Below are 69,358 nucleotides of genomic sequence, written 5' to 3'. Positions count from 1 at the left end.
TAAAAGTAAAGCATAAAAATAAGAAAGGATCAGGCATCCGGCTGGCTCAGTCGGGGGAGCATCTGACTTTGATCTCAGCATCTAGAGTTCGTGTCCCACATTGGTTGTAGAAATTACTAAAAAGATAATAAACTTAATAAAAATAGGAAAGGTTAAAAGAAGTACCATACAATACTAGCCAAGAGAAAGCTATAAATACAACTACATTGATATCAGACAAGTAGATTTTTTTAAAGATTTTATTTATTTATCGGAGAGAGAGAGTGCAAGCAGAGGGAGCAGCAGACAGAGAGAGAAGACTCCCCGCTGAGGAGGGATCCCAGGACCCTGAGATCATGACCACAGCCGAAGGCAGACGCTTCACTGACTGAGCCACCCGGGTATCCCCTAGACAAGTCGATTTTAAGGCAAGCACACCTCCACGTCGCACAATCCAGGGGTGTCAGCTGCACAGACCATGATACAAACTCCCTGCAGTGGTGTGATTCGCAGAACTGGCAAAATGCATCATTAGTGACAAAGACAGTCGTTTCATCATGATGAAAGGGTTAACACACTGAGAAGGAAAAACAGTCCGAAGGTGGCTCTGGCCTCACACACAGGAGATGGCACTCTATGAGCTGGGCAGTGCACGACCTGCATAGCCATATTCGGTGCCTGTGCCTAAAATGAAAGACAAAACTATAACTCTTCCAGAAAAATAAAATCTAAGAGAAGGATATAGAAGGATGTCTTAAACGAGACACAAAGCCTTAGCTGTAAACTACAGTAAAGTCATTAAAATGAAGACTTTCTTTTCACCAAAAGATACCTTAGAGAGAATCCAACCCAGAGTGGTATTGGATATTTTTCAATACATATCAGTCACAAAGAACTAGAATCACTATTTTTTTAATCCCTAAAATGTAAAAACCTTCTACAAATTAATAAGAAAAAGACAAACACTGCAATAGAAAAATTGTTTTACATAAAGGAAAATCCAAATGCTGTTAACTTCACTGGTCATCAGGGGGAGAAAAATTAAAAGTATAGTTAGATAGTTTTATACACCACCTCAAATGGCTAAAATTAAAACCTGGCAATGTCAAGTTTTGGCGAGGATGTGGAACAGTTAGAATTCTCTTACACTGCTGGTGGGAGTGAACTTGTCCAACCGTTGTGGAGCTCATTTTGGCAAAATGAGCTACTAAAGCTGGACATTCTGTATCCCGTGAGCCAGAAATTGTACTCCAAGTTATAAACCCACTACAAATTCCTGGACATGTGCACTAAGAGATACGTACAAGGATGTTTGGAGTAGAATGACTTATAATAGCCCAAGACATAAATAGCCTGGGGTGAACACATCCTTCAGTGATCCTCAGGAGTCATGCCCTGCTTAATCCCCCGCTGAGGGCAGCAGAACCTGTGATTTGCTTCTGACCAAGAGAACATGGCAAAGGTCATGGGATGTCACTCTTGTGATTATGTTATATTGTGTAAGACTCCATACTAGCAGACTAGAGCAAGAGATTTTCCTGCTGGCCTTGAAGAAGGAAACAGCTGGGTATGAAATATGAATGGAGGGCACCTGGGTGGCTCAGTCACTTAAGCGTCTGTCTTTGGCTCAGGTCATGATCCCAGCATTGTGGGATCGAGCCCCACATTGGGCTCCGTGCTCAGCAGGGAGCCTACTTCTCCCTCTCCCTCTGCCTGCCTTCCTGTCTGCCTACTTGTGATCTCTCTCTCTCTCTCTCTGTCAAATAAATAAATAAAATCTTTAAAAAAATAAAATAAAATAAAAAAAGAAATATGAATGGAGTAGGCCACCTGGCAGGGAAGTGCACTCAGCTTCTGGGACCTGTCCAGTCAACAGCTACTAAAGAGTCAGGGGTCACCTGGGCGGCTCAGTCAGTTAAACCTCTGCCTTCAGCTCAGGTCATGGTCCCAGGAGCCTGGGATGGAGCCCCATGTCAGGCTCCTTGCTTAGCAGAGTCGGCCTCTCCCTCTGCCATTCTCTGGCTCCCTCTACCGCTCTGTCAAATAAATAAATTAAATTAAATATTTTTTTAAAATAAATAAAATAAAGAGCCAGGGGGCCCAGGCCGACAGCCAGAAGGGAATGAATTCTGCCAACAATCTTCACAGCCTTGGAAGCAGATTCTTCCCATCGAGCCTCCAGATGAGAATGCAGCTCGACCAATACTTTGCAGGTGTGTGAAACCTGGAGCAGGAGACCCAGTCACGCCGTGACCCATGGAAATTGTGACATAATAAGTGTGCATTGTTTACTGTGCTAGATTTCTAGTAATTTGCTCTGTAGCAATAGAAAACTAACACATAAGTATTCATTAACTGTAGAATGGATGAATAAAATTCGGTTTATTCATAAACAGAATACAACCCAGCAATAACATAAAAACCTGCAGTTGTATTCGTTACCTATGCCCTTTACCAAAAAAAGAAAACATGAAATAATATATACATTCCATTTTTACAAAGTTAAAGCTCTATATTTTAGAAATTCACACCTGGATAGTAAAATAATAGAGCGAAGCAAGCCTGTGGTTATATTAGTTTTCTAGAGCTGCCATTAAAAAATGCCATAGACTGGGGGATGCAAACAGCAGAAACGTATTTTCTTACAGTTCTGGGGGCCAGAAGTCCAAGATCAAGTTGTTGTCAGCATTGGCTTCTGGTGAGACTAGTCTCCTCAGCCTGCAGACCTTCTCACTTTGTCGCCACGTGGCCTCCCTTCTGTGTACATGCAGAGAGCATGGTCTGGTGGCTATGGGATTAGGACCTGGCCCTATGACTTTATTTAACCTTTACTGCCTACCTAAAGGCCCTGTCTCCAAATACGGTCACACAGCCAGATTGGGGCTTCCACATATGGACGGGGCGAGGGGTGGACACAGGTCAGTCCCACCACGTGGTCTTTCACAGAAGTCGGTGTGGTGGCGGAAGCAGATGCTGTTGGTGCCCTGACGGTGTGATTTCAGCGGTCACTGACTCCCAGCAGGCCAGCCTGAGGTTCCCAGGCTCCAGCTCCTGGGGCTCTGGGAGCTTTCTGGTCCAGTGCAGCGCCAAGAGTCCCCCAGGGGGGTGCACTTCGGTCACTCCCCACCCCGTGGGGCTTCCCGGGGTCACGCCCATATAAGCTACTTGCACCTTGTCTGCTTCTGGGGGAGCCCACCCCCAAGGCAGTGGTTGTGGCCACATAGTAGGGAGGGTGTTGCATTGGGGAGGCACGTGGGAGGTTTCTGGCACACTGGACATGTTGTATTTCTTGACCTAAGGGGTGATTTATAACCTGAGTGTTCACTTTAGGGTTATTGATTAAATGGTACATGTCTGTGTGTTTTCATGCACTTTTGCTTGTTTATGTTGCATTTCCCAATTGTAAAAAGCAAAAATAAGCACATGAAAACCTACAAATGGTAGTAAGTGAATTAATTAATACTTCAGGGGACAGTGAGGCAAATTTAAAATATTCTGAAGGCCAGTGGGCATGTGAATCACGACATCTGTCATTGTCCTGGACAAGCTGGTGACAGCCTGTCTCTGAGGTCCCTGCACTTTCTCCCTGTGCTAGGAACACGCCTTTCCATCAGAACTATGTCACCACTAACTAAGGTGTGCTGGAGTGGATTTTACCACGTCGATTTAATTCCTGACCTCATTGAGACGGTTTGTAGATTGCTTTCCAGTTTTCATTCGAATGAAATTCTTTCTGTCATACCAGCGTCACTATTCCGCCCATGTTTCGTCCACACAAGATTTTTATAGACTCTGCACCTGCCGTTACAAATGCTTTCTTGAGATCAGGATTTCTGTCAAGTCTAATTTTCCTGGGGGCGCCTGGGTGGCTCAGTCGTTAAGCGTCTGCCTTCGGCTCAGGTCTAATTTTCCTGAACCAAATATAAAGATCTAAATTTCTTTTTTTTTTTTTTAAGATTTTATTTATTTGACAGAGAGAGAGACAGCGAGAGAGGGAACACAAGCAGGGGGAGCGGGAGAGGGAGAAGCAGGCTTCCCGCTGAGCAGGGAGCCCGATGCGGGGCTCGATCCCGGGACCCTGGGATCATGGCCTGAGCCGAAGGCAGGCGCCCAACGACTGAGCCACCCAGGCGCCCAAATCTTTATTTTTTTAAAGATTTTATTTATTTGAGAGACAGAATGAGCAAGTGAAAGAGAGAGAGAGCACAAGCAGGGGGAGCGGGAGAGGGAGAAGCAGGCTTCCCGCCCAGCAGGGAGCCCGATGCAGGGCTCGATCCCAGGACCCCGGGATCATGACCTGAGCCGAAGGCAGACGCTTAACGACTGAGCCACCCAGGTGCCCCTAAAGATCTAAATTTCATCATGTGTGGTTTTAGCTAATCTTTAAAGATCTGTGTTATTTGAAACAAGAATATTAATTATGTATTAGATAAAAGACCAATCATTTGTGTTTATTCATCCATGAGAAAATGCTCCATGTTGGTTCTGTATTGGAAGATGGGCTTTGTGAACCCGACACTTCCCTTATCTTCCTAGATGCTCTGTGGTCTTTGGGTCGAACTCCTGCTTTTCAGCAGTCTCTGCCTTCTGTCTGGCCTCTTCCTCCTCTGGGGGGCTCCTTCCCCTGTGTCCTGAGGCCATCCTCCTGAGGACAGCACCCACCTCCTTGTCTGGGACCCTGTCTGATCCTCTGCCCACGGTCTGCCTTGTGTTTGCATACGTGTGCACACACAGCAGCACCTCAACCCAGTGGTCCCCACCTCGGGGGCAAGCCCCAGGCCCACTCCGATCGCGTTTGTGCCTCCCCTCTCCCTGCGGCAGCCCGTGATGCACTGATGACGCTGAACGAGGGGACAAACCCCCGTTGGACCACAGTGTGTGTGGAAGGGTGAAGGGTGCCCAGTAGAGGCTCCCTAGGTGCTCCACAGGGACATCAGCACATGGCGTAACTGAGCACTTCCCCAAACCCTAGTGATGTGTGCTGCTCCTGCACTCCTCACAAGGAACCCTTCTCGCTTAAGAAACGGGGACACTGAGGCCCAGGGACGGTGGTTGCTTGCCCAAGGCCATCCAGGCGGGAAACAGTGGCGTCAGGATCCCATCTCCGGCAGACCTCTGACTCCCTCTGACCTCAAAGCGCAAACCAAGCTCACAACACTCCCCAGGGGGGTCTACGGAGGCGCGCGCCACTCTGACGGACACACAAAGGAGCATTCCCAAGAGCGGGGTCGGTTCTCAGGGGCCCCTCAAGGTCGCGCCCGTCCTGTGGGGTCCCGCCGCCCACCTCCCGGCTTCCCCGCCGTCCTGACGGAGCGTTCGCTGGGTCCCAAAGAGCAGGGGGCGGGGGCGGGGGCGGGGGCGGGGGCGGGGGCGGCCCCCATTCCCGGGGACCCCACCACGCAGCCCCTGGACCCTCCCGCCCGGTCGGGCCGGGGTCGTGCCCGGCCGGGGGCAGCGCGTGGCGGGACTCGCGCCGCCTGTCGGTGCGGCCCGGAATGGCGGCTCACGGGGCTCCTGCCTCCGGTCCCTAGCGCTTCCGCCTGGCCCCCTAGCTTCCCACCCCAATCCCTCCCCGACAGCAAGGGGCGGCGGAGCGGGCCTGGGGAGGAGGGCGGAGGGGACGCGGAAGAACCCCTCCCATCTGCTCCCCGGTGGGCTGCTGTGAACCGTCCCGAGCAGGACCACCACTGGCCAGCGTCGGGAAACGGAGGCGCAGAAGCGCGAGCCTGGGCCAGGGGTGGAAGGTGGCGTGCGAAGGACCTGGCCTTCTGGGCGGGACAGGGGCGAGGGGCGAGGGGTGAGGGGCGGGGCAGCGGGCGGGGTCCGGGCGGAGCTGTGGGTGGGCGGGCTGGATGGAGCGGGCGGGGCAACGGGCGGGGCCGCGGGCGGGGCGGGGCAGTGGCTAGGGCGGATCTGGGCGGAGCCGTGGATGGGCGGGGGTCCGGGCGGGGCAGCGGGTGGGGTCTAGGCGGAGCCGTGGGTGGGCGGGATCCGGACAGAGCAGTGGATGGGCGGGGTCTGAGGGGGCTGCTGGTAGGCGGGGCATGGGCGGGGCATGGGCGGTTGGAGCGGTGGGTGGGCGGGGTCTGGGCGGGGCAAATCTCTGATAGGAAACCTACATTAAATTGATTCTGTCTAGAGACTCTTACTTTCTGGAGCATTCATGAGGTTACAGTTTTGCCTAAAATAGGTTTTCTTTCTATGGCGGAAGAACAACTGGCACCTTGGCTGTGAATTCTTGGTGAGTCATCAGCAACCATGCACTCAGTGTGAAACTGTGCTCAGCTGTTAGTTGCTATTTACTTGTCAGCAGGGGAGAGAAATAAGATGAGTTAATTGGTGTGTGCAAGTGCCTGGCTTTGGAGAAAATATGGTCAGTCCCTTTTTAGTTCCTCGGTCTATTTTTTTTTTAAGCATCAGAGAAAGAAACTTAAGAAATGCTTTTCCATAGTCAAATGGGATAAAAATTTCACATTATGTAAAGAGACTCTGCGTATCATCCACAGATGGCAGATATTCCTTCTTTCCTCCACCTTTCACAGTAAAGGACCCCTGGATGGTGCTCTAGACCACAGTCCACTGCACAATGTCACACAGAAACCAACTGTGTGGAATGAGCTCTGTGTTTCAGAAACAAGACAGGTGACGGGCAGTTCCATGATTAAACATAGTTACTACAGGACCCAGACATTCCATGCTGACATAAGGGACATAAAAGCATACGTCCACACAGAAACTTGTACACAAATGTTCAAAGCAACTCTATTCTCAGAGCCAAAGGGTGGAAACAACCCAAATGTCCACCCACAGATTAATAGATAAGCAAAATGTGGTCCATCCACACTAGGGAATATTATTCAGGTTTAAAAAAGGAAGAAAATTGTGACACTTGCCACAACATCATGAACAGTGAAGACACGCTAAGTGAAACAACCCAGTCACAAAAGGATGAATATTCTATGAGTCTATTTATACAAGGTTCCTAGAGCCGTCAAATTCATAGACAAGGTAGAATGGTGGTTTCCAGGGGCTGGAGAGGTAGATGGGAAGTTAGTGTTTAATGGGGACAGAGTTTCAGCTTGAGAAAGATGAAAACACTCTGCAGATGGTTGGTGGTGATGGTTGCACAGTGTGAATGTGCTTCATGCCACTGAGCTGTACACCTGAATTGTATGTTATATATATTTTACCACAATTTAAAAATAAAAACAAAACAAAACTGGAGCTGTGTTGCTGTACCAACCAGCTCTGACATTGGAAGCTATGGTCAGGGCCTCCGGTCCTCCCAGTTGTTCTGAGCCCTCCTTTCCTCACTATGGCAGTAATGACAAGCTCCACCTCTCAGGATTGCCATGAGGTCAAAGTGGGCAACCACAGATGTCCCGGGGCTCTCACCATAGGCCTGGACCACTCTATACCCTTGCCCCTGGCCCCAGGGACAGTGTGGGAAGATTCTCCTCCCCTCTTCCCTGGAGTCACACATGACCTGCACTTACCACTTAATGTCACAGTGGGAGGAAACTGAAATCAGTCACAATCCGCCAAGAGGTGTTCATGGGAGCTGCCAGGGGTGGGGGGGCGGGACCTACCTGTTTTCATTTCAAGGTGAGGGTTGCCATGTGCAATTCTGGAGACATTTTTAGTGGTTACAACTGGGAGAGGAGTGCACTGGCTTCTAACGGATAGGGGTCAGGGACACTGCTCAGCATCCAGTAATGCACAGGACAATCCACCACAAAGAATAATCCTGGAGCTGGTTCAGACACCTTGCTTTAGACCCCGAGACCATCCAAGGGCACCGGGAAAAGCTAGCTGAGGAATTGGTGGGCAGCCCCGGCTCTCAGTGGGCAGAACTCCACACTCCAGAACTCATTCTTGCTCTGGGTAGGCCCAGGGGCCCTCCCCACCATGGGCCCTGTTGTGGACTGAATATGCCCCCTGAATCCATATATTGAAGCCCTAAATCCCAGTATGGTAATACCTGGAGATGTAGCCTTTGGAAGGTAATTAGAGCCAGATAATATCATCAGAGTGGGGCCCTTCTGATGGGATTAGTGTCCTTAGAACTCCCTGCCATGTGAGGACATAGGAAGAAGGCAGCCATCTGCAAGCCAGGAAGAGAGTCTCACCAGGAACCAAAATAGCCAGCACCTTGGTCATGGACTTCTAATCTACAGAACAATGAGAAGTAAATATCTGCGGTTTAAGCCCCCAGCCTGGGGTATTTTGCCATAGCAGCCCAAGCTGATGAAGACAGGCCCCTTCTGTTTGTGAAATCTGCACCTGCTGCTTGTGGCAAGGGAGCACATTTTCCAATCGCTGTGCCTTTCCCAGAGCTGCAGATAGCCCAGAATGTGGAGACGGTAGGTGTGCAAGTGGGTCACTTGAATTAGATGGGATGCACAAGAGTGCACCCAGATCCCATTCTGCCCAGCATTGAGTGCACCGCCAGGCTCACCCACATCTCAAGGGTGGAGCCCCGGGGGTCGTCCGGTGGGGACCTTGATTACGCATACTCAGAGGATATTCTAAGACGAACGATACAAGGTTGCCAAGCATGAAGAGATCTTCCCTGTGGGTTGCTGCCAGAGCTTCCTACTACAGTTGATTGGTCCAGAGGTGGGCATGGATTCCCATCAGGGCCGATACTTACATGGGAATTTTGGTATTGGATCTGAGAGCCAATCAGGCCAATCTCCCTCCACCGCCCATTACCCCCTAGATGGGGAGAGAAGTCTGGGGACTGGAGGGTCCCCACTTTGTCCTCTCCCCCAGCTCCCGCACACACACACATTCACACAAGCGGAGGCCCATAGATGCACACGAACAAGCACGTAGGTACACACACGAACACGTGCACACGTACACAGGCGCACGCGCACACACATGCACGCGCACCACGCGCTCTGGGACAAAGACGAGGTTCTGGAGGAACCGTGGGGGACACCGCGAGCCCAGGCTCACCGGTACAGGGACGCTTGACGCCAGGCGACCTGGCCCTGGCCTCCCGGCTGCTTGTCCGCGAACGGAACCCGCCCTTGCGGCTCCCCCACCCGGCCCAGCGACGTCTCCAGGTGGCAGGACGTGGAGGAAGCGGCATCCGGGTAGCCATCCCTGCAGCCGGGCCCACGCCCCGGCCGGGCATCGCCCTCGCCGCTCCACAGCAGCGCGAGACCCAGCCCAGCCCCTCACTCCCCGCCCCTGGCTCCGCCCCACCCCGCCTCCGGACCTCATTGGCTGTGGCTGTAACAACGTCGCCTTTGGTCCCCGCCCTCCGCTCCGCCCCTGCCCCGCCCCCAGTCCAGCAACAGCGGCGACTAACAGATCCTCCTGGGAGGGGCGGGTGGACTATGGCCTGGAGGCGGAGACGAAAGAGAGATGGACGGGCAGCCCAGTCAATGAGCGCGCGCAGCCGCCCTAGCAACTGCGGCTCGCCAATGGCGGGGCGGGGCGGGCGTGGTGGGGCGGGGCTACGCGCTGTCAGCTGCGGGGGCCGCCGGCCCGCTGCGATCTGCGGACGGCGGGGCCCGCTCGGCACCTCGGTGCCCGTCAGCCGCCTCTGAGCCGTCCCGCGGGCCGGGCATGGGCGCAGGCGTCGGCGGCGGCACGATGAGCACCCTGGGCAGCCCTGTCCGCGCTTACGACTTCCTGCTCAAGTTCTTGCTGGTGGGCGACAGCGACGTGGGCAAAGGCGAGATCCTGGCGAGCCTGCAGGATGGCGCGGCCGAGTCCCCGTACGGCCACCCGGCGGGTGAGCGCGGGGCTAGGACGGGGGAACAGAGCCCAGGGAGCGCGCGGTGGGCCGGGGGAGCGCAAGGGGGCCCGGGGAGCGCGCGGCTAGCCGGCGGTGGGGTGGGGGCGGGGCCTGGGGAGCGCGCGGCGGGCCCGGGAGCGCACGGGAAACCAGGGGAACGCGCAGCGGGCCGGGGATCTGACTGGGGGCCGGGGGGAGCGCGCGGCGGGCCAGGGAGCGCTCGGGAGAGCGCGCGGCGGCCTGGGAGGAGAGGGGCAGAGGGAGCGCCTTGGGCCCGGGGAACGCGCAGCGGGCCAGGGAGTGCAGGGTTGGGGGGACCAAGGGAACGCGCAGAGGGCCAGGGAGCGCTCCGGCGACCCGGGGAGGGCGCGGCGGGCCGGAGTGGAGCCGAACCCAGGCACCAGAGTAGTGCGCCGAGGAGCTGGAGGTGCGGGGACTGGGAGCGGGGCCGAGGGGGCGCAGAGAGGAGCGGGGGTGGAATGCGCGAAGGGACGCGGATCCAGGAGCGCGGGGCTCACCGCCCGCCTTTCTGCCTGAGTCGGGCGCGCGCTTCGAGGGAATCCCCCGCTGCACCCTCAGTTCCCACGTGGGGAATACAGCGCGTCCTCCGTAGTCTCACCAAGGTCCGCTTCCCCGCGGGAACTAGCGGCTGGGCAGGGTGCTGGGGTACTTCTGACCCGGGATGACGGCGAGGCGGAGGGGAGCGGACGGACCACACAGGTGGGGTTTGGGGAGTGGGTAGCCGGGCTGCTGTAAGTGGGCCCAGCCGGGAGGCGACAAGCGCGTGCAACGCGTTTGGAAAGGATGCGTGGGGGTTAAGGAGCGGCCGGGAGGGAATGGGGCGTGGGATCCGAGCGCAGCGGGCGGAGGCTCCCAGGTGGAGATGGAAGCGGAGGGAGAGAGGAAGCAAGAGAACTAGTCTGGACGCTTCTCCAAGGTTCCTGGCGTGTCCGAGGGGCTCCTCGCCCTGGCGAACAGGCCCGGGAGAGCAAGAAACCCAGATGACCCTCGAGAATGCGGCCTGAGGGCGAGGAAGGGAAGCACCATAGAAAGTGAAGGAGTGTGGGTTCCAGGTGGGGAAGCCAGAGGACTCAGAGCTTGAGGACAGTGGGCAGAGGGTCCCCAAAGTTTGAGGTTTGAGGGCCGCAGGCCCCAAGACGGGGTGGACATTAGGAGGGAAAGAAGGGCAGGGGAGAGGAGAGGAAAGTGAGGTGGGCAGAAAGCTGGGCCAGCAGGCAGGAGAGTCAGGGTCTTCACCCAGGTCGGCTGCCCCGACGGTGCAGGTCTGCAGGTCGGGTGGCTGTGAAGGGCACCTGCCTGCGATCACCTTTTCACTGTCATGTCAGGGGCTCAAGGAGCACTTCCAACACAAACCTGGCTGCTCAGGGTCTTGCCCCTCTCTGTCTCCTGGGCTTGCAGTCGGGTTCTCCAGAAGCAGAAGAGGGCAGCCCGGGAAGTGGAGTCTTGATGTTCAAGCCAGCCTAGGTGTGCTTCCCGCCCTAACCCGGCAGCGTAAGCTTGAGAAGACAGTGCAGAGGAGGAAGTTTTGGGTCCAGGGGCCTCACGGGGAGATAACTTGATTTAAGGCAAGAGGGGCAGGAGGTGCAGGGCAAAAGTTGTGGTAGGACCCAAGGTGGGCTATGTGGGGATGAGGGATGTAAAAACAAAAAGTGGTCTGCAGAGCTGGCAGAGGGAGGAAGACTGTGGCTTCTGAGCAGGGATGTGAGCGACTTAGGCGGAATGGCCCGAGACAGGCCTTTAAGATTGGAGGTGTGGGGGTGGGGAGAAAGTTGGGGAGAGTTTTGGGTTGGTTCTGGAGAACCGATGCCAAGAACCTGGACTCTTCCTGAAGCTGCCAGTGCGAGAGTCACCCAGGGGACTTGTGAAAATGCAGATTCTGTCTCTGATTCCAGATCTGTGTTATCCAAGGTGATGCCATCAGCCACGTGAGATTTTTTAAATTTAAAGGAGTGAAAATAAGATACAATGAAAGGTTCATATTAGCCACGTTTCAAGTGCTCAGCACTTGGCTCCTGACAGGTGTGGCAGAGCCCTGCTGGAAGGCTCAGCTCTGGGGCTTAAGTTGCAGGAGGGCAGCAGGTTTTGTCTGTTTCCTCCACAGCGGGGTCCTCAGGGCCTGGGCGCAGTGGGTGGAGGAGTAAACATTGAACAAATAAAGCACCAGGCTTTTAAAACTGTGTGCCTGGGGGGAAGAAGCTGTAGTTTTGAGTTCCTGTGAGTCGGTGAGTGATGTGCAGCAAATGGGAGGAGTGTGGACAGAATATGTGTCCTGGTTGTTTGAACAGAGGCTTGGGTACGCTTTGTTGTGTTACTTTCTTTTTGTTATATGTGAACTGAGCACTTGTAAAAGCAACTAATTAACGCTTTCTTCTAAAGGTTTTTCCTCCACACAGAGGGAGGATTTAGGTTAAAAAGACACTTTCCAGGAGATTGTAAGGAGTTGGAATCATTGTCAGTATTATTACTATTACTATTATTATTAAAGACACGTTTCACTTTGCATGAGTACTTCGAGGAGCATCGGAAGGGGAGGGCATTCCCAGCCTCCTGTTCCCATCCTGTTCCTACCCCCTTACCCCCTCCTCGTGTGCACCCCTGTTGCTCTAAATTTGCCCTGGTTTCTGTACTGAGGCTGCAGTGCCCGCAGTCCCTCAGTATCAGATGCTGACCATGAGTCTTTTCTCCACCACTGTGTCTCTGACTTCTGTATTTTGCTGTCCCTCTAATTAGCTACATTTCATTTCCAGCCATTTTCCAGGAAGGGCTCATGAGTATTTTCATGTTTGAGAATGTCTGTCCTTTGTCTTTATCTGTGAACAGTATCTCGGTTAGGTTAGAATGTATCCTCAGGCTGAATGTTCTTTCCCTCCACACTTTGTCCCCATGGCTCCACTGGGCTGGCTCGCTCGCTCGCTCCCTCGCTCTGAGGTCCGCTGGTATCTCCTTGTGGGTGATTTGCCTTTTCTTCAGAGTTCCTCAGCTTAAGCGGACGTATCTCAAAGTCGAATGCTTGGTGTTGAACTTCTGATACACTGTGTACTCTTTGAATTTGCAGATTTTGTATTTAATTTCAGGGAAATGTACTTTATGTCCCCTAAAACATCTGTTACATTGATTGGTGTTTACATCAGGTTTCCTACTGCTGCTGGGCAAATTGCCACAAACTTAGTAGCTTAAAACACAGATTTATTATCTGACAATTCTGGGGGGCCACCATCTCCCTGGGATGAAATTGAGGTGTTGGTAGGGGCTGTGTCGTTTCTGGAGGTGGCAGCAGTGAGTCTGTTTGCTTGCCTTTCCCAGCTTCTGGAAGCCTCCCACACTCCCCGGCTCCAGGCCCCTTCCTCGCCTTCGAAGCTGACAGTAGTAATGCTTCCTGTCTCACGCTGCACCCCTCCAGCCTGACTCTCCCTCTTCTGCTTTCAGGAGCCCTTGTGATGGCGCTGGGCCCATTTGTTAATCCATGATAATCTCTGTATTTAAAGATCACCCGGTTAGCAAACCTAATTCCTTCTGCAGCCTTACCTGCCCTTTGCCATGTAAGCTCCTAGAGTCATGTATTCTGAGGATTACAGCGTGGATACCTTTGGGGAGCTGTTACCATGCTGCGTGCCGTACCCATTATCCTTGTGCTGGATCGGTTTAGTTGTGTTCCACATCCCTTCACTTCTCTCTCCCTGCTTTGATCTTTTTGTCTCTCTCTTCTGAATTTCTGTGGGCATCTCAAGCCTTTCCTATTTGTTGGTAATTTTTATTTTAGTAAACTGTTTCTAGCTGTTTCTAACCTTTTTATTAGTTTAGTAAATGATGTTTTGGTCTTCAGTTTTTTCCTTACTCTTACAATTTTCATTTACAATTTTATTTTATTTTTTTTAAGATTTTATTTATTTATTTGAGAGAGAGAGAATGAAAGAGAGAGCACATGAGAGGGGGGAGGGTCAGAGGGAGAAGCAGACTCCCTGCCGAGCAGGGAGCCCGATGCGGGACTCGACCCCAGGACTCCAGGATCATGACCTGAGCCGAAGGCAGTCGCTTAACCAACTGAGCCACCCAGGCGACCTCATTTACAATTTTAAAAAATTTCTTTAAATGGGGCACCTGGGTGGCACAAAAGGTTGGGCATCTGACTCGGTTTCAGCTCAGGTCGTGATCTCAGGGTGGTGAGATCAAGCCCCGAATCGGGCGCCGCACTCAGTGGGAAGTCAGCTTGAGATTCTCTCTCCTTCTGCCTCTGCCCCTCCCACTTGTGCTCTCTCTCTCTCCAATAAATAAATAAATCTTAAAAATTTTTCTTTAAATAATTATTTCATTTAAAAAATCTCTCATTTTGCCAACTTAATGTTTGTTGGTTTTTTTAATATATAAATTTTATTTATTTATTTGACAGAGACACAGAGAGAGAGAGGGAACACAAGCAAGGTGAGTGGGAGAGGGAGAAGCAGGCTCCCCGCCAAGCAGGGAGCCTGACGCAGGGCTCGATCCAAGGACCCCAGGATCATGACCTGAGCCAAAGGCAGACACTTAACGACTGAGCCACCCAGGCGCCCCACCAACTTAATGTTTTTGTTAAATTGTTCCATTGCATGAAGTAATTGGGATGAATGTCCTTCTGTTCCTTGGGTCACGTTTCCTTTCAGGTTGGGTTCTTTGTCTCTCTTTCCTTTTATAACTTTTTGTTAAAGTGTGATACACACGCAGAATAGCTGAGGGGCCCACCTCCTACTTTTGGGCCTGCTGGCCCTGGAGCCTCCCTCGGATCTGGAGGGTTGGTACCTCGTTCGGCCTCTTCTCCCAGGTAGATGTGGTGAGTAAAAGGCCTGGACAGCCAAGCTCTGTTTGGGGAGTGAAGTCAGGGCCACCACTGGGCTCCTGCTCTCTGTTCACTGGTGAGGGTCTCTCCCCTTGGCCCCAGCTGGTGGTGTTTCCAGCACGGTGTTACCTTTCCTTCTCTGGTTGCTGAGTTTCTACAGTGGGAGAGGAAGATAGATGAAACAGACTCTAAATTCTTTTTTTTTTTTTAAAGATTTTATTTATTTATTTAAGACAGAGAATGAGAGAGAGCACATGAGAGGGGTTAGGGTCAGAGGGAGAAGCAGACTCCCTGCCGAGCAGGGAGCCCGATGCGGGACTCGATCCAGGGACTCCAGGATCATGACCTGAGCCGAAGGCAGTCGCTTAACCAACTGAGCCACCCAGGCACCCACGGACTCTAAATTCTACAATCTCTTTGCCTCCCAACTTTTTTCCCAAACAGACTCACTATTTTCTGATTACTTTCTCCTGGCTGCTTCCCCAACTTCCTTTTGCCAGCAGGAACATCCCATCTTTCTTTCTCTGTTTCATTTCTGCTAACAGCTAGTAATAATAGTGCCCCCCCCCTTTATCAAGAGCAGAGAATAACGATCTCATGAGATAGGTTACGTTATTAGGCCCAGAGAGGGTGAGTAACTCTCTCAGGATCACACAGCGTGAGTGAGAGCAGGAGTGTGGATGGTGTGGCTGGCTCTGTGCCCCTTCTGTGGCCCCTCTGACTCAGAGCAGTGGCTTTTCTTCCCTGTGAAGACCATCTAAATGCTTTTACTTAGTGACCTTGTTGTGGGGTTTTTTTGCCTTTCTGTTTGCCTTTGACAAATGTTCTGCCAGCAGATGCCTACACACCACCGCAGACGGTGGTGGGTTTGCTGATTTTACAGCTACTCTGCGGTTTCCCTTGGCAACCACTTCAAGATTCGAAACACGATTTATAAAGCCATCACTTTCAAGTTTGAACTGAGAGTCGAATCATATTTTATCCCTAGTTCTTTACAGTGTAATTCCTTAAGAAGGAGATGATCTTCTACTTCCTTACCTTCCGTGGTGCCACCAAGAGCATACGGTAAATTTCTTCAGTGTATTCATGTTTTAAATTATGTCATAAATGCTTCCATGTATTTGACAATAATAAAACTGCCTTTGTATCAGATTTTCTCCTTAAAAGCCAGTCATTCAGCCCTACCTCCCTGTGTCCTCTGGCGCCTCCTCCCTACAGTGGGGACTGCCCCTTTTATCTAGCCTCTAACCCCAACCCAGGGAGACCCTGATTTTGGGTGATGGGCAAGGAGGGGCTCAGATCCAGCCAGCCCAGTTTCCTCCTGTGCAGAGGGTCAGCTTCTGGCTGGAAACCCCCCCCCCCAGCACCCCCTGTGTCCTCTGTCACTAGCTCTGGGGGCTACAGTTGCTGTAGGATGGCAGCCACGTGGTCCTGCCTTGGTCCTGCCGGTCACACCTGCTTACTCCTTGCTCAGGCCTTTTGGGGTGAGGAGAAGCAGCAGGGTGTGTCGGAAGTGACGGAGCCTATCACTCTCGTCACAGGCTGTGAGCTGATTTCCCATTAAGAGATTTTTTTTTTTTTTAACATTTGTTTGAAGCTTTCTTCCTCGGCTTCTTCAGCTTAATTAGCTGCAAAGAAGGAATTGTGTGTAAGCAAAAACTGAAAAGAGCTGCGGTGTCCAGGAGATTGGGCTTTAAAACATCGGAGACGTAGATTTATCAGATCCACAAATAAAACCGTGTAAAAGGCAGTCACCGCCTGAGATAGCATCGAGGTCTCCAGGTTTCCCTTCTTCAGAAGGGCCTCGCTTTAGCTTTCCTCCTTGGAGGCCGGCACCAGCTTCCCCAGGAGACCCCACACGCCCTCTGCCTCTCTCCAGGCTGTTGGAGCAGCTCCAGCACCTCCTGAAGTTGGTCCCACTGTCTGCACCACGCTGGCCTGAGATGCCGCACTGCCCAGCCCCTGCGTGGCCTGCTGCCAGAGACGCCACCCTTCGGGGTTCTGCCCCTTCGTCTGTGAACACCTCCGTTCCAGAGACACGGCCTGCCCCAGCCTCTGTGAGGACCTGGAGGTCGCAGCCCCTGCGGATGCTGTTCTCAGAGCGCGCTCGCGCCTGCGATCCGGCATGTTGCTAATGGTTCCCCATCGCTTCCTCCATCTCGTCTCCCACCGACCCGCAGAGATGAGGCGCGCGCACCACAGTGTGACTTTTCAGTTACAGGGTTTCGAGAGAACAGTGCTCGCCTTTCAGATCCTTCACGGGACACAGTATATCTAAGTGTATTTGATATGTGTCTGTGTGATACACTCTATACACAGCACACACACATGTGCACAGTACTCGTGTACATGAGCACACACGTATGTATACGTTCACAGACACGGCTGTACGTTATTTTTGTTGCTCTGATTAAGGCACGAACTTTGTGAAGAGGTTTATCATTGAAGAAGCAGATTCTTCTTTTCTTAGTTCTGGTAACGTACAGAGATTTGTCGGACGTGAAGCTACTTGTGTCGCCCTTGAGATGGTTTTATTTGTTCACAGCATATGTTTGCTCTTGGAGAACTTTCTAATCACCACCAGCCCCGTGGCTGAGAGCTGGCTTGTGGTCCGTGTTTTCCTGAGTAGACCTGCACTCCCGGAGTTAACCTCTGTTTAGCGGAGCGTGCAGTTTGGAATCCAGGCCTCGGGCAGCCCAGCACAGTCCTTCGCTCATGGGGAGCTCGCATGGGACTGTGTTCGGAGACGCGGCTGGGGAGAGAGGAGGCTCCCACGCTGCTCGAACCGCAAGGTGGGAAAAGAAGGCAGCTGCCCCGGGCGCATAGAGTAGCCTCACCACCACTGTCTCAGCAGGATCCAGCCTGGGACTCGGCCTGGCTTCGCAGCCCCTGCACGAACGCCCGAGTTTCCCGCCTGAAACCACCTGCTAACGGTTGTCCCTTGGGAGATAGTCCCATAAAGCCCTGGTGGAGAGCCACGAAGGTCATCACCACTGTCCCGGGGTTTCCTTGGCTGAACGTGAACCTCAGGCTGTTTTTGGTTTATGTAGGCTGTGTATTCCCTCCTCTTGCAGCCAGTAATTAATGAATTGCCTTCCCCAAATGGGACTCAGCCAAGTTTGCTTGTGACTCATGACACAAATGGCATTTTATTTGGTTAAAAAGAAAAAGGAATTTACAGAGGCAGAATCCTACATATGCGTATTAAATTCTCGTGGACCCTAATACAGAAGGTTGAAATGTATTGTCTTAATGGGAAAAATAAATTGGTAAATGTGAAAAACATTGAATTCTCTTTTAGACTAAGAAAATTCATTTGGAAGTAAAATCTGTTTCTTCCAGTCTAGAATGATGTGCTCGTTCCGGAAGGTAGACCATTGCCTCATGGGTTTAAATAGTCTCGTGCTGGTTTGACGTCCAGGAGAGGCAAAGCCAGAGGCGTCAGACCTGGAATCCATCCTGCGAGGCTGGGCGTCTGCGCTTGGCCCTGAGCGCCCGGTCCGTGAGCACTGGGTGGGGCGGGCAGTGGGGGCGCAGTGCAGGAACCCAGCGCGGGAACGCTGGACGGCCTGTCCATTTCCTGGGGCAGCTGTAACGAACGACCACAGACTGGGGGCCTAACAACAATGGATGTTTAATCTCTCTGGCTCTGAAGTCCAGGCGTCTGAAATCGAGGTGTGGGCAGGACCCCCCACCCCAAGACTGCAGGGGAGAATCCTTCCTGGAATCTTCTGACTGCCGGTGGTAGCCATTGTGTGCAGTTTGAACGAGGGAGGAAATGGACCTTGCAATTGACCTCTGTCTCCTGAGTGGCCAAGCACCCTCTGCGTTTGCTCTTCCCCTGGCAGGTGGTGGTCCACGGAGGGTGGGGGCCTGCCAGAAGCTGGCCCCTGGTCCTCCATCAGATGACACAGGGACTCGATCCTTCCCTCCCACACTGTCTTGGGTTCATCATACTTGGCCCAAAGGATGTGCCACTGGGCATGGGGAAGCCTGGGAGTGACCCAGGCCCTCCTGTGGTGTCTGGGGCAGCCATGGCCTCTGTGAGAAAAATCGCCCAGCCCTGGAGCTCAGGGCCCAGCTGGTCATGATGTTGGCCAAGGCTGGGCTGAGCCCGCACTGTACCTCCTGTCTGAGCAGGTCAGTGGCATCAGGGCTGGCCCAGCGGAAGAGGGGCTGGCCTCTTCTCTTGGACAGGAAACTGCTCACAAAGGTGTCCAGCTTGGAGACCCACTTGAGGGCACCCACCATTCCCACGGGCTGTGAGGACCTGGTGAGCATGAGCCTAGGAGGCAGCTCTGGGCTCTGGGTGCTCTGTGCCTGGCAGAGTCACATTGGCCTCCTGCAGCCTCCTTCCCACAGAGGAGGCCCCTGCTGCCGCCCGCCCAGACGTCTGCCGCTTCTGTGGGCTTCTCAGGGAAGCCAGTGTTGCCGTTTTCCAGTTGTCCTCTGATGATAACTGCTCAGCAGAGGGGCCCGCGTCTGCCCAGCACCTCCCCGGCTGGCCCCCCACTTCCTCTCCCTCTAGCCACAGTGACACACAGGGGCCTCTCGCCCTCTGATGCTTAGTGCCTGAGACCACAGTTATTTACCAGAAAATAAGGCCCCTGTCGTCTTCCAGGTGGGTGGGGAAGGTGACTCCGAGTTCAGGGTGGTTCATCCTAAGCTGTCTTCGGGAGCACAGACAGGTGAGCGGGTCTGCCTTTGGGACAGTCACTCAGCCGGGCCTGGCCATGACCAGCGATGAGGGCATCTCCTTATCCCAAGATATTATGTCACCTCAGCTTCTGCAACTGCAGAGGGAGGAGGCTGAACCAGGAGGCTCGGGGCTCCTTCTGAAGACACATGCAGCCTCTGTGGGTGGGAATGTGCTAGAATGCAAGGCTGCTGGCTGACTGAACTGACCGTCTAAGTGAGCAGAGTGTCCCAGACAGGAGGTGTTGGGGGGCCTGAGCCCACAGTGCCCCATGGGCCAGGTGGGCAGCCCCTGGCTGAAGTGGGCTTTACAGAAATGGTACCAATAGCATCGAGAACCATGCACTTGAACATCAGAGATGCTGCCCCCATTTCTTTCCTGGAGGATGGTAGGATTTCCCAGCTGTGTCTCCCAGACAGCAGGCCTGTGCAAAGTAGGGTGAGAACAGGGAGGATGCCCCTCCTGGCCTGACCTGCCAGGACCTGGCGGTGGTCTGAGTCCACGTTCCAGCAGTACCCCAAGTTAAGGGGTGACCCTGAGACACAGTGAGGGCAGCCTCACAGCCAAAGCACTGTGATTTGGAAGTGTTGGGACTCTGGAAAGAGGGGCTGTTGTCGGGCCACACCCAAATAACGGTTCAGAGACGATCTCACTCATGGTGGGGGTGGGCATGCAGGGGTGCCAGGCCCCACACTGTGAGAACTCAGTGTTCCTGGATGCAGCTGGTCAGCACAGAGCACTGGGTGCCCAGGCCAAGGTACCATGGTGGTGGTCCTATCCCTGCTGGGCAGATGGGAAAATTCAACTCCCAAAGTGGGGAATAAGTGGCTCAGGGCCGCTAGGGGTGGGAGCTGTGTGGACGAGCTGGGACAGCCAGGCCAGGAGGAGACTGGAGGTCCCTGGACTGTCCCTCACCTGGGGGCACCTGAATCCACCGCTTTGCTATTTCAAAGAGAAAAACGAGGAAGGAGAAACATTCAGGGAACATACTTTTCAAAAAGGAGATCTGCAGAGAGATATTTCAATTTCAGTCACTGCCACTGTGTAAACATGATGAACACACTTCATATCCCTGTCTAGAATGTGACTTGCTTTTAGAACCATTCAGAAACTCAAGGGGGCCCACTGAGGGGCCAGCACTGGCCTTGGCTGTGGGTGCAGCAGGGCCCCTGCCCAGAGCCCTTCCCACCCCTTGGCTCTGCAAGGCACCCGCATCTTCCAGCAGACTGTCCCTCTGATCCAAAGAGCTGAGCAGAACCAGCTCGGGGAAGGACTCATGTGTATATGTTTTCTTTGGGGTGAAATTCACATAATATAAAACAAACCATTTTATTTTTATTTATTTTTATTTTTTCAAGATTTTATTTATTTATTTGACAGAGAGAGAGACAGTGAGAGAGGGAACACAAGCAGGGGGAGTGGGAGAGGGAGAAACAGGCTTCCCGCTGAGCAGGGAGCCCGATGCGGGGCTCGATCCAAGGACCCTGGGATCAGGACCTGAGCCGAAGGCAGAGGCCTAATGACTGAGCCACCCAGGCGCCCCTCAAGATTTTATTTTTAAGTAAAGTCTACAACCAATGTGGGGCTCAAACTTACAATCCTGAGATCAAGAGTCGCACACTCCACTGACTGAGCCAGCCGGGCTCCCCAAACTGAACCATTTTAAAGTGCACAAGTAAGTGGCACTTAGTACATCCACAATTTTGTCCAACCACCACCACTTTTGGAAGGAAACCCCTCCTCCCAGCCTCTGGCAATCACTGGTCTGCTTTCTGATGTTTTCATTCAGCATTAGACACATTTCTCAAAAGCCAGCTACTCGAAGATGAACATGTTTGTAAGTGATAGTTAACCAATATTTACACCAGAAGAGAATTCTCCTACGTGACGGCACACATTTATGCCTGCTCACTCACTAAAATAGAAATAAGCAGTTGGTGCATGAGCTGAACTAAATTATTTATTCATCATGTGGAGCTAAAAGTAGAGTGAATGGCTTGGCATTTGATGCTTCCTTTTTTTTTTTTTTTTAAGAAGGCTAAAATTATATCTCTTCTTCTCTCTGTTATTCTGACTCACTCAATGAGCATTCCTACAGGCTTTATTCTGGAAGCTTTTGCGTGTTTTTCCTTTTGATGGTCAGAGTTTCCATTGGATTAGTTGAGTGCAGCGAACAGGAATTACACCTTTTGATCGTCACCTTGATACTATTAATGTCAAAATGTTGGGCTCTCATGGACTGAGCTATACGGTAGCCAGCAACAGAGTCAGGGACGAGGAGAAATAAATAAGAGAAGAGCAGACACGTAAGTAGGAGAAAAAAGGAAACATTGCAGGAAGGAAAGAGAATGGTTCAGTAAGTAAATTTGTGAGGAGAGGAGATTCTGGCCATGGAGAGAGGTGATCTGGGCATTCTGTGGCAGACACAGCTGTATCAGAGGTTTATCTTCAGAGACCCGGGGGTTTGGGGAAGAGTGAAGCTTTTGCTGGGGTGAGGCTGCCACAGGTGGTTGGCACACAGGCTGTGAGTAGCCGTAGCAAGTGCGCTCTTCCAGGTGGTGGGGAAACGGAGGCACAGGGGAGCATGGGGAAGTCACTGCTTGTCAGGACTGGGATTTGATCCCAGGCCCCTCAGAGCTCCTCCCTGTGGGGCCTTCAGAGTTGGGAAACTGTGTGGCCCCAGTGGGTCTGACCCATCTCCACCCCCAGCTTCCCCAGCTGGAGAAACCAAGGCACACATCACACAAGGAAACAGTGCTTTCTCAAGCTTTATCTCCCATCCCACCCCGCTTGCCCTGCCCCATCCCATCCTGAAGTCTTCACAGTATGGGTAGAGGGAGGTGCCACCTGGGGTAGTGGGGCATGCAGCTAAGCAGATGGACCTGGAGAAGTTCGGGAGTCGCCACCCTAAGTGAGGTTGCGTGTTCCCAGGGGTCAGGGGTCAGGGGTTAGCCTAGCTGAAGGGCAGGTTATTCAAAAGGGCTGTCAGTCATTGAGTTCAGTTTTAGTCACGATGGCTAATGAGTAAATCATGATTGTTGAGCTTTTAAGTACTTGTTTACTGTTAGTGAAATTCTGAGACACAGGTCATTGTACTTTGCTTTGAGAAGATGTTAAAATGTAGCTTTTTCCAGGATTTGCATGTCAGACATTCTCTGTTCCTCTCTCCACTCACTGTGCTTTGTGGGTTTTCTATCAGACTGGACATTTTTGGTGCACACAAAAAAGTTGGCTCTACAAGACAGTATGGTACTGGCCCAAAAACAGACACATAGATCAATGGAACAGAATAGAGAGCCCAGAAATGGACCCTCAACTCTATGGTCAACTCATTTTGACAAAGCAGGAAAGAATGTCCAATGGAAAAAAGACAGTCTCTTCAACAAATGATGTTAGAAAATTGGACAGCCACATGCAGAAGAATGAAACTGGACCATTTCCTTACACCACACACAAAAATAGACTCAAAATAGTTGAAAGACCTCAATGTGAGACAGGAGTCCATCAAAATCCTAAAGGAGAACACAGGCAGCAACCTCTTCGACCTCAGCCGCAGCAACTTCTTACTAGACTCATCTTCAGAGTCAAGGGAAACAAAAGCAAAAATGAACTGTTGGGACTTCATCAAGATAAAATCTTCTGCATACTGAAGGAAACAATCAACAAAACTAAAAGGCAGCCTACAGAATGGGAGAAGATATTTGCAAATGACATATCGGATAAAGGACTAATATTCAGAATCTATAAAGAACTCATCAAAAGTAACACCCAAAAAATAAATAATCCAGTTAAGAAATGGGCAAAAGTCATGAACAGACATTTCTCCAAAGAAGACATACAAATGGCCAAAAAGACATACAAAAAAATGCTCAATATCACTTGGCATCAGGGAAATACAAATGAAAACTACAATGAGATACCACCTCACACCAGTCAGAATGGCTAAAATTAACAAGTCAGGAAACAACGGATGTTGGTGGAGGATGCAGAGAGAGGGGAACCCTCTTGCACTGTTGGTGGGAATGCAAACTGGTGCAGCCACTCTGGAAAACAGTAGGGAGGTTCCTCAAAAAGTTGAAAATAGAGCTACCCTATGACCCAGCAATTACACTACTAGGCATTTACCCCAAAGATACAAATGTAGTGATCCGAAGGGACACCTGCACCCCAATATTTATAGCAGCACTATCAACAATAGCCAAATTATGGAAAGAGCCCAAATGTCCATTGACTGATGAATGGATAAAGAAGATATGGTGTGTGTGTGTGTGTGTATGTATATGCATACATACATATATGTATATGCATACAGACTATATTCCATTTATATATATTCCATATATATACCATTATATATACCATATATATGTATACATATCATGTGTATATACATATACAAATATATGTATAATGGAATATTAATCAGCCATCAAAAGAATGAAATCTTGCCATTTGCAATGAAGTGGATGGAACTGGAGGGTATTATGCTGGGTGAAACGAGTCAATCGGAGAAAGACAAATATCATATGATTTCATTCATGTGGAATTTAAGAAACAAAACAGACGAACGTAGGGGGAGGGAAGGAAAAATAAAATAAGATAAAAACAGAGAGGTAGGTAAACCATAAGAGACTCTTAACTATAGAGAACAAAGTGAGGGTTGCTGGAGAGGAGGAGGGTGGGGGGGATGCACTAAATGGACGATGGACATTAAGAAGGGTACTTGTTGGGATAAGCACTGAGTGGTATATGTAAGTGATGAATCACTAAATTCTGCTCCTGAAACCAATACTACATTATATGTTAACTAACTTGAATTTTTTTTTTTAAGATTTTATTTATTTATTTGACAGAGAGAGACACAGCGAAGAGAGGGAACACAAGCAGGGGGAGTGGGAGAGGGAGAAGCAGGCTTCCCGCGGAGCAGGGAGCCCGATGCGGGGCTCGATCCCAGGACTCTGGGATCATGACCTGAGCTGAAGGCAGACGCTTAACGACTGAGCCACCCAGGTGCCCCAACTAACTTGAATTTAAAAAAAAAAAATTCAGCCCCAAGCAGCTTAAGCAAAGAGGAGTTTACGGCCTCACCGGATTGACAATTGAAAGGCGGGCCTCCTTTGAGCCCAGGCTGGGTTCTGGTGCTTGAGCCTTTCAGGATTCTCTACTGCTCTTTCTCCCCATCTGTGTTTCCATCTGTGTTAGCTTACTTCCCAGCTCCTCTTCCACCTGGTGAACCCTGAACTGTATGATTGCTCCACCAAAGTTGAGAAAGTGGTGAAGAGCCCCTACCCCACACAGCCGGTCACTCACTGGTGGTTTTGGGTCACTGGTTTTTACATTTTGTCTATCATTGAGAGTTGTTATCTGCAGGAGGACTGGTTCAGTAGGAGCTGTGCAGTCATGGCCAGAAGCAGAACCTCAAAAGAGAGCAAACCAGGGGTGCCTGGGTGACTCAGATGGTTGAGCGTCTACCTTCGGTTCAGGTCATGATCTCAGGGTCCTGGGATGGAGTCCCACATTGGGCTCCCTGCTCAGCAGGAAGTCTGCTTCTCCCTCTGCCTCTCCCTCTGCCTCTCCTCCCTCGCTCATATGCTCTCTCTTTCTCTCGAATACATAAAATCTTTTTAAAAAAGAAAGAGAGCAATCCAAAAACAATAAAGATCTTGGAAATTAAAAATGTGATGGCAGAAATAAAAATTTCAAAAGAAGGATAAAAGATAACGTTGAGACAATTTTCCAGAATATTGAGAAAAAGAGATGCAAAATTAGAGAAAATAAGAGAATCATGGAGTAGGTTCGGGAGGCCCAACATCTTAGTAACAAAACCCCAGCAGGAAGAAAAAAGTGAATAATTCAAGACCATCTCCCAGAATTGAGGGGCACCTGGGTGGCTCAGTCGTTAAGCGTCTGCCTTCAGCTCAGGTCATGATCCCAGGGTCCTGGGATCGAGCCCCGCATCAGGCTCCCTGCTCTGCGGGAAGCCTGCTTCTCCCTCTCCCACTCCCCCTGCTTGTGTTCCCTCTCTCACTGTGTCTCTCTCTGTCAGATAAATAAATAAAATCTTTAAAAAAAAAAAAAAGACCATTTCCCAGAATTGAAAGATTTGCATCTCCAGACTGAAAGAGCCTGTCAAGTGGGCACCACAACAGTGAAAATGCCTCATAACAAGTCATGAGATTGCAGAGTGCTAGGCCAAGGCAAAGACCCTCCATGCCTTACAAGAGGAAAGACCAGATTGCATTTCAAAGGATCCAGAATCAGTTTGACATCTGACTTCTCAACAGGAACTCTGGGAGGTAGACGTGCACATTTCTGAATAAAAATTATTTCCTACGTCAATTGTGTGCCCATCCACTCTCAATGAAGAGTGAGTGCAGACTACAGACATTACAGACATGCAAAGTCTCAAAAACTATCTTCTACTTCTACTATCTTCTACTATCTCTCCTTTTCTCAGGAAGAAAAAGGATGTAAACCAACAGAGGGGGAGATGTGGGATTCCACAGTAGGAGAAGAGAGGGCCCAGGAAGACAGCATACTCCTAGTCTGCAAGGGAGTAGGACAGAAGCTTTGGGAAGATGCCACTAAGAAGGTGAAACACCTGAATGTTTGGAAGTACTAAGGGGAGGGTTGGATAACTGGAGGAGATTTTAGGGATATGTTCATGATAAATGCAGAGAAAACTAAGCAAATAAACAAAAAGGCAATTTTTAACTCCAGTAAAAACAAAAAGTTGTATGTGAAGGACAAATATAGTATACCACATGTTCCAGCTGCGGGTAGTGTTTACTTGGTCATATTGATGTAAAATTGGACATTGGTCTAGCTAAAATGGCAAATGACTATACTCTGTGCATGTGTGTGTGTGTGTGTAAGGGAGAGAGAGAGGCATGTGGAGTATGTCAATGAAAGAGAACTACATTTTCACCTTCCACAGTGGGAATTTGATTAATGCCTAAACCTGAAAATTCAGGAAGTAGGAATACAAGTATGTTGTTTACAAATTTGGAGATTCATAGCAGAAGAAATACAGAAAAGATGAAAATGGGTGCACAACACTGTGGTGGGTGTGGATCAGGTCCTGTCATTTTCCATATTAAGTCAGTAGACTTAAAATGAAACCATGTGTATATCTATGACTAATGAAAACAAAATCCAAGTATAGTTTTAAAAACTTATAAGGTGCTTGGGGGTGCCTGGCCAGCTCAGTTGGTGGAACATGCGATTCTTTTTTTTTTTGGAAAGTTTATTGAGCAATAGTACAAAGCTCCCGAAGAGGGAGGGGACCCAAGAGGGTTGCCCAAGCATGCAATTCTTGATCTAAGCGTGGTGAGTTCAAGCCTTATGTTGGGTGTAGAGATTACTTAAATTAAAACAAAAAACAAAAAACAAAAAAAAAAACCTTATAGGGTGCTTAAAAAGACCATGAGGAATAAATTCTTTTAAATTTATGAAAACTTATTTTTTATTGTGGACCTAAAAAATAAGTACATGAGGACACTGTGTAAATCAAAGGAGCCAACCCAATTCAGTGAGTTAATCTCCTAAAGGTTAAAAATGAAAAACCCGTCCAGCCTGTGAATGGTGAGAGCTCTCTTTTACTGTCTGGAAACAGACATGCCAAAGCCCACATTCTCTCTAGATTCAAAAATAGATTCCCAAGTGTACTTATTTGTTGCTTCACCTAGATGGCATAAAACCTTTAGTGTTCCAAGGGAAAAATTAAATATTTCCAAAATTAACTTTGAAGTTGCTCTCTGTATATGTTTTTATGTGTTTATATATGTTTAATTATATGTGTATATATTCTACTTACTTATTATGTGATTATACATTCTATTATATATTATATTTAATATATGTGTGTATACATATTCTATTATAGACATACATATTCTATTTTAGTGTGTGTGTGCCTCACGTCATATATGCCCAATGCTGACTGCTGCAAAAGGAAGAATATAGGCATTTGAGGTTGCCTTCCAGATAGTTCCGTGGGATTTTAAAGGACTGTGAAGAGGCCCTTGGTTGGTCAGTCCAAAGAGTAATTTCACAGAGCCTGAATGTACTGACCTAAGCAGTTTCCAGAATATCTATGCTCTGCCCTAAAACCTTGGGCAATGTGCCCTCAGAACGAGAAGCAAATTTGTTGTCACCTTTGCCATGCATACTGTATTGCCCTCAACCTACTTTAAAGACAGGAGGGTTTATGAATATGGCGTTCTTTTCCTTGGGGCTCTCGTGGGTGGGGGGTAGCTAAGTCTAAGCACTGTAGATCCGCCAAGGGAGCATAGCCAAGCTACTTGGAAATGGCACCTTCTTTAGCACTGCATTTGGGGAGCTTGCTTTCTGAGCCTTGGGTGCGGGGCTTTTTCTTTTGGTGGAGAGCTGCTAAGATTTCACACCCATTCCAGGACTTTCTCAGGGTGAGGCCCCCATGTAGGAGCTCCTCTCTCTTCTCCCGTCTGCCCCCCCGGAAGCACATTCCACTTTAGATTTGTAACTCTTAATCCAGCTTTCCTTGTCAAGATATCTAAAGTCTGGCCACATCCCAGAACCTTTTCAAGGCTGGTCTTCTCGAGGTTCGCATGCTTTGAGAGACATTCCTGAGTAAGTCTAAAAATGAAATAAATCAAGCACCACAGAGCCTGGTGGTGTGGTGTGGTGTTACTAAGCGGTTTGGATCCTTGTGATCATAAATTGTGTTGCATCTGTTTTTTGGAAGGGAGTACTCCTTTCTTGTTTTCTCTGGTCACTTAATGGAAACTCTGTCTTTCACGGGCGACTTGCTCTGTGAACACAGAAGTGGTTTCTCAAAGAAGTAGAAAATTGGTTTCTGGTGGAATGGGGAGGAATATTTTTCTTTTTTAAAAATGTTTATTGCTTTTTTTTATTTTAGAAAAAAATGCAGGCTCATTGGAGAAACTTAAAATAGGGAAAGTTTGGGGTAAACGAAGTAAACACAACCCAGAAATTTCCAGTTGTAACGTGGGGCTGGTCCTCACTGTTGCCCCCCACCACGCACATACACTCACAAATACACAGGTGTATTTTCTTTACTTAGTTGAGGTAATGCTTCATATCTCATTTTATATGTGACACATTTTACTTTACGTTCTTAGTGTGATAATTTGGGGAAATGATCTCAGTGTTTTAGCCTGGGATTCGAGCTTCAGTGTAACAGTCCCAGGACGGGAGGCGGGGCGGCAGGGAGGGTCACAGAGACGAGGGGGTGGGACATGGGGCTGCCCAGAGCTGCCTGCAAACGGGGGCATGATGCCGAACAGTTCAAGGGCCAAAGTCCAAGTCCGTGTCCGCTGGCTGCCGCTGCCCGCCCCTCGGGTGGCAGGCAGTGGCCGGGGAAGCCCAGGCCTTGGGGCGGCCGGGAGGCCGAGGCAGCTGGTGCCGAGTGAGGAGAGGAAGGTCGGAGGCCCCACAGAGTGAGCAGTGGGGCTGGTGGGCAGGGCCCGCGCAAACCCAGGGAGACCCAAAGCAAGGTCCAGTCTGCCCACCTCAAAAACTCTGCCCTGGTGAGAGGTGCTTTCTCCCCCCAGGAGAGTTCTCCTCTCTGGTGCCGTTTGCTTGAGCATAGCTGTGAGGCCCGCAGCACTTAAGCTGCCCGCACCCTTCCACAGGCATCGACTACAAGACCACCACCATCCTGCTGGACGGCCGGAGGGTGAAGCTGCAGCTCTGGTGAGTCGGGGCCCACCCCGGGCTCTAGGCAGGACGCGCGGCCCCAGGAGGAGAGGCTGTACCGGTACCCCCCCCCCCGGCCCCAGCAGACCCAGGGCTGCCCCAGAGGAGGTGGAGATCCGCTTGTCTGGGCCACCGAGGCATCATCCGTGGGAGGGAACACTGGGGCCTTTGTGGGTCCCTGGGGGTGTGTCCAGAACAGGCCCCACTGAAACCCTCTGCCTCCCCAGCAGCAGGAGGGGCCCACGGGTGGGATGGGGACAGACCCATGGCAGGTGTGAGAGGGCAGGAGCAAGAGGCCCTCGCCCGGTGTCTGGACTGGGTCTCTCTCTCATGGCCCAGCTGGCAGCCCTGGCTCTGCGGTCGGGTCACACTCCCCTGCCTCTGCCCCTCCTGCTCCGGGTGGGGCTGCGGAGTGGGAGAATTGGGGTTTCCTGCTTCGACTGCCCCCATGCAACTTGCCTGACTACTGTCCCCGGCCTCTGTGTCATCACTTCTCCTGGGCCACCTGCATGGCCCTCTTCTCTGCCCAAACATGCCTAAGCCCCAAGCCACATGAGCCTCCCCTAACTGGAAGCCTGTCCTCCTGCCATCCCCACCTGCCCCTTCCCAGGGGCAGTCAGCAGGGAGCCTTTCTCCACAATGTCCCCTTAGCACCCTGTCCCTTCCCACTGCCTGCCCCCCGCGCCAGGATGTTTGAGGTTGTGGGTAAGCCCCACCAGCAGCCTGTGTCCTCTGGGCTGCGCACTGCTGTGGGGCATCCTGTTCTCACCAGTTGTCCTCAGACTCCTGCATGCTCTGCCCGGCAACCTCTGCCCAGCCCTGAGGCCTGCAGGGCCCAGGGCTTATCTCGTCCTGACTCCCTCCCTCCCCGAGACTATCCGAGGGCCCCACTCTCAGCCCATGCTTGCCCTGGCCTCCGAAGACTGTCCCACATCTCCCCTGGGCAGCGACAAGTCTCCTGATTGCGTGTTTCATCTTGTGAATGCTGTCATGTGCCCACCCCCTCCGTTGCTCCTGCCACACCCTGGGGTTATCCACAGCACCCCACATCCAGGGACGTTCCCGCTTCATGATAGCCACCAGTCTCCCATGAAAGCTAGTGATTCATGCCCCAGGGCTGCTCTCCTCCTCTGTCTCCTTGCCCACAAACTTCCTAGCCACTTCCATCTGCGGGCAAAGTGGAAACTCTGTAGCGGCTGAGCTGCGAGTTCTCCATCGATTTGCTCCTCGACACTGAGGAGCTCCTCCCCCGTCTTGGGCCACGGTCAGCACCTCTGGCTCTCCTGAACCCCAGGCCCTGCCCTCCCTCATGGTGGCTCATCTAGGACTCAGAAAGCAGGGGCAGGTCACCACCTGCAGGTGACGAGGAGAAAAGAGAGAAGTTGTGCTGTTTGTAGCGAGGACGCGGTTGGACCTGCAGTCCCGTCCTCATCCCTGTGGGGGATCCCCTGTGGACGGGGGCGCGTTCATCGCACACGCAGATGTGTGTTGCCCTTACAAGAGATGCCAGGAGTCAGCACCCACCGGTCCTCAGAGCCGCTGCCGTGAGAACAGGCTACTGGAGTCCATCCCACGGGAATGTTGTTTTTCTTTATCCTGATTTATGGCGCTGGGAGCTCCATTCCGGTCATTCCAGGTGTCCGCACCCCTTGGGTCAGTTCTTTGTTTTGATAAACTTAGGGAAGTATCTGTAGTGGGATGGCCACTGACTGACAGTCGTAAAATGTGTTTGCTATGGCTCCCAAGTTCCAAACCCTGTTGTCAGGAAGAAGCAGGGATTTCTTCTCAATGGCCTCCATCATCTTTTCCAGGGATACATCCGGGCAGGGAAGATTTTGTACCATATTCCGCTCCTACTCTCGGGGCGCACAGGTAACATCCCCTGAGCCAGGAAGTTAACTGACTGAATAATAACATTTGGAATGTTCTTAAATGGATACCTGGAGGAGAAGGCAATTAAGCTCCTATATGAATTGATGCAAGAGGCTGAAAGTGTGCCAAGGAATGTCTGGTGGCTCGCAAGCCTTCAGCATCAGGGATGGGCGCCTGTGTGCGTGTGGACGCGTGTGTTATGTCCGCATGCACGTGGGCCTGTGTGCACATGTATGTCTGCGTGTGTTTGTGCATACATATGCATGCGGCAGGACCATGTGTGTGCACCGTTGCTCGCGTGATTGTGTGTGTGTCGAGCGCTCTGTCCGGGAGGGCGGGCCCTGCTCTTAGGAAGGAGGTGGTCCCTGCAGGCTCTCCACATCCCGTGTCCCTAGAGCCGCTTGTGGATGTGGGGGATCGAGTCCCCACCTCACCTTGACACTTGAGGGCTGATTAATGAGCTCATGAGATGTCATTAGAAATACTTATTTAACTACGACATTTGGTAGATGAACAAAAACAGTATGTTTTCTGTTAAAATAAGTAAAATGGTATTTAGCTGGTTGTGCATCTGTGACGGAGTAGCCTGCACACTGGCCAGCACGGTCCGGGGCTGTGTCCGCCTCTGTCCCGTAAGGTAAGCCTGGTGCCTCTCCCCCCAGGGTGTGATCCTGGTCTATGACATCGCAAACCGCTGGTCCTTTGATGGCATCGACCGGTGGATTAAGGAGATAGACGAGGTACGACATGGTGTGCCAGGCACCGTCCGCATGGGCGTGTGGGGGTGTCAGGCACGTGGGCCAGGACACGAGGCCTCAGCAACACGAGTCTGTGTCACCTCCCAGAACGGGCCGGGGCCCTAACTTGGAGACCCACCCAGCCCCAGGGGTCGGGGCCGCATACCACCTGCTGTGTGGAGTGGGTTGGTGGGTGGTGTTTGGGCTGCTGTCCGCCGGCACCCGGAGCCGCCCGACTGCCAGCGTGGACACGAAGTGGTCAGAACCACACGCACGGTGTCAGGTTCCTGCAGCCTGCTGAACCGCATGGCCGTAGACAGCAGGAATGTATGCTCTCACAGTTTGGAGACCAGAAGTCCAAAATCTAGCCTCAGCAGGGTCGGCTCCCTCTAAAGGCTCTAGAGGAGGATCCTCCCTGCCTCCTCCAGCTTCAGGGGGCTGCCGGCGGTCCTTGGCCTATAGACCCATCACTCCAGTCCCTGCCTATCCTGGCAGGTGGCTCTTCCCCTGTGACTTCTGTGTCCTCTCCTTTGCTTACAAGGACACCAGTGACTGGATTGAGGGCCCACCCCAGTGACCTCATCTTAACTAATTACATTCTGCAAAGGTCCTATTTCCAATAAGGACACATTCTGAGGTTCTGGGTGGGCATGAACTGGGGGAGGATTTACCCCGTACACCAAAGGTGCGAGCAACCACAAAAGCTCGCCAAGTAACCCCCTTGCCTTTCTCTAACCCTTCAGCACGCCCCTGGCGTCCCTAAAATCCTGGTGGGAAACCGCCTGCATCTGGCCTTCAAGCGGCAGGTCCCCACGGAGCAGGCGCAGGCCTACGCGGAGCGCCTGGGCGTCACCTTCTTCGAGGTCAGCCCTCTGTGCAACTTCAACATCACCGAGTCCTTCACGGAGCTGGCCAGGACCGTGCTGCTGCGACATGGGATGGACCGGCTCTGGAGGCCGAGCAAGGGTAGGCACCAGTCAGGCCGTCCTACAGCCCCCAGACCCTGGTCTGCCTCCCAGGACCCGCCTCAAGCCGCCATGTCCATCCTCAGAGTAAATGCATTTAATCTGAGAGGAATCACTATTAATAGTCTTGTCGGAAAGTTCACGAGAGGCATTTCTGAGGTCAGTGTGTGGGCAGAAGTGGAGGCAGGTGCAAACAGGCTTGTGCAGTGGGAAGGGGGCGGCACCTCCCCACGCAGAGCAGGACCCCTGAGGGCCGGCTGGCCAGGTTTCAGCCCATGGTTTTGGGAAGCACATATCGTGTCAGGAATGATTCACTTCCAACTCTTTTTTTTTTTTTTGCAAAGAGGGGAACCTGAGAAACAGAAGCACCTCGAGCGTAGTGGGCACCCTATAACCTGAGGTTGGAATACTGTTCAGATCCCTCGGTGTTAATCTGTCCAAAGACCTGTGTCCTCCGATTTCATCTACTTTGTGGGTCCTTTACGGTGTCAGTCCCTGTCACGGATTTCCTCACAGGAACCTGGCCGCATATGACTGTTACAAAACAAAAGGACAAAACCTAGAGTCATTGAACTGGGCGGCATAGGGAGCCAGACTGGATTCTTCTCAGTTAGGGATTCTCCATCTCAGCACCGCTGCCGGCTTCGACAGGGCTGTTGGCTCTGGGGGGGCGTTCAGTGTGCTCTGCCCCCTGCCCCCCCGGCGGTGGAAACCACAAGTGTCCCGGGGGGTCAAAACCACCCCCAGCTGACGGCCACTGCGCGGAGAGAGCTCTCTACTGAGACCCCCGGGCCTGACCCCTCAGGGGCTGCCCCACGAGTGCCGCCCTCATCAGGTCCCCCAGGGCCCCATCCCAGGGAGCCTGACTCACACGAGGAACAGTATAGATGAGACCGAAGCACTTGCTCCTCAGGCACGCTCTTGGGCATGTCCCCATAGAGCTGGTCACACGTGCTTCCGATGTCAGCGGTGTGGTGGTTGGGAAGATCATCCCTGACACCCTCGGTCTCTCACCCCAAACTGCAGTCGGGTGAGGCCTGCAGGAGGACCTCACCGGCCACCGTCTCCCCTCCAGGTCTGCCCCAGGGGTAGGGGTCTCCAGTCCAAGGCAACTAGAGCAGAGTGGCCCACCTCCGGCCCTTCCCAGGGCCACGCGAGGGCACAGTGGGTGGAGTGCTCAGCCCAAGTCCTGGAGAAGGAAGGTGGGCAGGCGAGCGGGCTGCCCTGTGGTCGGTGTGTGTCCGGGACAACGTGAACTAAGCCCGGTTCCTTTCCTTCCCAAGTGCTGAGCCTGCAGGACCTATGCTGCCGCGTGGTGGTGTCCTGCACGCCCGTGCACCTGGTGGACAAGCTCCCGCTGCCCATGGCCTTGAGGAGCCACCTCAAATCCTTCTCCATGGCCAGCGGCCTAAACGCCAGGATGATGCACGGCCGCTCCTACTCCCTCACCACCAGCTCCACCCACAAGAGGAGCGGTCTGCGCAAAGTGAAGGCCACCCGCCCGCCCCAGAGCCCGCCCAGGCGCTGCCCCAGGAACAGCTGCAAAGTCTCCTGAAGACGGCGTCTGAGCACAGACCCCGGCCCCTCCGGGAGAGACGCCAAGCAGTCGCCCGCGGGACGGACGCGGGACCGACGCGGGACAGACGCGGGAGCCTGTTCCAGGCCCGGAAAGCACCTGCCGGCCTCTCACGCTGAGATCTCTCACGGTGACGGAGCCGCTCCGTGCAGTGAAAACCCAGCCTGACTGACGTTTCTCCGTGGATGTGCATGAAGCTCTTGTTTTAAACGTGTGTTTGTCCGGGGGGATCGGCCGTCTGCTCAGCTCCGGATGGCGCGAGATTCTGGCTGACGCGGCCCTTCCCTGCCACGGCTGCTTTTATAAGAGCGCAACGCGTGCTTGTGCGCGGCGAGCGTGGCCCCGGGGACTCTGGAGAGCAACGGGACAGAGAAATCGTCTTCGACCTCACAAGAGGGCCTTTTTGTAAACCTCCTCTTCACGTCGAAGTGCTAGTTTACGGAGCACGCGGAGAACGGGAGATTATGCAGGGCGGGTCTGACGAATTTGATAAAGTTTTTGCTATGTTATTTACCCTGTTTGGGGATTAATAAGTGATTTATATGCATATTTTTCTGTAAATCTACATTTTTTTGTACACGATGTCCCACAAGTTACGAAGCAAAGGGAAGAAAATGCCAAAGATATCTCTAGTTGTCGAACGGCCACAACATAGTTACGTCAGATCCAGATCGGCGAGGAAATTATCATCCGGAGCCGTCTCGGTAAGGGAAGAAGCGGACGCTGTTGTTTCAGAGAATGTTTCTCGACAATAAAATGTATACTTGTTTCTTGGTAGGACTGTTGGCTGGTTCTTTCTGATTCCGTGTGTTCACATAGCCCTTTATTTCATTTGCTTCATTGCCTGTCCTGAGCATGGCATCTGCTGATAGAGACTCCCTTCCCTGGAAAGAAACACAGAGGCAGAAAGTGGAAGTATGAAAGAGAGACCCCGGAACGTGTGCCCGTCCGGGAAAACAGCAGACGGGGCTCTTGACTGCCCCTGGGGTGCCCACAGATTCGTCAGGCACCCCGGACAGACAGAGAGACAGACAGACCCTTATCACTGATCACAAGAGCAGCGTAAAAGGCCCGGGGCAGGGTCTCACCTTCCTGGTTGTAGCTGCCTGACCTCTCTCTCTGCAGCAGCTGATGGTTACCATGAGGAATCTTTAAGAAGTAAGTAGCAATGGGAAAACACCCAGTTCTCAGTTTCTATTAACTATTTACAGATTTTTAGAAATTTAAGGGACTCGAGAATCGGAAGCAACATCTCTACTGAGGGCCAGAGGAGAAATGAGGCTGGCCACCCCTGGCCGCTGAAGGCCTAGGGCCAGGCTTGAGGTCGCACAGCCCCCCGAGCACAATGGGGACAAATGTCCACAGGGGAGCGGGCTAGGGGACAGCGCCTCTGCAGCGGCTGCCGGCCTGGGAGGATGTCCTGCTGGGGCCTCAGCACCTTTTCTCCATCCGGCAGTGGATGGCAGAGAAGGGTCGACCTGCTGACCATGAGTGCAGGGACAGCCAGGGTGCCCAGGATGGGTGTCATCTGACCTGCTGTGACCGATGTGGGGCCGGCCCAGGTGGGGCATCTCTTTCCCACGTGGGTGCCCAGGAGGGATGTGAGGAGAGGTCCAGGTTGAAGGGAGCCCCTGCGGCACCTCTTCTCCCCTGTGAAGAACAGACTTCTGGAGAACCAAAGCTGCAGGTCCCTAAGGCCAAGGACAGCAGGGGGGCACTGGAGCGTGTCCCCTGGTGGCAAGGTCACACCAGACCAAACAGGGCTCTCCTCCCTTCCATTCAGTTCCATCTTCAACTGGAGGACTCCTTAAGACTACCACTAATGTTCTAGAAGGAATATAGCCTCTGTGACCTGGAGTTCTTCCCGGGGGACAAAGGACACCTGGAGCCCCCAGAAGCTGGCAGAGGCGGGAAGGAGCCCCCAGGGCCCCGCCTGCACCTGGATCTCAGACTCCAGTCCCAGAGCCCCTAGAGCTGTGAGAGGGCAAATCGCCGCCGTGCTGAGTACCCCCAGTGTTGTGCTGGCCCCAGGACACTCCACAACAAGAAGTTACACTTCACAGTAGAAAGTGCTTTAGCAAATCCAAGTGGCATTCCTAGGAAAGAGAAACAAAGAAACCGAAATACGGAACGTATTATGAAGTAAAGCATGCATGTTTGGGTGGTAAATATACTGAAAATACAATCAAATGTAAACTGACCCCTAGAAAAACTGCTCTCACACGTTGTCTGTCTCTTCCATGGCCCTCCCCACTGGCAAAACCCACCCAAAGTGTAAACAGGAATGCCAGATTATGCCCCAGATGTTTGTAATTCTCTTTGTAAGCATCTAGATTCAAAATACATTACGTACAATTATGTCTTCAGTTGCCCTGTGAAAATTACTGCAATGCAGAATAATCTCCTGGACAGAGAACTCACAGCTTTGATAGGAACTATCTAGGCAAATATTGAATCTGGAAACAAGTGTCAGTTACAGGGCTCCATAACATTGGTCTGCCAAGGAGTCGGAGGTGGGAGCGGCTGCCCTTTGCTGGAGAACCACCTCTTTAAAGCAAGTGCTTGGAGAACAGGGGAGGCGTCCCAGCTGTTGCGGATCGGATTGGCCGGATGCGGGAGGTCCCAGCCAGGAGGGCGGCTGGCGCCCAGCTGGGGGGGCGGGGGCAGGCGAGGCGGGGGACACCTGGTGCTCACCCTGTTGGCTCCCAGGGGTGCACGTGTTCTCAGGTCTTCCTTCCCCTCAGGGCCCCGGCCTCTTCTGGGAGTGTTCTCATGCCGTTGGCCAAACAGAGGAACTGGATGAGGTTGAGCAGAGTCAGCACAGGATGGCTGCAGGACAGGTCTGCCAGGCAGCACGCAGGCGAGTCCGTGGTGGGAAACGGGCTGGCTTCATGTAAGCAGGCTGGCAGGTGCCCGACGAAGTTCCCTACCCTGGCATGAGGAGCCGGCATTCCCCGAGCAGAGGCTGAGCTGTGTCCTGGGCTGGCAATGAGAACCCATAACAGACAGACACCTCGCAGAGTACCTCGTCCCCAGTGGAGACACACAAGGTATTCTGAGACCCTGTGAAGCATTTCTCTCTGTGGCCTGTGTTGTGAACACCTAGATGTAATTCTCCTCTTACAGACAGAAAGTTGGGCTTTAGTAGGGAACACACGTAATGCCTATGCCCTCCATCCCTGGCTCAAACCCCAGTCTGCGCCCCGGAGGTGAGAACGTGCCCCCTCCCACCTAGGAGAGGGAGTCAGTGAGGAGCCTGGCACTCCTTTCGAGCCACTTCTCCCATCTTCTGCCTAAAGACATGTGAGCTACCAACGGGCTGTGCTGGTTTCCTAGGGCTGCCAGAAATAGATGGCTCCAAGAAGGGACACCCACGTCCTCACTGTTTGGGGGCTGGGGGGCCTTCCCAGGCCTCTCCCGGCACCTGGGAGTGACTGCAGTTGTCAGCACGTGTTGGCTTGCAGCTACGTGGCACCAATTTGAGCCTTCCCATCAAGTGGCCATCCCCTCTGTCTTCTCCCCTCCTCTTCTCCACTAAGGACGACACTCGTCATGGATTCACGGTCCACCCTAAATCCAGGGTGATCTCATCTTAGGATCCTTAATTACACCAGCAAAGATTCTCCAAATAGGGTCCCAGTTACAGGTTCTGTGTGGGCATGTCTCTGGGGGTCACCATTCGACCCATTCCAGAGGGTGGTACAGCTTTGAGTTTCTGGGGTTAAGATACAGTGGCTGTGGCGAGGAGCCCCCTCAGCAGCACCCCCAGCCTACTACTGTCTGTCACAGAAGGACCTGGAGTGACATAGGACCTGCGGGAGGCCCCAGAGCAAAGGAAGGGCTGAGTCTCTCATTTCCCTGAGTGCCCGCTTTGGTGACCACAGGTGCCCGTGTGCAGAGGTAACAACCGGACTGCTGGGGCAAGGCTCTCCAGCAGCAGGGTTCTTTCTGAGTCTGTGGGCTGCAGTGAAGAGCCCCAGGTCTGTGAGTCTGTGATCAGTGCCTGGCCCCTGTCCCAAACCACGGGCCACCAGCCTGAGATACCCCCACATACGGAAACTGAGTTACGCCGACTCTACCAGCAGGGCATGCATGGGTAAATTCGGACCCCAGGGCCCCAGGGCCCCAGGGCAGAAAGGGTGCCACCTTGTAGGGTGGGTCAGCAGCCCAAGGGTGCAGATGGGAGGAGAGGATGGGAGGGGCAGGAACGGGTGCTGCCTGGACTGTGGACGTCCAGGTGCAAGGGGAAAATAGGACAGGGGACAGTGAGAGAGAGACCAGAGGGTTGTCTGAGTAGGGGACCCTAGGGCCAGCACTCTTGTCTCCATGGCCACTCAGTGTTGGAGTAGGACCACAGCCCAGCTGCTCTGTGCCAGAAAGTCCAGACTTTGTCCCTCGAGGGGATGGTCTGTGGGTCCCAGGAGGGGGAGCTGTATGTCCAGGAAGGCTGTGTGTCCTGTGTGGTGGGGGGGGGGGGCTGTGTGTCCTGGGAGGGAGGCTGTGTGTCCTGTGGGGTCTGTGTGTCCTAGGGGGGTACTGTGTGTCCTGGGGGGGCTGTGTGTCCTATGGGGGCTGTGTGTCCTGGGAGGGGAGCTGTGTCTCCTAGGGGGAGCTGTATGTCCTGTGGGGTCTGTGTGTCCTGGGAGGGGAGCTGTGTGTCCTGTGTGTCCTGTGGGGGCTGTGTATCCTGGGAGGGGAGCTATGTGTCCTGCCGGGGGCTGTGTGTCTTGTGGGGGGGAGCCTGTGTGTCCTGTGGGGGCTGTGTGTCCTGGGGGGGGGCTGTGTCCTGTGGAGGTATGGGGTAGGTCTATACTTCTATATACTTCCACTTCCTCACTTCCATCCATTTTTCTATTTTTGTGTACATTTTACTTCTGTATATAATAAAAACCCTATAATACATTGTTACTATTTTAAATGCTGATCTTTTCAATCAATTAAAAATAAGAAAAAGGGGCGCCTGGGCGGCTCAATCGGTTAAGCGTCTGCCCTTGGCTCGGGTCATGATCGCAGGGTCCTGGGATCGAGTCCCGCATCGGGCTCGCTGCTCAGCGGGGAGCCTGCTTCTCCCTCTCCCTCTGCCTGTCTCTCTGCCTACCTGTACTCTCTCTCTCTGTCATATAAATAAATAAAATATTTAAAAATAAAATAAATAAAAAATAAGAAAAAGTCTCTCAATTTATATGATTCCTGGGGGGGGCTCTAGTTATATATAGGGCTGTGGGCCCTGCCTGTTCGCGAGGGGCAGGGGTGGGGCGCGGTTGCCTCTTTGAATCGCCGGGGTCCGGGGTAGGTTGCCCTCCAGTCTCCTCGGACCGGGTAGGTGGTTCTCCGCCCCCAGACCCGCCCCGCCACCCTGCCGCCAGGCCCCTCCCCTCTCCCCCAAGCCCGCCTCCCTCCGCACAGGCCCCGCCCCCGCACACGTGACGTTCTCGGCGCTCCCTCACCACCCTGGCCGGGCCCAGGTGGATGCGCTCGGCGCTCCGCGGCTCCCTGGCTGCGCGCGCACGCACGTCCGCCCCTCGCTTCCGGCGCGACGGCCTCCGCGGGACAGACGGGACCCCAGCGCCCGGCCTCCCCGAGGGCATGCGGCGCTGAGGAGCGGCGGACCTTCGCGGCGGCGCCATGAACCTCCTGCCGTGTAACCCCCACGGCAACGGGCTGCTCTATGCCGGCTTCAACCAGGACCACGGTGAGGGCGCCCCTGCGCGCGCCCGGGCCCCAACCCGGCCTCTTCCGGAGCCCCCCGACCGGGCCGGCCCTCCCCCGACGCCCCCCCGACCCGGCCCCTCCCCCGACGCCCCCCGGCCCGGCCTGGTCCCTCCCCGGACGCCCCCCAACACCTGGCGACCTGGCGGGTTCTTCTCCCCGACACCTTCCACCACACCCTCCCCCCGAGGCGGCCCTTGACCGTGCCACCCCCAGTTCTGTCCTGGCCTCGCGACCCGGCCCTGCCGGCGCCGCTCCCACTCCGGGCGGGGGGTGTGGGCCGAGGTCGGGGCGGGTCCCTCGCCTCCGGACTTTCCCGGAGCTCGGGGCGGCGGCGGCATCCACTCGGTCAGCCCTCCTCCGCGGGCTCTCACCGGATTCGACGATAATCGGATTTTTCCCCGCGGCTCTTGCTGGGGTCTGCTTCGAAACTCCGCTTTTTTTCCTGTACCCGTTTAGGATCTTCGGCGGATAAGCTCTTGTTGAGTTGAAAAGCACTTGGGTTTCTTTTCAGCTGCGTACTTAGACTTTTTATTGACGAGTCCTGCAGGCCTACTGACCTAGTCGGGTGTAGGTCCTCGCCTGTTGCGTTGGTTTTAATGAGAAAGTGTCACTGAACTCCCTTAGCGTTTTTTCTTCTTGTTCCGTGAAACCAGAGGCCCTCTAAGGACTTGACTGTTGAGTATGCCATTGGGGAAATGGCATTTTATTTTCACGTTTTGGAATCCAGCTGAGGTCCCTGGGTGGTTTAAGGCGCTCTTGGAGCCACGTCCGGGAAAGCCGGCAGGACGCGGGAGGGGAGGGGCCGGGAGGGGCGGGGAGGACCGGGGCGCCGCGCTGCCTCTCCACTGCACAGCTGCTAGCTTCCCCCCTGGGGAGAAAGGGGTGACAGCTGCTGTTCGGGGACAGACTCGAAGGGCTCTTCCGTGGTCGCTTTGGAAGTTTTGTTTTCGAAGAGCATCCGAGTAGTGCTGTAGGATCGCGCATTTGTGAAGATAATTTCCTTTTTCTTTTTTTTTTAAGATTTTATTTATTTGACAGATAGAGAGCACAGATAGGCAGAGTGGCAGGCAGAGGGAGAAGCAGGCTCTCCGCCGAGCAGGAGCCCGACGCGGGGCTCGATCCCAGGACTCCGGGATCACGACCCGAGTCAAAGTCAGACGCTGAACCGACTGAGCCGCTCAGGCGCCCCTGTGAAGATAATTTTCAGTAGACAATGCCGCGGTTGCCTAGCTGTGGTTGGCGTGTTTACTTTGTGCTGTGCTCTGAAGGATGGGTTAAACCTGCCCACAGGTGTTGATTGTGGTGTCATAGGCGAGATAACAAGGTGGCAGGTCGAAAGAGGCATGCCAAGATAGGGAGGTTTTCATGTGGTTGGAGGAGGGCAAGTTTCCTTCCAGCCTTGGAGATCAGGGTCAGGGCCAGGTTCTCGGAGGAGGTGGCAGTTAGCCGCGGGCAAAGTTTGGGAAGGGTGTGGGTGCCGTGCGCTGAGCCACGGAAGGTGGTTTTGGTTGGGCCGGACTGCGGGAATTGTGGGAGAACGTTATTTATGAGTGAGGTATGAGTTTGGGGCCAGATGTTGGACTTTGGGCAATTATGTGGCTGAACGTTTTGGGGTTTGATTACCAGAGGAGGGCAGTAGGTTTTTTAATGGGTTTGATAATTGAAAGCTCTTTAAGGAATTAACAGTGATATAACAACTCCTTAAGAAATATGTTTTCAGGGGCGCCTGGGTGGCTCAGTTGGTTAAGCGACTGCCTTCGGCTCAGGTCATGATCCTGGAGTCCCGGGATCGAGTCCCACATCAGGCTTCCTGCTCGGCAGGGAGTCTGCTTGGTCCTCTGACCCTATCCCCTCTCAGGTGTTCTCTCTCTCAAATAAATAAATAAAATTAAAAAAAAAAAAAAGCATTATGTTTTCAGGGGTGCCTGGTTGGCTCAGTTAAGTATCTGCCTTCGTCTCAGGTCATGATCCCGGGGTCCTGGGATCGAGTCCTGCGTTGAGCTCCCTGCTTGGTGGGGAGTCTGCTTCTGCCTCTGTCGTTCCCCCCCCCAATAAATAAATAAATAAAATCTTTAAAAAAATAATATGTTTTCAGTGGAAAGAGATGGCTAGCTGGTAGTAAGGGAGGGGAGAGGTAACTATAAAAACTTGTGATACCTTTTGTGTTTACAAACGCAAGCAGCTTAGTGACTTGAAGTCATTTAATGCAAGAGATTCGTTCTTATGATACCTGCCTTGATACTGAGTGAGGAATCTTTGAATTAAGTTTCAGTACAGTATTCGAGGCTCATAATGATGCTGATTATTTAAGAAACCAGTGAAGATTATTATATTTTTATAAAGATTTTATCAAAGATTGTTTTTAAAATACAGCTCTGCGGGGCGCCTGGGTGGCTCGGTCAGTTGGGCATGCGACTCTTAGTTTTGGCTTGGGTGGTGGTCTCGGGGTCATGAGATCCAGCAGAGCCTGCTTGGGATCTTCTCCCTCTCTCGAGAAATAAATAAAATAAAATACAGCTGTGGCTCTTAAAAGGCCATATTTCCATTGTCTGAAAAATACCCTTCTGTAAGCCCAGCTCATTTCATTTTAACAAATTGTAGGTAAAGTAAGTGTTTTTGAAGGAAAAAAATATGCTTTTATACTTAAACTTCTGATTACCCTTAGGTTAAATTCTCTCTAAATTTATGCTAGATGATTGAATTTATTACATTTTGTTTTTACTTATACTGATTTTTAATTTCTACTCAGCGTTTTTTAAATTTGAGAGAGAGTGTGCATGCGCACACAAGCCAGGGGTGGGGGTGCAGAGGGAAAGGGAGAACCCCAAGCTGACTCCCTGCTGAGTGGGGAGCCCTGTGGACGTGGGGCTTGATCTCATGACCCTGAGATCATGACCTGAGCTGAAACCAAGAGTTGGACGCTCAACTGATTGAGCCACCCAGGCGCCCCTCTTCAGCATTTTTAACACTCGTTGCAACTTTTGCTTAGAAATCATTGTTTGTTTGTTTTTAAGATTTTATTTATTTGAGAGGGCACAAGCAGGGGGAGTGGCAGGCCTAGGGAGATGGAGAAGCAGACTTCCTGCTGAGCAGGGAGCCCAGTACGGGGCTCCATCCCAGGACCCTGAGATCATGACCTGAGCCAAAGGCAGACACTTAACTGACTGAGCCACCTAGGCGTCCCTAAGAATCATTTCTTTATTTAAAAAATTTTTTAGTTGAGGGTGCCTGGGTGGCTCAGTTGGTTAAGCAACTGCCTTCAGCTCAGGTCATGATCCTGGAATCCTGGGATCGAGTCCCACATCGGGCTCCCGGCTCAGCGGGGAGCCTGCCTCTCCCTCTGACCCTCTCCCCTCTTATGCTGTTTCTCTCTCTCTCTCTCAAATGAATAAATAAATCTTAAAAAAAAAAATAAAATTTTTTAGTTGAAATGTAGTTGACACACAATGTTACATTTGTTTCAGATGTACAAGAAAGCATTTTTAAAAGGACATTTGCTCACATGTTCAAACTTTTATCTTCTAAAAATAATTTGCACGGTGGTCTTCGAGACTCTTAAGTGTTGAGATGTACATTTCTATAATTTAGCTGCCTATTTTTTTTTCCTATTACCTTGGGAAACTCAAATTTTTGAGTATGTACCCTTTGTGTATATACTTGCTTATCCTGCCTGGACCAAGACCTGAGGCCACAGACTCCTGTCCTTGGCCCACTTCACTGTAGCTATGGGGAAAGGGGGTACGGGGTGGTGGTGGTGGTATTTGCATGTGGGCTGTATGGGAGTTGTCTCTACACGCACACCTCAGAGACAACTGCACTAGAGACTATCACAATAAAGTGAGTCAAATGAATATTTTCATTTCTCAGTGCATATAAATGTTTACACTGTACTGCAGTGTGTTAAGTGTGTAATGGCATTGTGTCTAAAGAAAAATGTACGTACTTTAATTTTTTTTTTTAAGATTTTTGGGCACCTGGGTGGCTCAGCCGGTTAAGCGTCTGACTTCCGCTCAGGTCATGATCTCAGGGTCCTGGGATCATGACCAGAGTCAAAGGCAGATGCCCAACCGACTGAGCCACCCAGGCGCCCCTGTACATCTTTTTTTTTTTTTTTAAGATTTTATTTATTTATTTGAGAGAGAGAGAATGAGAGAGAGCACATGAGAGGGGGGAGGGTCAGAGGGAGAAGCAGACTCCCCGCTGAGCAGGGAGCCCGATGCGGGACTCGATCCAGGGACTCCAGGATCATGATCTGAGCCGAAGGCAGTCGCCCAACCAACTGAGCCACCCAGGCGCCCGCCCCTGTACATCTTAATTAAGAAATAGTTCATTGCTAAAAAATGTTAGCTACCATCTGAATTTTCAGTGAGTTATAATCACTAATCACAGATCACCATAACAAATATACTAACGGAAAAGTTTGAAATCTTGCTAGAATTACCAGAATGTGACACAGAGACGTGAGTGAGCAAATGCTATGGAGAATGGTGCTGATAGACTTGGTGGAGGCAGGGCTGCCCCAAACCTTCGATTGCACAAAGCACAGGGTCTGTGAAGCAACATGGAACAAGGTGTGCCTGTGTATAGAAGAGAGCCCCCAGCCAGCCCAGGGCCCTGTGGGGTCCCCAGCTGTTGGGCTGGGGCTTCCTCTGTGGGAAAAAGTTGTGTGAACATAGCAAGGATGATGCCTAGACTTCTTGGAGAGTGGTTGCCAACCTTTGGTGTTCGTAATACCTTTCCTTCTTTCTATTGAAGTATGCAATACTTACAGAAAAGTGCACAAGCCCTAAGTGTTCAGCTTGATGAATTTTCCAACCTGAACACACCTTCCAGCAGCAGCCAGGTGAAGAAACTGAACACACCTGGCCGCCCGGTGCTCCTTCCGGTCACTGCCACAGTCCAGTCTAACTTCCAGTGGTGTAGATTAGTTTTGCCTGTGTCTGTACTTTATTTTTGTTCCTGGCTTTTTCATTCAACGTCACGTTTGTGGGACATTCTCTGTATTGCCGAGTATTGTTGTAGATCATTCTCATTGATGCACAGTGGTTTCCTGTGTGACTATATCAAAATTAATTCAGTCTGCCATCGGGGGTCATTTGGATGGGTTCCCAGTTTTTGGCTATTAGGGTGTAAGAGTGCTGCTGTGAACTTTGTAATGCGTGTCTTTTTTTTTTTTTTTTTTTTTTTTTTAAAGATTTTATTTATTTATTTGACAGAGAAAGACACAGCGAGAGAGGGAACACAAACGGGGAGTGGGAGAGGGAGAAGCAGACTCCCTGCGGAGCAGGGAGCCCGATGCGGGACTCGATCCCGGGACTCCAGGATCATGACCTGAGCCGAAGGCAGTCGCTTAACCACTGAGCCACCCAGGCGCCCCTGTAATGCGTGTCTTGGCGAACCTATGTGGCCATCTCTGTAAGGCCTACACACCGAGGAGTAGAGCTGACAGCCGTAGTAGGTCAAGCAAACAGCGTTCCAGGGTGTGGCACCGGTTCGCCATCCACCAGCAGGTTCAGAGTTCCCTCCAAACCTGCTTTATACTTGGCGCTTTCCACCATTCTGGCTGTTCTGGTGGATGTTCATTGGACCATTAACAACCTGGTGTGTGACCGTGACAGAGGTTTCAAGGTTAGGCTTGTTTACAGGTGGGGGGAGGTCATGGGAGACCTCAGGCCACTTTCTGGAAGGCCATCCTGCAGCAGCCCTTCCCCGCCCCCTCCCTCCCTGGTCTGCTGTGGCCACACTTGCTGGGATTGCTGGCTCTCAGCTGTCTTCCGGAAGGCATGGACTTTCTTGTTCTGTCATTGCCTCTCCAGATCTTGGTGTCTGACAGACAGCACTCAAGAGATGTTTAGGAATGGGGGAGCCAGGGGCGCCTGGGTGGCTCAGTCGTTAGGCGTCTGCCTTCGGCTCAGGTCATGATCCCAGGATCCTGGGATTGAGCCCCGCGTCGAGCTCCCTGCTCGGCGGGAAGCCTGCTTCTCCCTCTCCCACTCCCCCTGCTTGTGTTCCCTCTCTCACTCTCTCTCTCTCTCTCTCTGTCAAAATCAATAAATAAAATCTTAAAAAAAAGGAATGGGGGAGCCAGTGGTGAGTGTTATAGCAAGAGGCAGGTGTTGAGGGAAATGTGCAGTGGCAGAATGGCTTGTGGAGGTAGCTGGTGAACCCCTCTCGTGGAATTAAGTTTAGGCAGAGCTGGTCTTCAGGAGTGCCAGAGAAAGGCCCTGCAGGAGGAAGTTGGAGTGACTCCAAAGGCTCTTTTCCACGTTAGATGACCGAAAACGTTGTGCCGGGGTATGCACGTCGTTTACTAGCAGCCCCAGGAGGTTAGCTGTGGCTGAGCAGACCACACCGTGTTGTCCGAGCCTCTGCAAGAGCTCTTAGGAAAGTCTGCTTTCTCCAGACCCCTTGTTTTGGCTGTTCTGGGCCCTGGGGCCCTTAGCTGAGATCCCACTGTGGATTAATGTGTGTCTCTCTCTCGCTTTCACACTTAAGGATGCTTTGCCTGTGGGATGGAAAACGGATTCCGAGTCTATAACACCGATCCGCTAAAAGAAAAAGAGAAACAAGGTAAGAGTAGTTGACATTTCGTAGTCTCCCTTTTTCCAGACTTCAAAGAATCTGCATTTTATCTCACAGTTGTGGGGGGCGGGGTCCTGGTTTTGAGAAGTAAATAGGTTCATGGCCCTCTGCTGGCCTAGACGGGGTGCAGGGCTGATCCAGTGGGCGTGGCCCGGCTCTAATTTCTCCGGTGGATGTGAACTTTGAAACATCATGTGTCTCTGCCATGTCTTCAATTGTCGCTAGCTGCCACGGGAGAACATGGGGTAGTGGTGCAGGCCATTCTCTCTCTTCTTGCTGAATGTGAAGTTGTAGAGAACTCAAGTGATGGGTTTAATTCAGTATATGGGACTCTTGACCCTTGATAAATGACCACTTAGAAAATATTATCTGTAGCAATAAATTGTAGTTGCTTCTGTTTACGTATTTCGGTGTCTTAAGTTACGTTTTCGGGGAATGCAAGTTTTCAAAAGCTTCTTAAGTGGAATCAGGACTTCTATTGATAATACTAAAATAATAGTGATCCTTTTGCCATTGACAGGAAAAATTGGTAAATTTTACAGGTAGACTTGTTTTCAATTTACTTTTACCCCAAGGTATTTTTCTTACGCTTTTGGTGTCTCCTCTCTTTACTTGCTTGGAGAATCAAGCACTGCCAACAGATGAACAAATCTCAGATAAATCATAGAAAATGAGAAACATCCTTTTTCTTCCTGTAGTTGTGGTTTTGGTTTTTACTCAGTGCACAGTTATATTTTCTGATGCTGGAACTGTTTCTTTCTGTAAGAGGAAGTTACTGCATCCCGGTGCTCCACTGAACAGCCCCCCTTCCGTTGTCACAACTAATAACCCAGCATCAGGGACTTTCAGAAATGTTTTGACAGTGAAACCCCTTTGTCAAGTGCAGTCTTTGTACAGCAGCCCTGGTGTATAAAACAGTAAGTGGTGCTTTACATCTAGGAGTTGACTTTGTAAATTGAGGTGTATAACTTGCATTTATTAGAGACAGACCGTATAGCCGGTAGTTAAGGGCTCAGGTTCTCGGCCCACATTGGTTGGGTGGAATCTGACTCTGCCCCTTACCAGGCTGCTGTGTGACCTTGGGCAAGTTCCTCACCTTCTCTTGGCCTCACTTTCTTTGTGTAAAAGGGAGGTGATAACTGTCTACCTCCTGAGATTATCGTGAAGATCAGTGAATTAGAATGCTTAAAACACATAGATTAGTGCCTGGCACACATATTAAGTGCTGTGTAAGCTTGTGCCTTCATCATCTGTCAGTCCAGCAGCCGTGTGCTCTTAGAGAGTGGGTCAGTGAGTGCTTCAGGCCGTGACGGGAGTTTCCTGTCAGTCTTCTGAGAATCTGCCTTGTATTTGTTTTTTGGTTGCTTAGTGAATTAAGACAATTCTGTTTTATATGGATAAATAGTGACAAAATACTTTGAAACAATCTGACTTGCAAATACTTTTTATTTAAAGTGACCTAGAGGGACCCCTGGTTGGCTCAGTCGGTTAAGTGTCTACCTTTGGCTCAGGTCGTGGTCCCAGGGTCCTGGGATTGGGTCCCACATGGGGCTCCTCGCTCAGCGGGGAGCCTGCTTCTCCCTCTACCTGCCGCCGCCCCTGCTTGTGCTCTCCTTCTCTCTGACAAATAAATAACATAGGGGCGGGGCGCCTGGGTGGCTCAGTGAGTGGTTAAGCGTCTGCCTTCGGCTCAGGTCATGATCCCAAGGTCCTGGGATTGAGCCCCACATCGGGCTCCCTGCTGGGCGGGGAGCCTGCTCTCCCTCTCCCATTCCCCCTGCTTGTGTTCCCTCTCTCGCTGTGTCTCTCTCTGTAAAATAAATAAAATCTTTAAATAAATAAATAAAATAAAGTGACCTAGAAATTTAGGAGTTACAGGCTTAGTTTCCAGTTGAATCATTAGCAATATATTGATAGCTATTTCCTAATTAATGATATGTTTATAACAAACTCAAGATTTTTCTAAAAATACATTAGGGTGCCTGGGTGGCTCAGTCGGTTGAGCATCTGCCTTCAGCTCATGTCATGATCTCGGGGTCCTGGGATGGAGCCCCACATCGGGCTTCCTGCTCGGCAGGGAATCCCCTTCTCCCTCTTCCTGTGCCCCCCCCCTCCTTGATCGTGGGCGTTCTCTCTCGCGCGCGCGCGCGCTCTCTCTCTCTCGCTCTCGCGCGCGCGCGCTCTCTCTCTCTCGCTCTCGCGCGCGCGCGCTCTCTCTCTCGCTCTCGCGCGCGCGCGCTCTCTCGCTCTCGCTCTCGCTCTCGCTCTCGCTCTCGTAAATAAATAATCTAAAAAGAAAAATACGTTAGACAAGAAGCATTTAAAAGTCTAAGTTCCAGAGGGTTTGCCATTGTCATGCTGAGAGCAAGTATTGTTTCCTGTTGCTGCTCAGCCCAACTGGGTCTGGGGCAGTCTGTCCCTAAGCTTAGCTTGGAGTGAATTTGAAAAGGATCATGGTGGGGCCGTGCTGTGCTTTTTTTTTTTTTTTTTTAAAGATTTTTTATTTATTTATTTGACAGAGAGAGAGACACAGCGAGAGAGGGAACACAAGCAGGGAGAGTGGGAGAGGGAGAAGCAGACTTCCCGCGGAGCAGGGAGCCCGATGCGGGGCTCGATCCCAGGACCCGGAATCATGACCTGAGCCAAAGGCAGACGCTTAACGACTGAGCCACCCAGGCGCCCCCGTGCTGTGCTTTTTGATGGTGTATTTTAAGCAATCCGCCCCTGTGCACTTGTAGGTTGGTCTGCTGTTAATTTCTGGCAACTTACAACTTGACAGAAAACAGGCTGGATCTTGTTCCTGTTTTATCTTGACGGTTTGCTTTCCTAAATGAGGAGGAAGGAAGTGTGCCTGCATTTCCGTGGTCACCCCCAGATCTGGGCTGTCGGCCGTTACCTCCAGTGTGACCGTGGCACTGAGTAGGTGGGATTGGCCATGAGCTGCCTCTCCCAGGTGTGCCCACCGCCGGCAAGGACTGGGAGCCGTTGGAGGCAGCTTTCTCCCAGCTCCCTCCCAGGCGTTGAAGGTCCTGCATCTTAATCACACTTGAAGTGGGCATGCAGCTCTGCTGCACTCCCAGAAAGCTGTGAGGCCCCAGGGAGGACTGCCTGCAATGGCAGCCTGTGGTGTCCACGTGTAGGACTTGGGCTCACATCTGAGCGTGTGCTGGGAAGAAGGTTCGAGAATGATACGTTTAGATAAAATATGATATCCAGTGATTATAGAAACAAGGAATACTCATAAAAAGTTAATTTCCCTTTTCATTTAGAAACCAACTCTTCTGCGGTGCAGAGGTGATGAGAACTTGTACAGCCCCTGCTCAGTGAGCTGGCCCGGCCTGCAAGGGGGGCAGAGGGGTTCGCAGGCCTTCCCCTGTCTTTGTGTCACCCATGTTTCCCTCCCCATGACCAGTGCTCACACATGTGACATTGGCAGCCATGTGTGGGGAAGTAGAGAGGACACAGAGACCGAGAGAGAACAGCACATGACTGAGGTGGGACGCAGGTGAGGGCTGTGCATTCCCGAGCCCACTGGGCGGTGGTCGGTGCCTCCAGCGCCTGATGCTGCGCTGGGGCTGGGGATACAGTCATGAATAAGACGGGCAGGGTCCTTCGTGTGACACACTAAGTGTCTGGAAAAAAAGAGGTGACCTGTTGTGCACGATTCCTGATGTTACCCAGTCCAGCAGCCTACCTGACTTAATGGTATGTTGGGGGCCTTGATCCTCGTTTTGTGTAATGGGCCTCATGCTCCTGTGCTCACCCCAGCATGTCCAAGATGAAGGGACTAGAGAGAAATGGGAAGCATGTGAGGTGGAGGGGAGTGAGCGGCTTGTCATGACGGGTGGTGTTCCCACATTCGCATATAGCTTTGGTTTGGCTGTGGAGAAGCAGACTATTCCATGGCCTGTTTCATGACCTCAGTGGTTCAGTTTAGGTTGGTAGAATCTTTTTATAGGGTAATTTGGCAAAATGTGTTCATTTTATGCAGACACATATACTGTTTGATTCATCAATTATACCTAATGGATTTTTCTTTTTTTTTTTTGAGATTTTATTCAACAGAGAGAGACACAGCAAGAGGGAACACAAGCAGGGGGAGTGGGAGAGGGAGAAGCAGGCTTCCCGCTGAGCAGGGAGCCCGATGCGGGACTCGATCCCAGGACCTGGGATCATGACCTGAGCCAAAGACAGATGCTTAATGACTGAGCCACCCAGGCGCCCTAAGGGATTTTATCTGAAAGAAAAAAATTGGAAGACCCCAGATGCTTGTATAAATATATTGCTCTTGACCCTGAACAACCGGGAATTAGGAGCGATCACACACACATACACACATACACATACACACACACACACACACCCTGCAGTTGAAAATCCACGTGTGACTTTTTTTTTTAGATTTTATTTTATTTATTTTATTCAAGAGAGAGTGAGTGAGGGAGAGCACAAGCGGGAGGGGCAGAGAGAGAAGGTGAGGGAGAAGCAGGCTCCCCGCCGAGCAGGGAGCCTGATGTGGGGCTCAATCCCGGGACCCTGGGATCATGACCTGAGCCGAAGGCAGATCCTTCACCAGCTGAGCCACCCAGGCGCCCCTATGTATGACTTTTGACTCCCCAACAACCTAACTGCTAATAGCGTATTGTTGACCAGAAGCTTTATTGATAACAGTTAACACGTATTTTGTATGTTATATGTATCATATACTATATTCATACAATAAAGCTCAAGAAAAGGAAATACTGTTAAGAAAATCATTAAGAGGGGTGCCTGGGTGGCTCAGTCGTTAAGTGTCTGCCGTTGGCTCAGGTCATGGTCCCAGGGTCCTGGGATCGAGTCCCACATCGGGCTCCCTGCTCGGCGGGAAGCCTGCTTCTGCCTCTCCCACTCCCCCTGCTTGTGTTCCCTCTCTCGCTGTGTCTCTCTCTGTCAAATAAATAAATAAAATCTTAAAAAAAAAAAATCGTTAAGAGAAAATACATTTACAGTATCAGATTGTATTTATTGAAAAAAATCTGCCTATAAGTGGACCTGTGCAGTTCATTCCCAAGGATCAAGCTGATAGTTAGTCCTTTCTAGCATTTTTATGAAGCCTTGAATCTACTTTTCTCACAGAGCCAGCTGATGAACTTTGGAATCACCTTGAATGGCCATGGCTGATCTTCATTTAACTTCTAACTTTCAGAGGTGTTGCTTCCTCACTTGCCCTTTGCTGTGCCCTCCCTGTGCCAGGAGTTCCGGTCGTTGCTGACCAGAGTGCAGAGCTGGTGAGAACAGGATGGGTGGTCCAGCTCTGCAGCAGAAAGCATCCAGAGTGGGGTTCACTCCTCTGAGCCCCAAACTTCTCACCAGGTTCCCATTACCTTCCCTGAATGAGCATTGTTGGTCTTCCTTTTGTCATGGAGGACATCTGAAAATCTGCTGACGTTTTCCTCTTAACATAATTCACCAACATTTTTGAGCATTTCAAGCCAGTGGAAGAGGTGTTTAAAGTGATGAACTCTGCTTTTACGTTAAAGCATTTAGCACGCTTTCTTAGAGCTTGGAGATTTTGCTACCCCTTAAAATAGGAGTTTTCATACATTTTGGTACGTTGGCTTCTTAGGGTGCTGGGTGCTCAGCATTTATACCTGGGGAACACAGCTCATGAGGATGGGCTGCTGAGGGAGGTCCAAGGCCCACAGCTCTTCCTCTTTCCTGGCCAGCTGGCAGTCTCATTGCTGATGGTAGTCAGGTATAGATCGCTGATGAAAGTCAAATGCTGAGTGTTACCTTTCCCTTTTTTTCTGTATTTAAATTGCAAAATATACATACTAACTTTTTTTCAATATCATTTCAGAATTTCTGGAAGGAGGAGTTGGCCATGTTGAAATGTTATTTCGCTGCAACTATTTAGCTTTAGTCGGTGGTGGGAAAAAGCCGAAATACCCCCCCAACAAAGGTAAAGTGATGGTGGGCTTAATGACCATGCCTTCCATGTTATAATGTCTGGAACTTTCTAGAGTGTCTTGGTGTTTGTGGCTACATTTGCTCTTCCCTGGTGGCCCTGTGGAGTATGAAGGACCAGTCACTGACAGGAGGCATCCAGAGAGAAAGTCTTGTCCCTGCTGTTCCCAGGAGAAAAAGTGTGTGGCAAGGGTCACCTGTTCCCATCGACATAAAGCACGTGCTTTTCATTTTTTTTTTAAATATGTTTTATTTATTTTTTTTTTTTAAAGATTTTGTTTATTTATTTGACAGAGAGAGACAAAGCAAGCGAGGGAACACAAGCAGGGGGAGTGGGAGAGGGAGAAGCAAGCTTCCTGTGGAGCAGCGAGCCCGATGTGGGGCTTGATCCCAGGACCCTGGGACCATGACCTGAGCCGAAGGCAGTCACTTAACCGACTGAGCCACCCAGGCGCCCAAGCACGTGCTTTTCAATTAACGTTGGCTAAACAGGAGGCATGCCATGCCTCTGGACCCCATTTTGTTCTGAGTATTCAACTGTGGGTTGGTATCATAAATGTTATGTGTTCATTTTAAAGCAAGGTATAGGAAGGTTATTTTTCCTACAAAGAGCCATTGACTCACAGAAACATTGATTTGGTTGCCACGTAGAACAAAACACCATGTTGGCTCTAGGTTTAAGAATATTGTGTTTGGTATGTGTGTATAAGTCTGTGTGTGTTCAGAGAGATTGTGGTGTAAAACGTCTGGCTTTTAAAGTAGGGGAGAAACAAAAACTTTACCAACCACAGTGTGTATACACTTGATACCTGTAAACCCAGGTATCTGTGAAAGCAGGGTAGAACACCAGAAGAGGTGGGAGGTGGATTGCAGAGATGGGTAAGGACAGATCCAGGGACTTTGAATACCAGCTGAGGGTGTGATCGGGAAAGAGGGGAGTCAGGTGAGCACAGAAAGGTGCAGAGTCCTGGATGATCCTTGGCAGGCTCTGGGGCCCCGGCTTGCAGCTCTCAGAGGAGCCTGGGGGACACTGTGAGTGGGGATGGGGAGTGGAACTGCCTGCAGTGGAGTGCTTGGACCCTTCCAGCTTGTCATGACCAGGGCTGAAGGGCAGAAAGCCTGGGTTGCTGTCTGGGTCGTTGCCAGCAGAGCCTGTGGCTTAGAAGTTCTGAAAGAGGCCATCCAGAAGCAACACAGAGGCCACCATGCTCAGAGTGCAGGTATGGGGGCACCGGGGGAGAGGGGGGTTCGGTTGGGCATCTGAGTCTTGATCTCAGAGTTGTGGGTCTGAGACCCACGCTGGGCATGGAGCCCAGCATGGAGCCTACTTAGAACTCCTTTCCTGGGGCACCTGGGTGACTCAGTCAAGCGTCTGCCTTCGGCTCAGGTCATGATCTCAGGGTCCTGGGATCAAGCCCCATGTAGGGCTCCCTGCTCAGTGGGGAGTCTGCTTCTCCCTCTCCCTCTGCCACTCCCCCCACTTATGCTCCCCCCCAATAAAGAAATAAAATCTTTTATTTATTTGAGAGACAGAGAGAGAGAGAGAGAGAGAGAGCATGAGGAGGGGGAGGGTCAGAGGGAGAAGCAGACTCTCTGCTGAGCAGGGAGCCCGATGTGGGACTCGATCCCAGGACTCTGAGATCATGACCCGAGCCGAAGGCAGTCGCTTAACCAACTGAGCCACCCAGGCACCCAATAAATAGAATCTTAAAAATAAATAAATAAATAAAATAATTCCTTTCCCTGGGCTGCTTGGGGGCGGGCACACGTCCTGCTGCTGGGTCAGCCTTTGCCTTGAAGCATGTTACTGATCCCTGAAGAGGAAAGAGAGTCCAGAGCCTGGCCTCCTGTGGCACTGTGGCTTTTGAATAATGTCAAAATTGCTGCTTGAATTTACTCTTAATATTTTAATAGTTATAAATTAAGATACACGGTGTTGAAATGTGAAGAAGCTAGTGTCTTCGGTTTGTGAAAACCAGTAAAATGAGACTCGAGGAGACTGGTCATCACAGTGCAACGAGGCAAGTTCCAGCCGAGGCTGCACATGCTGTTCAGGCAGCGCCAAAAGGCCTTTTCTTACTTAATCAGGAGCTTAGAGGACAAAAGAAGAATTCCAGAATTAGTGAATGTACCTTTTGCTATCGGGAACTGTATTAAAAGACAGACATGCCAAATCCTGGGTATACATGTAGAATTTCCAGCACACCAGGACGGTGGCTTGCAGCCCATGGAGACCACAGGGAGCTGAAGGTCACCCCAGGTCTGTGGATTTTTCTGTCTGGGGCATTGTGTCTGGTCACTTTGCTTTTGTGAGTGAGAATTCGAGCTGCTGGCTCTGGGGCTCCATCATGCTGTTTCCAGAAATTTCTGAAAATAGAGTTCACTTGGATTTGTGACACCCTTGATATGGCTCATCTTTGGGATTCTGTCTGGATTGGGCCAGTTTACATTTGTTTTGAATTGCAGATTTTTTGGTGTTAGGTTGCAGAGCCAGAGAAAGTTTACTTTTGAACTGCTTTACAAGTTCAAGAGTGTACGTGTCCTTTGCCCAGAAGGTTATTATATTTCAGTGAGGTGACTGTGGACTGAGGTTCTGTCCCACTTACCAACATGCTAGACCACTTTGGGGACTTGGGAATGAAGAGATTTATCAGAGATGGCATTTTAAAGGAGTAACAACAGAATTTTCTGCTTCATTTTGAATGGTTATAAATTTTAATCTCTTCGATAGTAAATAATTTTATAAAAATAAAAGTTTGGTAGTTGTCTTAGGTGTTGTTATCTTTTGATTTGAAATTGAGGTCACTGAGTCCATTCTGGCAAAACTTACCCCTAAATCTCACCTCCAGGACTCGTGGTGGTCATGGTGTCAGGACCTTTAGGGGAGACATTCATTGCCTTCCACCCTTGGTCACCTGGCCCATGACCTGCTGAAGCTTATTTTCCCTCACCTCACACTCTTCCTAGACAGCTTTGTAAGAGAAAGATGGCAGAAGATAGAAAATATTTGGATACCACCCTCCCCCACACCTCTCCCCCAGCTCAGTGCTGCTCGCCGTCCTCATCCTCAAAGGTTATCTGTAAACTTTCTCAGCCCTTGGGATGCAAACTATTAATGCTTCATAAAGTACTGCAGTGTGAGCAGCAAAGTGAGACCGAAGAAGAGCAAGAACAGTCAGGCTGGGGTTGAGAGTAATCCCCAGCCCTGGTTTTTTAATCCATTAAAACTGAAGCCTCTCTTTTCTTGATCCAGGTGTCTCTCTAGCACTCCAGCAGTAGTTGTGGTTAGGCTTGTTTTTGGCTCAGGCAGGTGAAACCGAGGAAAGAGGGGTGGGGAGAACTTTGCCTGACAGCTAGGCAAGGTTGGCAGAAAGGTGTGCGTGCTTGCGTGCGTGTGTGCGTGTGTGTGTGTGTGTGTGTGTGTGTGTGTGTGGTGGGGGGAGACTGGGCTGGGGTACTGGAAGGGAAGAGCGGGGAGGGAGCGGGCGAGCGCTCTGCTCTCAGAGACAGCGTTGCGAGTGGTGGGCTGCACGTGTCCCTTGGGTCTGAGACTGGGCAGTGGGAGAGCAAAACCTCGACCTGGTCAGAGATTCATGAGGTCATGACCCTTCTGCGAGGCCCCACAGGCTGTGTATTGTTGTGCCCATAAGCTTTCTCTGAAATTTCAGTGATGATCTGGGATGACCTGAAGAAGAAGACTGTTATTGAAATAGAATTTTCTACAGAAGTCAAAGCAGTCAAGCTGCGGCGAGATCGGTAGGTTTACTATCTAAGTTTCTCCGAAGACGGCTGAAATACTTTCATATTGAAGGAAGAAACATGTTTGGGAAAATCATGTCTTCAGATGTGATGATTGTAGTTTATGACCCAAAGGACATGCGATTTTCTGTATTGCTGCAAAGAAGGCGTGAGTTTTATGGGCTTCCACGGATCGTTTAGAAGCAGTTTGTCAGTGGATGTGCCTGGCAGCAGCGCTCAGTGGTCCTCAGTCCTTCAGAGGACGGTCCCCATCCAGCAGGTTCCCGCTGAGGACACGAGGGGTGAGCCTTCCTCACTCTCGGTCCAGCTTTGCCACGCGCTGCCTCAGTAAATGTTACCGGCTGGAAGGTAAGGGAAGATACGGAGACTCCTTAGTGAGAAGGTGGCATTGCTGTTACCTGTTGAAAGTAGCAGGCTTCTCTCAGCCGTTGCTAGCGTGGTGTTTAGGAGAACAGAAGTTTTTACTAGTACATTCAGCAAGATAGAGTTTTGTTAATTTGGATTTTAATTTGGTGTGATTTACATCTTATACTCAGCTGTGGAAGGGGCAAAGATGCTGAGCAAGGTGAATGTGAATAGGGGACTGTCATGCCTGCATTCTTAGGTTTGTGACTTCCGGTAATGTTGATTGTTAGGGGCCCCTAATCAAATCCTGGAGCCAAATCCAAGGACCTTCCAGTTTCCAACGTTTCTAAATTATCCAGACATATCTAAAAGTGTATATAAAGAAAATTTCTTTATTTTCTGCTCCATGTACTCTACTTGGTTCTTATTCTAGATGAAATATTTGATGAAAATGTCCTTAAACCTCAGGAAGGTCCGTTAGTCAGCCTGTACCCAGGTGCGCAGGTGAGAGGTGCTTGTCCATCAGTGCCTGCCACACCCCCAGGGGCTCATGGGTGACCTCCAGAGACCTTGCCTTTGTGGGGCTCTGATTCAAGAATGATCCTTCTGCTTGTGCTGTTTGGACTGTTTCTAAGTTTCAAAATAATAAGAACAAAAATCACAAAATGCTTGAGTTTTGCTTTTGGGAATAGGAATTCTGATTGTGTTTTTTTCTTTGCAGAATTGTGGTTGTTTTGGACTCAATGATTAAGGTGTTTACGTTCACACATAATCCCCATCAGTTGCATGTCTTTGAAACCTGCTATAATCCTAAAGGTAAGAAATGCAGAGGAGTAACGATGGAAGTTGGCTCTTTGATGTTCCGTCCAGGTGGAGACCGGTGCCGGGTGCCCTCCTCTGCGGCAGGTCTCTGAGTGGCACTGCCATGGTCAGATGGGTCCTGAGACTCACTGGGGGCACTCTGACGGAGACAGGCTTCTCGTTCTTCCTCCTACACCCTTTTGCCTGGGTGCCCTCCACCTCCTCCTGGGCGAGCTCTCTGGGCCGCATTGCTCACACCAGCACCTGGTCTGCCAGGGAGTGGCTGAGACCCCCCTCCTACCACGCAGGGGGCGGGGGGGTTGGAATGAGGGAACTTTCCCCCTGTCGTCGTCAGCAGTTCCGGAGCTCCTTGGGCGACCTTGGAATTGTGTGTTTTCACTGAGTTCTGAGGGGTTTCATTCCCTTTTTCTTCGGAGCAAGGATTGCATGTGACTTTGTTCCTCATTATAGCACCTCAATTTCTTTTTAAAATTTTTAGTGTTTCTCTTTTAGCTTTATTGAGCTGTAATATACATAAAACTCACTCATTTTAACTATATCGTTCGATATATTTAGTCATTGTAAACAGCTGTGAAACTACCCCCACAGTGGAAAAGAGTTCCAGGTGGCCCCTTTCCCCACCTGGCCTTCAAGTTTTGTGGTCTTCCTCTTAGCCTAATATTTCTTAGGTTCCTCCATGTGTTACGTATATATTCTTTTCCTCATTTTTATTCCTAAGTAATACTGTATAGTATGGATATACCAATTGTTTATGCACTCCAGTGTTTGGACCGTTATGAACAGAAGTTGCTGTGAATGTTCACAGACATGTCTTTGCCTGGAGGAATTGTTTTATTTCTCTTGGGTGAATACTGAAGAGCACATCTGCTGGATCATATTGTCATGATGTGCCCACGTTTATAAAATACTAGCAAATGTTTTCCAAAATGGTGGTGTCTTCTTGCACCCCCATCAGTGACCTAGGAGGGCTGGATGGCAGCACATCCCTGCCCCAGCACTTGGTATTGTCACTCTTCTGAACGTGGGGTGTTGCCTTGGGACTGGTATGTCCCTGGAGTTTTGTTTGCATTTCTCTGAGGACTGGCGGTGTTGAGCATCTTGTCATGTGCTTGTTGCCATTCAAACATCTTTTATGAGGTGTCTTCACGTCTTTTCCTGTTTTAACTTTGTTTATCTTCTCACTGACTTGTAAGAATTCTTTGTATATTCTAGATAAGGCCCTTTGTCTATCACTTTTGCAGATATTTTCAGTGGGTCTGTGGTTTTTTGCAAAACAAAGATTTTCTTTTATGTGTTCTTCTAGAAGCTTTAGATCTTAAGTTAGGTCTTTAATCTATTTTTTTGTGTATAGCATGAGACAAAGGCCCAGATTTGTATTTTTCTTTATGAATATCCGACTATTTTTTTCTGTAATGAATTATCTTTTTTTTTTTTAATCAAGTAAGTGTAAGATTTTTCTGGACTCTCTGTTCTGTTCCAGTGATATGTCCTTATATCAATACCATACTGCTTTGGTATCAAGAGCTTTAAAATAATTCTTAAAATTAGGTAGTGTAAGTTCTCTAATGTTCTTATTTTACAAAAAATTTTTGGCTATTCTAGGACCTTGCCTTTCCTTAGGATGTCTAGTGTCAGCTTGTCCGCTGTTTGATAAAGCCTGCAGAAAGACTTGGATCGTGACCGGACTGACCCTGCAGGCAAAGTACACTCCAGCCGTGACCACAGTAGGTCAGCTCAGATCAGCTCTCCATCCATCAGAACTTTGGTTTCCTTCTACACTGTGGTCCAGTGTCTGACGCAGGCACTGTCAAATTTATTCCTAAGTATTTGGGGTTTTGTGCAGTTGTTAATGGAGTATTTGTATTTCACAATTTTGTATTCTCAGTGGCTGGCACCATGGAAGGTGGATATGTGACAGTGGATGTTTCCAATTACGAGGCAGTCTCAGTCTCCCAGGACTTAGCCTTGTCTGGCCTTCTAATACCTTTTACAATGAAAAGATGTTGTGATTCTGATATAAATGAAAACCCTAGGGGGCACCTGGGTGGCTCAGTTAGTTCGGCATCCAACTCTTGGTTTCGGCTCAGGTCGTGATCTCAGACTCATGGGATCAAGCCCCACGTTGGGTTTTGGGCTCAGCATGGAGTCTGCTTGAGAGAATTCTCTCTCCACCTCCCTCTGCCTCCCACCCTGCACGATCTCTCTCTCCCTCTCTGTCTCCAAGATAAAGAAATAAAATCTTAAAAAAAAAAAATTAAAACACATGAGTAAGTCTTATTTTTTTTTCTTGTGAGCTAGAGGACAGAGAATAGGTTTTATTTGGGTAAGGCAGAGGCTTTTAGACAGTCGTGAGTGCTTGATGGGTTCTCTCCATCTCCGATCAGGCCTCTGCGTCCTGTGCCCCAACAGTAACAACTCCCTCCTGGCCTTCCCGGGCACACACACGGGCCACGTGCAACTCGTGGACCTGGCCAGCACCGAGAAGCCGCCCGTGGACATTCCAGCCCACGAGGGCGTCCTGAGCTGCATTGCTCTCAACCTGCAGGGAACAAGAATTGCAACCGCATCTGAGAAAGTAAGTGCGTGTCCTCCCGTGACAGCTGCACACCTGCCCCGGCCGCCCTCGCAAGGGCCCTTGCGCTCCCAAGGACTTAGCGTGCGGGCCCCGCGGAAACCAGCCCTTCCCTGTGGGCTCTGACTGCTCACGGGTTCTTCGCCACCTTCTCTTGGGAAGGTGGCGAAGGCATTGGACGGGAGGAGTTTCATCACCTGACTGGCATGTAGAGGTGGCCTCAGGGACCCCAGAGCTTCAGGGTGGGTCCACAGGAAGTCCCTTCCCCTCCCTGGTACACAATAGAATCACTGTGCTTTTTTCTAACCGGCCATGGGAGTTACAACGAAGATGTCATTGCTGTAGACAGAGAACTGACAACCCCCCAGGAACACGTCCGTACAGGCTGCGGGTTCTCTCAGGCGTCTGCCGGGGCAGTAGGTGCAGGGGGTTAGTGGAGGGCTGGCACCCAGGGGTCTGGCTCCTACCCAGTGCTGTCGGGCCAGAGAGCCACCACCTTAACTCTCGGGTGCAACGGAGGGAAAAGTTGAGTTTTAGATGATGTGGGTGAGTTGGGAAGGGCTTGTATGGACTGATGGGTTTGTGAGTAAAATATTCATTTCAAAAAACTAAAAAGTTGTGAATGATAATAAAACACTTCACTGTTTTTCAAAGGGGACCCTTATAAGAATATTTGATACTTCATCAGGGCATTTAATCCAGGAACTACGAAGAGGATCTCAAGCAGCCAATATTTATTGGTAAGAAGCCCCCCACCCCCATGTCCCCTGAGTGACTGAGTCAAACAGGGCTCGTGTGACTGAGGGAGAATCAGGGCCCCTACCTGCTGTAGAGAGTCAGGTGTCAGCTTGTTTTATTATGACTAACTTTAGATCGTTATTATGGGAACACGTACAAAAGTTAGAGAGATTGTAATGAACTACCATTGACCCTGCCTCCATGTTTGTCGGTACTTGCCAGTTTTATTTCTTCTCCACTGTTCCTCCAGCTGATTCTTCTGTGGTATTTTAAGGCAAACACCAGAGACCTTGTTAGCTCATCTGTAATCACTCGGGGTCTACAGCCCTGCCATGGTGGACCCCCTGCTTGGGCGGGGTTTCGTTCTTGGCGTCTGTGGCCTTTCCAGGTGCCGAGCAGCATTTGGGTCTGTGTGATAAACATGTAATTAACATATGTGTTTACTGAATGTGTTTGTGGAGCCCTGTGGGGGCTCTCCCCTGTGTCTACTCTCAGGGCCCCTCCAGCCAGAGCGGGGGCCTGCCCAGCCCCAGTGATGCCCACCTCCAAAGGGCAGCCTGCACCTCTAGGGGCCGGGGCGTTGGAGGGGAGGAGTTTCATCACCTGACTGGCATGTAGAGGTGGCCTCAGGGACCCCAGAGCTTCAGGGTGGGTCCACAGGAAGTCCCTTCCCCTCCCTGGTACGCAGCCTTATCAGTGTACCCAGGGAGGGGCCCTGCTGTGGCATGCTGGATTGTTCCCCAGTGTGGACCCTCCGGTTCCATGGAGAGCACTGCCGGCTCATTAGTGGAGGGTGGTGGTGCTAACAGTTGCTGTCTGGCATCGGACAAGGCCAGGGTTTGAGGCGCCAGCTCACATAGCGGCGTGGTACTACGGTTGGGGCCCGGGCTCTTCTGCATCCACATGAGACCAGAGCTTCATCTGATTTCTCTGCAGCATTAACTTCAATCCGGACGCTTCCCTCATCTGCGTGTCCAGTGACCACGGCACAGTGCACATTTTTGCTGCCGAAGATCCAAAAAGGAATAAACAGTCTAGGTAGGTTTCCCAGAGTTAAGAGCACTAGGCCCCTCCTTCAGGCACATTCGGTGCAAAGTCACAGTCGCTCGTTGGGTTGTGTGACAAGGCACGGCTGACCCTCACACGGCACAGGAGTGACGGCCACAGGCCACGGACACGTGGTACAGGGTAGTGCCGTGAACATATTTTTCTCTTCCTTAGAATTTTCTTTTCTCTAGCTTTCTTGTAAGAGTATGGGATGTGTGGTACATAAAACGTACAGAATAGGTGTGAATTGACCATTTGTTACTGGTTAACAGTAGGCCCTGAGTTAAATTTTTGGGGAGTCAGTAGTTATACATGGAATTTCGACTGCAGGGGGTTGGTGTCCCTCACCTGTTCATTGCTCAAGGGTCCACAGTATCTGATGCGAAAACGGGCATCGTTATTGGCCTCGTCTTTAGCTCCTTAGACAGAGTCTGATTAGGATCCAGTCACCTTTCCTGTGATTTAGGACTCGGACCTGAACCCCAGTGCCTGTCCTCATGTTTGCCATGTTTAGCAAAGTAATTTAGTCACAGTAGAAACCTCTACCTCTTCTGGTGCTGGTGGTTTCTGGGGTTACCGTGAAGCCACTTTAAGCACTTTGTTTTTTTCATGTGAGAAATAAAATTAAAAGGAAATATAGAATTTAAAGTATCTGGGCTCAGGCCAAATGAAAGAGAGTTGTGTTATTTCACCTTTGTTATGGAGACGTAACTGCCTTTTCTCTCCCCCCCCCCCCCAGTCTGGCTTCAGCCAGTTTCCTTCCAAAGTACTTCAGTTCCAAGTGGAGTTTTTCCAAGTTTCAGGTTCCCTCAGGCTCTCCATGCATCTGTGCCTTTGGAACAGAGCCAAATGCCGTCATTGGTAAGTGGTCCTTGAGCTGGTGGCCCCGTGCTCGCTTTCCTGGGGGCCCAGGGGATCCACTCGGGGGTCTGCACAGCCGTGTGGGGTGACGTCAGCCCCCTGCCCTCCAGGGTTTCCCAGGAAGTTGTGGGGGCATGTCATTTGGTTTTTGAACGGATGACCAGACAGGGTTTTTCCCCTCCACACATAAGTCGAATACATGCACCACCCCAGAGCAGTTGGGGTTCCTGGCCACGTGTGTGCTCAGTCAGGAATGGGGGGCGGTCCCTTGTCACCCATGTTCACTCTGGGTCGCTGCCCAGAGTGAGGCCATTTACAGTTCAGCTCAGTGAGGTCTGCTTGCTGTTAACGTTGAGGGGAGAAACAATGTGAGTAAAATGGTCTCCTTCTGTCTCAGCGATTTGTGCAGACGGCAGCTACTACAAATTTCTATTCAACCCCAAGGGGGAGTGCATCCGGGACGTCTACGCACAGTTCCTAGAAATGACCGATGACAAGCTGTGACTCCACCGGGAGTGCAACCAGCACCCACAGCCGGCCGCCCCCGAAGCGCTGCGTGTGCCCTTCAGACTCCTGGGGTGGGTGCCGGTGCCCTTGGGCCTCGTGGCTCAGCGGCTGGAGGACTGCCCGGGGACCTTGGTCCTGAGGCCATTCTGTGGTTGTCTGTTTCCTTGAGCAGGGCTTCCCATTTCCAGTATTAAAGGACGAATCATCATCAAGGCAGTGTAGACGCTCAGTGGCTCTGAGCCGCCCGGGCCCGACTGCTGGCCTGCGACCTTTAGTTCCGCTTTGACGCTAGCTTCTGCCCTCCCACCTGCGCCTCCCCCGTGCACCTGGGGGCTCCGTACACATGTAGGGACTGGGTTGACAAAAGGATGGACAAATAGAAATTTGTTTTGGCAATAGATTCCATCATTTTTACTGAGTCTGTAATGGGGAAATGAACAAATGTGTCAATGCGAGTTCTCGCATTACACCAGATTTCTAAATAGAACAAGAATACCAGCAGCTTGCCTTAGAAAAGGAGAAAGGAATTCCTTCTCCCCTCTGAACATGACGCAAAGAGACAGCCGTGTCAGAGAGCCTGGGGTGGGCGTCTCCCTGCGAGCTGGCGTCCTGATCTCCCGGGCGTGTGGCGCGGCCATCCCCGTCTGTCTGTCTGTCTGTCGGAGCTGTTGGCATCACCCGCAGTGAGCAGAGCGCTTCGTGTGCCCCGCGGGTCTCCTGAGTTTCCCCGTTGTGTGTAGGGAGCAGAGTAACACGGAGACGGTCACTTAATTTAGAGGATGTGGAGGGAAGGGTTGGGCGCCACAGCGGCCGGGCCGGACACCGGGGCAGGAGCGGGAAGCCTCAGCCTGCCGCGCCCCCGTCGTTGCTCAGAGCCGCTCTCTAGCATTCTGAGAAGGGAAGGCACATGATAACGTTTCCTAGCATCGGTGGCTAAAACAGGTTATGGGCTCTTATGTTGTTAGTACTCCCAGAGGTACGTATTCCGTTTTCTTAAATTCCCTTTACAGAAGCCTAATTGTATGGTTTTGATTTCAGGTTGTAAACATTGAAAGTCTGCGGCGGCAGCTCCTGGTTCTGCCAGTTCTCTCTCACTGTCATATAATCAACTAACTTTGTATGTGGATTTCAGTGTAAAGTATGCATGTTACTTTGGTGTGTATTTAATCATGAAATTTAATTTTGCACTTATTTGTAATGTTTCTTTTAAATAAAAGTGACTAATTTTGTTGTACTCTGTATCCGTCAAGGGAGAAGAATTGTATGTTACAAAACCAAACCCTAGTTTTGGAATCTGCCAGACTCCGGGCTGCCTGTGTGGGGGCGGGGACCCAGGGTTGGCGTCCGCCTGCGGGCAGGGCTGAAGGGCGTGCCGTTCGCTAGCGGTGTGTATTCTCTGTTGGGCACACTGTGCCCGCTCTCGTGGTGGCGCCTGCGTCCGGTCCCGTGCCTGGCCAGTGTTGTGGTGACTCATCTAACCCGTCAGCCCTAACCGTGCATCGGGGCCGAGGGGGACCCTTCACACTGGTACAGTTACCAGTTTTCCCCAAATACAGTCCCTCTAGTGTATCCAGCTCTACATCAAACTAGGAGAAAAGTTGTGTGAGAAAGCACAGCTACCGCCATGCGCGGAGACTGCTGGTAGGGCTGGCGGGGAAGGCGCGGAGAGGCGGTACCCGGAAACCCAGGAATGTTCTGGCATGCCCTGTTGGAGTCCAGGGTGAGAGCATGGTCCTGGCTTTGCCGCGCCAGCTGCGACCTCGCCTCCTCCATAAAGTGACAAAACATGAGGGAGGGAGCCCTTGCCCAGGGGCACTGGACATGGCAGCTGCAGAGCCACGCGGTCGGGTGGGAGGCTGCGGTGTGTGCCCTGGAGTTTCCCCCCTGGGATGGTGAAGTCCCCACTTGTCATCCGGGACGTGCCCCAGGCAGCGAGTCGAGGGCCTGGAAGGCTGAGACAATCAGACACCGTGCACCCACCCAGGCCTGTGCCTGTGACCTCGATTCTCCTCTCTAGGGAGGTGGCGGGGGGAGCCGTGTCCCCAGCACGGGTGCACTGTCCGGCGAACCTTCTGAGGGCTCACGTGGAGCAGAGCCAAACACTGTTCTCCAAACATAACCACTGATTCGAAGCTCTGAGGGGGGGTTCCTGGAAGCCGGGGCCGCTGCCTCCGTCTCCTCGCGTGGCTGCGTCCTGCTGGCCCTGAGCATGGGCGTCAGAGGGACACAGACACACAAGTTCTCCCCCCCAGGGGCCCCCACTTGGCAGCTGGGCTGGGCACCAGGTGTCAGTGTCAACGTGCAGTTCCTGCCTGGGAAGGCAGTGCTCACTAGGCTGTCCTGTCAGTTCTCTGACAGATGGGGAGGTGTCTCCATCCCTTCTTACCTGCCCTTCCTTCCACGCCGCGGGGAGACAGAGTCGCCTCGGCATGCTGCAGCCTCCTCACCCTCCAGGTTTGGCTGTCCCGTTAGTCAGGGTGCATCCTTCGCAGGAGCCCTTCGCCCCTCTGGGCCTGCAGGTGACACCGGAGTACCAGGGGCCCACTCCCCGCTCTGCCACCAGACGTCACCAGCCCTCCGCAGCTCCTGTGAGCAGACATCCTTACCAAGCTTCTAGATACCAGCGATGGTTTCGTGAGGTGGGCCCCTGACCTCCCTTCCGTTCTTTCTGTAATAGGCATCGGATCGACGACAACACTTGGGGAACTTGTACCAAAATTTTGATCCTCGAAATGGATCAGAGAATGCTTACAAAGTTCACAAAGTCGTAAAGTAGGAAAGAACAGATGAGAGAATCAAAAGTCGGAAGCAGAATCGCCCTGAGCTGCCACCTCCGGAGAAGGCCGCTCCTGGAAAGCCTCTGCCTTCTGGGATGAGGTGGTTCATTTTCAGCAGCATTATAGTGACTGTTCAACTTTTCAAAACTCATGAACATGTCGGGACATCCCTCAGTTGCCCAAAGATACTAATTTGTATTTTTTGCTATTATAAACCTTTAGGAAACAGTAATCCTTGTGCACACATTTGCACACCTGTCAAATACATCTGCCAGCCTCCCTGCTGTGATTCTGTCAGTGTCTCTGCCCAGCACTGGCCTCCTCACAGCCTCACCAGGACCAGGTTCCAACACAGGCGCTGTAATCTTTGATGGAGAAAAAAGGTCTCCAGTCTCGGCAGGTGGAACATTTTGGAACACCTTTGCTGGCCATCTGCATTTAGCCTGTAAACGGCTTATTCAGGTCTTTCCCTGTTTCTCTCTTGGTGTGTTTTGTCTGTTTTGTTTGTAAGGACTTTTTCAGTAATTACCCCCTGTCCTTTTTTCTACTTAGTGTTTATTTCAGTTTGAGGGTTTCTGCTCAGCTGTGTCTGTATCTTGAGTGTTTCGTAGGGCACTGTTCATGGGCTGTTCTCACAGCTCACTCATCAAAAGTGATTCCCAAGCGTGTAACGGGGCGAGGGTCTTGCCTTCCTACAGCACAGACTTGGGCTCACACCTCAGGCGGCCCTGGTCCTGACACCTCTGTCCTGGTCTCAGGTGGCCTAGCATTTTAGCACTCTTAAAAGTGGTCTGGTTTGGCAGAAAAACTATGCAGTTGGCCTATTGTAATGCCATTTATCAGTTGACCCACCGACTTGGAACACTACTTAACGAAGAACAAAGTTCTGGCTATGTGGCCCTGCTGGTATGAAGCATTTTTTCTTCCAAATGGACTTTAAAGTATCTGGAATAATAGCCTAAAATAAAAGCATTTTGGTGGAGTTCACAATGATTCTCAAGGGCTGAGGGACGAGTGTGTCAGGATTTAATCAGTCTTTTCTCTCCAACATCTCTTCTTATGTGGCACGTGAATGCGCTTGCGTCCATACTTGATTATTTGTAAATGACAGTACACTGTCCAGCTTGGAGGGGAAGATGCCCTGAGTTTTTCTTGTGTCCTTCCTGTGTTCTGTTTGGTTTCAAAATGGTAACTATTTTACAGAATTACAACTTGGGAAATGGGTGTTACTACAATGTGGTTTTTATATTTATCATGCATGGGGCCTGTTGAACTTAAATCTGTAAAATTATGGCTTTCATCAAATTTGTGAAAATTTCAGCCATTATTTCCTCACATAATTCTGCTATTGGTGTCTCTCCTTTTGGGAATCAGGTACACATCTGTAACACCTCTTCTGTTGTCTCACTCACTGGTCATTAGACCTGTTCATATATTTTTAAAGTAGTTCTTCCTTTTTTTTAATAGGGTAATTGTTATCTATCATTGACTCTCACAACTAATGACTTATCTATCACTGCCCATTCTGCTTTAAAGCCTGTAACTATGTTTTTTTATTTCAGATGTATTCGTCCGTTCTAAAATTAGTTTCTGATTCTTAGCAAAATGGGCAAAATGCTCATTTGAGCATTTTTTCTTACATCCTTGTACAATTTATAGTGCAGATGTTGATTTTTTTTTTTTTTAAAATTTTATCTATTTGACAGAGAGAGACAGCGAGAGAGGGAACACAAGCAGGGGGAGTGGGAGAGGGAGAAGCAGGCTTCCCGCTGAGCAGGGAGCCCGATGCGGGGCTCGATCCCAGGACCTTGGGATCATGACCTGAGCTGAAGGCAGACGCTTAACGACTGAGCCGCCCAGGCGCCCTGATATATTTTTCCTTTATTCTGAGTAGGAGCCCCATTCATATGTCTTGTGTGTCCAGCACTTTTCGGTTGCGTCCTAGGCATCACAAATGGTACACTGTAGATACCTTGTATTCTGTTATGTTTCTCTGAGGAATACAGATTTTTTTTTTCTTGTTTGAAGCATTTAATCATGCTGAAACCGTACTGCATGCTCAGCCCCCTTTGGCAGGTGGCAGGGCGGAGGGGAGCGGGGAGCCCTGAGGCACTCATCCGGGTTTACACCACTGGGAGTGGGTGTGCAATTTTGTCAATTGGTCTTTCTGCATCTATTCAGGTGATCACATTGTTTATCTTTTATTCTGCTTATGTGAATCACATTGATTTCCGATGGTTTGACCAAGTTTGCAATCCTGAGATAAACCCCACTTGACTTGGTCATGATGTGTTATCCCCGTTATTATTGTTACTATTTAGTTACTACTGAATTCAACTTGCTCATATTTAAAGATGTATTGTGTGTACAAGATAACACTTGTATATAACTTAATTTTTTTTACATTGTCCTTGCCACATTTTGGTATTGTGGATTTCAGGTTAGTAATTTTGTGGTTTGGGCATTAATTTTAAAACCATTTGCTTTATGCAACAGCCACCAAAACATAAATGTACACTGGCTTCTAACCAAAGCAAAAGTGTGCCCGAGGGTCAGGGGGCAACAGCTAGTGAGATGAGATGTTCTTACAGCTCTGCCCAAGAGAAGGCCCACCATTTCAGCCCAACCGTGGCTCTGACTGGGCCTCCCAGACACCTGCCACACTGTCTTTACATGGGCTGAGGTTCTGGCACCAGCAGGATCTTTAATGGCAGTAAGTTTCAGTCTTTTGTGTCGTGTGAGCTAATGAGACATGATCTCAGAGCCTCTCATGGGCAGGTGGAGGTAGTGACAGTCCAGGGTTTGGCCAGATACCATGGAAGATGGTGTCTCTGACCTTCAAAGCAGACCTGTGACTCCAGAAGATCACAGTATTTCCTGTTTAAACAGAAGAGGGGCTGACGTGTCTAGCTGTCCGCTTTGGTGCTGACCATGCCCTGTGTGTGCCCTCAGTAGCCACTGGATATGCCCCTTAAGATTGCTCCATCCCAGCAGACAAGAGCTCACTACTATTCCATGATTGTCTAGGTCATCTTATCCTGTAAGCAGAAATAAGAGCCGCCAATTAGACTAACTCATTTATTTGAATATAAGAACATACAAGATGTCTGTTCTCAAAATTGAAACCAAAAATGAGTTACTTGTCTAAGAATAGAATTGTCTGCCCTTACTCCATGTTAAAATCATTGTTTCTGGGCCGCCTGGGTGGCTCAGTTAGTGAAACATCTGCCTTTGGCTCAGGTTGTGATCTCAGGGTTGTGGGATTGAGCCCCATGTTGGGCTCCCTGCTCGGTGGAGAGTCTGCTGCTCCCCCTGCTTGTGCTCGCTCTCTCTCCCCGTCAAATGAATAAATAAATCTTAAAAAAAAAAAATCACTGTTTCCTCTTAAACATCGTGCTGTCTTTTGAAGGTCAGTGCATGTATCCCAGAGGACAGCCCTCAAGGCACCTGGAGGCTGAAGCCCGCCGGCAGCCCCGTAGCCTCAGAGAGACCACGTCGTCGCACCCCCAGAACAGTTGACACCGTGATTCAAGAGGACATCAGGCAGCCCCCCATCTGCTTTGGGGGGGTGGGGAGGGGTG

At 51.0% G+C, this 69,358-nt stretch overlaps 2 protein-coding genes across 5 annotated transcripts; both read left to right on the top strand.

Moving 5' to 3' along the window:
- Window positions 1-9,491: 9,491 nt before the first annotated feature.
- Window positions 9,492-34,168, top strand: RAB40B (RAB40B, member RAS oncogene family). Of its 2 annotated transcripts, none has more exons than XM_044921627.1 (6): window positions 9,492-9,730; window positions 28,896-28,956; window positions 30,771-30,831; window positions 31,494-31,571; window positions 32,369-32,534; window positions 33,817-34,168. In XM_044921627.1, exons 1-6 carry the CDS (start codon window positions 9,562-9,564, stop codon window positions 34,086-34,088), a joined length of 807 nt encoding a protein of 268 aa, XP_044777562.1. In that variant the 5' UTR covers window positions 9,492-9,561; the 3' UTR covers window positions 34,089-34,168. The 2 variants fall into 2 exon arrangements, with proteins under 2 accessions (XP_044777562.1, XP_021536418.2); XM_021680743.2 differs by having other exon boundaries at window positions 32,312-32,534.
- Window positions 34,169-39,611: 5,443 nt separating this feature from the next.
- Window positions 39,612-64,241, top strand: WDR45B (WD repeat domain 45B). Of its 3 annotated transcripts, none has more exons than XM_021680879.1 (10): window positions 39,612-39,801; window positions 46,317-46,391; window positions 52,243-52,344; window positions 56,018-56,105; window positions 57,175-57,269; window positions 59,660-59,850; window positions 60,502-60,587; window positions 61,522-61,623; window positions 62,372-62,493; window positions 62,891-64,241. In XM_021680879.1, exons 1-10 carry the CDS (start codon window positions 39,735-39,737, stop codon window positions 62,995-62,997), a joined length of 1,035 nt encoding a protein of 344 aa, XP_021536554.1. In that variant the 5' UTR covers window positions 39,612-39,734; the 3' UTR covers window positions 62,998-64,241. The 3 variants fall into 3 exon arrangements, with proteins under 3 accessions (XP_021536554.1, XP_021536555.1, XP_021536556.1); XM_021680880.1 differs by lacking the exon at window positions 39,612-39,801 and adding an exon at window positions 46,019-46,115; XM_021680881.1 differs by lacking the exons at window positions 39,612-39,801; window positions 46,317-46,391 and adding an exon at window positions 51,599-51,670.
- The last annotated feature ends 5,117 nt before the right edge of the window (window positions 64,242-69,358 follow it).

This window comes from Neomonachus schauinslandi, chromosome 15, assembly GCF_002201575.2.
Source record: "Neomonachus schauinslandi chromosome 15, ASM220157v2, whole genome shotgun sequence".
Lineage (NCBI taxonomy): Eukaryota > Metazoa > Chordata > Mammalia > Carnivora > Phocidae > Neomonachus > Neomonachus schauinslandi.
Note: the sequence above shows the minus strand (reverse complement) of the source record. Positions and strands in the feature narration are given on the sequence as shown.

What these genes read in the sequence shown, in the direction of transcription:
- RAB40B (XM_021680743.2), top strand. Translation starts at nt 9,562, where the DNA reads ATGGGCGCAGGCGTCGGCGGCGGCACGATGAGCACCCTGGGCAGCCCT. An exon ending in AGGGTGAAGCTGCAGCTCTG is followed by an intron (nt 28,957 to 30,770) that starts GTGAGTCGGGGC and finishes CATCTTTTCCAG; the next exon opens with GGATACATCCGGGCAGGGAA. An exon ending in CCTACTCTCGGGGCGCACAG is followed by an intron (nt 30,832 to 31,493) that starts GTAACATCCCCT and finishes CTCTCCCCCCAG; the next exon opens with GGTGTGATCCTGGTCTATGA.
- WDR45B (XM_021680879.1), top strand. Translation starts at nt 39,735, where the DNA reads ATGAACCTCCTGCCGTGTAACCCCCACGGCAACGGGCTGCTCTATGCC. An exon ending in CGGCTTCAACCAGGACCACG is followed by an intron (nt 39,802 to 46,316) that starts GTGAGGGCGCCC and finishes TTCACACTTAAG; the next exon opens with GATGCTTTGCCTGTGGGATG. An exon ending in TTGCAACCGCATCTGAGAAA is followed by an intron (nt 59,851 to 60,501) that starts GTAAGTGCGTGT and finishes TGTTTTTCAAAG; the next exon opens with GGGACCCTTATAAGAATATT.